General features: G+C 41.5%; 4 protein-coding genes across 8 annotated transcripts in view; 3 read left to right on the top strand and 1 right to left on the bottom strand.

Annotated features, from left to right (window-relative positions):
- Positions 1–7,011, top strand: part of ctdspl2b (CTD (carboxy-terminal domain, RNA polymerase II, polypeptide A) small phosphatase like 2b) — an 11,470-nt gene extending 4,459 nt beyond the window's left edge. For both annotated transcript variants that reach the window (XM_085759304.1, XM_085759297.1), the window contains exons 3-13: positions 816–954; positions 1,614–1,763; positions 2,588–2,836; positions 2,932–3,028; positions 3,713–3,824; positions 3,949–4,035; positions 4,248–4,310; positions 4,399–4,478; positions 4,700–4,826; positions 5,299–5,394; positions 6,185–7,011. In XM_085759304.1, coding sequence (XP_085615430.1) covers positions 816–954; positions 1,614–1,763; positions 2,588–2,836; positions 2,932–3,028; positions 3,713–3,824; positions 3,949–4,035; positions 4,248–4,310; positions 4,399–4,478; positions 4,700–4,826; positions 5,299–5,394; positions 6,185–6,250 — 1,266 coding nt within the window. In that variant the 3' untranslated portion in view covers positions 6,251–7,011. The remainder of the gene's footprint in view (positions 1–815; positions 955–1,613; positions 1,764–2,587; positions 2,837–2,931; positions 3,029–3,712; positions 3,825–3,948; positions 4,036–4,247; positions 4,311–4,398; positions 4,479–4,699; positions 4,827–5,298; positions 5,395–6,184) is intronic.
- A 5,978-nt stretch (positions 7,012–12,989) lies between these two features.
- strc1 (stereocilin 1) lies at positions 12,990–37,043 on the top strand. The gene is given in 30 exon segments (XM_085759290.1): positions 12,990–13,010; positions 13,909–14,539; positions 16,705–17,466; positions 18,268–18,499; positions 18,578–19,197; positions 21,256–21,321; positions 21,448–21,558; positions 22,648–22,802; positions 24,478–24,664; positions 25,635–25,750; positions 26,630–26,759; positions 26,855–27,037; positions 28,303–28,341; positions 28,440–28,610; positions 29,307–29,447; positions 30,004–30,065; positions 30,161–30,296; positions 30,405–30,493; positions 30,757–30,892; positions 31,004–31,200; positions 31,767–31,857; positions 32,143–32,314; positions 32,419–32,594; positions 33,392–33,547; positions 34,204–34,346; positions 34,467–34,615; positions 34,808–34,905; positions 35,507–35,657; positions 36,484–36,569; positions 36,572–37,043. Coding segments are annotated over 30 exon segments (5,472 nt in total). The 5' UTR covers positions 12,990–13,005; the 3' UTR covers positions 36,653–37,043.
- Positions 37,044–38,997: 1,954 nt separating this feature from the next.
- On the top strand, positions 38,998–45,993 carry eif3jb (eukaryotic translation initiation factor 3, subunit Jb). Of its 4 annotated transcripts, none has more exons than XM_085759279.1 (8): positions 38,998–39,032; positions 39,217–39,329; positions 43,064–43,121; positions 43,258–43,361; positions 43,477–43,570; positions 44,061–44,231; positions 44,342–44,415; positions 44,762–45,993. In XM_085759279.1, exons 1-8 carry the CDS (start codon positions 39,020–39,022, stop codon positions 44,888–44,890), a joined length of 756 nt encoding a protein of 251 aa, XP_085615405.1. In that variant the 5' UTR covers positions 38,998–39,019; the 3' UTR covers positions 44,891–45,993. The 4 variants fall into 4 exon arrangements, with proteins under 4 accessions (XP_085615405.1, XP_085615398.1, XP_085615393.1 ...); XM_085759272.1 differs by having other exon boundaries at positions 43,474–43,570; XM_085759267.1 differs by having other exon boundaries at positions 43,064–43,127.
- Positions 45,950–51,935, bottom strand: cilp (cartilage intermediate layer protein, nucleotide pyrophosphohydrolase). The gene is made up of 9 exons (XM_085759249.1): positions 51,818–51,935; positions 50,875–51,031; positions 50,384–50,437; positions 50,025–50,294; positions 49,690–49,869; positions 49,281–49,586; positions 49,055–49,163; positions 48,791–48,939; positions 45,950–48,686 (listed from the first exon to the last, which is right to left on the bottom strand). The coding sequence occupies exons 2-9, from the start codon at positions 50,936–50,938 to the stop codon at positions 46,327–46,329; spliced, it is 3,492 nt and encodes a 1,163-aa protein (XP_085615375.1). The 5' UTR covers positions 50,939–51,031; positions 51,818–51,935; the 3' UTR covers positions 45,950–46,326.
- Positions 51,936–71,315: the final 19,380 nt, after the last annotated feature.

Genomic DNA, 71,315 nt, shown 5'->3' with positions numbered 1-71,315 from the left:
TCAGCTTTTTCGCCACCTCTGTGTTTTAAAAAACTGTATTTAGTCTTGTGCTTTCCAGGTCCGTGAGTTAAATACAGTGTTTCTTGGTGCAGAGTGTCATGTTTCCCAAGAAATGTCTGGAGGAATGCAGCAGCTTGTCTGAGAACTCGGACTCGGGTCTAATTTTAGATTTTGGCTCACAGAGTTGGTGTGCAGGGACAGGAGGTAGTAACAAGTGGAAAAGTCAACTCGGCTAAAAGGAACTTTTCCTCTCGAAAGACAACGAGAAAGTTTTAATGTTTTACATCGTTATTTCATGGTCTGCCATGGCTTAATTTAGGACGCACTTACAGTTGAGAAATACATCTTTTATATTTTAATTAGTCTTCTTTTCTGACATTTGAGATATTTATATATATATATATAAACATAACCTGTCCTTTCATTGTTGCTGCATCACCTGCTTTTAAACTTCTGCTGTTGTGAAATCTTGAACTTGAAATGCTTTTTAAAGGGTTACGTTTTTAAATTACTGTTTCTGCATTTAAATATTTATTGTCAACTTTCTTTCTTTTCTATTTTTTTTAATTTTAAATGTAAAATGCTGCCATTGCTAGCGAGAATTGAATAAATCAAATCAAAGATATCTTAAGGCCATGGTGCACTGATAATGTTGGATGTTATAAAGTCACAAACTGCGCAGCATCAAAGTAGCCGGTTGGAGTATGCAGCTAATTTCTGGTGGATTGTTGTGCTATGATGTAAACAGGAAAGCACCACACACGCCCACATCACCGTTAACAGTATTTTGTCTTTTGTCTTCTTGTCTCCGATAGGTGGAGCAGGAAAGCCCGGCCAAAAAGACACGCCTCCATTGTGATGTGGACAACAACCTGATCACCTCTACAACCCCAAACACCAACACCCCCCGCAGGACGATCAGCAGGGTTGGACGGAGAGGCTCCATCAATGGACGTGAGTTACACAGAGAAGGGAAAAAACTAATCACTCATCTTTATTATCTGTTAATCAATCTATCAATCAATCAAATGTTTTCACACTTCATACAGGAAGCAGCTCAAAGTGCTTAATGTGATAAAAAGTAATAAACAGAGGGAGGACATTTACGTACAAAGACATTTGCATTCACCTACCAGAAATTAAAACACAGAGGAGTTAAGAAATACTGAGGAAATGCTATCTTACACTTGACAATGTGTACATTCTTGGTAAACACCAGAGAGTGGCTAAAAAAGATAAAATAGGTAAATGGAATAAAGTAAAATAAAAATAAACGGATAAAATGAAATATAAATATATGTGTGATATATAAATAATTCAAGGGAATAACTGCATAAAATCAAAGTTTAGATTTAATAAAACAATAAGAACAACAGTGCTAACTAACAGTGCAACTAAATCTTATAATAATAAAATTCAATCAAACGCCAGACTAAAAAGGCAGCAGGTCTTCATTTTTCTTTTAAAAATATCAATGTTGTCGGGGGTCCAGGCCTGTGTGGGCTGAGAGTCACGCATGTAAACCATCACTGCACCACCACACGGTGACACCCATGATACCTGCACCTCGTCTTTTATTAACTTTCTTTAACCTGTCGCTTCCTCTTCAACAGAGGCAACCAATCATGACAGGAGTAAGGAGAAGCCCAACGGCAGCCTGGAGGAGACGACGGCCGTTGAGTTGCCCACCAGCCCTCCCAGGACCACCCTTCTTGGGACCATCTTCTCCCCTGTTTTCAACTTTTTCTCACCAGCTAAAAATGGTGAGCAGCCACGTTTCCTCTTCATTAACCACACCATTAGATGTTCCTACAGCAACAATAGCTGGGTTTCCATTACAGGTTTTCATAAAATAAAAGCGATATTTATATATATGATATGTACAATTGATATTTACAGGGGTTTCCATTGAAAGGTGTTTACACTGACACGTTATTGTGTGACACCGCCTGAGTTATCAGACTGTACCTATGTATTTTTAATAAAATAACTAATTTGGGTGGATGGGTGGAAACGGTACAAAGTGTGATACCCTTCTTGTAAATGAAGAACAGACTTTTTTAACAGCGACACTCCATATTTCTCATAATTTTAAAGAAATTGGACATTTAACACATTTTGCGTTTAGTGACTTAGCAACGGTGGCCCCTTAACAACTGTGGTGATGTGGCGGGACGACTCAAAACAGACGGCAGAGAGGGAGAGTAAAGGGAAACGGAAACAATTACTAATGGGATCAGATCTTATCAGATCCGCAGTGACATGTAAATGCAAAAAAAGTGTTTCCATTACACTTTTGCAATACACTTTGTAATCGACACGTATGAAAAAACCACCTCATGAGAGGTTTATTTGAAAATGTAGGGCTTTCCATTACCTGTTCTTTTTTTACAGTGATATTTAGGTTTTGCGCATTTCTAGGGGTAATGGAAACACAACTAATGATGATCCATGCTTCTCTCTAAATTTTTGGATGCAGTTGACACTGTAACCACAATATTATTTACTGTATGTTGTCATGAAATGCGTTTTTATCAGTTCTTGATCATGTTCATTCATTCATCTCTTTGTCGTGTTTGTGTTGCAGCCTCCTCTGGCTCGGACTCCCCAGACCAGGCGCTGGAAGCAGAGGAGATAGTCAAGCAGCTGGACATGGAGCAAACTGTGGAGACGCCCACCAGCACAGCCACGTCCACGCAGGAACTGTGTGCCCCCACTAACTTTTACTCTAGTGTATCACAGCTGCCGCCTCTGCGACCTCCCCACATCCCCGAGGTGTCGCCCACAGCAGAGGAGGGAGAGCTCGATCCAGACGCCGACCTTCCACCTCTCACAGGTAGATAAGAAAAAACCCTGGTTCTGAGTCATTAGACTTTCTCCTTCTTGTTGTGTCAAAATTAATTTGACATCTTCTTCTTACTGTGGTCGAAGCTCCAGGATCCAGTCCAGAAATGGCGTATGTGGACGCTCCTCCCACTGCGGTGCCACCAGAGGCGTCCTATGAGGAGGACTGGGAAGTCTTTGACCCGTGAGTTTAACTCTGCATCACCATGATAAAGAGATAGAGCTTACTAATATAGCCAGACAAGAAAGTCCAAATGAGGACATTTGGAAAGCAAAGAGTAGTGGGATGGTTTGAAGGAGCACAGGACTGATGGCACCAATGATAAAATTATGACCTAAAATATCTGGACCACTGACCGGACATCAGAGCCAACTATAATACACACACATTTGACTAATCTGTGAAAGCTTTCAGTTAGACATAAACAGGACATTTGTTGTAACAGCAGGTTTGACTGTGGGTAAATCAAAACATATCTTTCCCATGTGAATAACTTTGGTGACAGCATTGATTATTTTACGATTTTAACATTGATTGGCCTAGTTGTGCAGCCGTGCTGCCGAAATTTAATGTATCCGAGCAGATACATTAAATTTCTGCTGATCTTTGCCTTTTGCTTTTTTTCCCCCTGCTTGTTCTGATTCACTGTCCTCTTGTACCTGCGTTAACTAATGTATTTATTCTCATCAGGATATATTAATTGGCTAGTTATTATGTTTTTATCATATACTAAATGCAGTTAAACATTGTGTGCTTTAAGTTTGCCAAAACAAGCATCCATTTCTATGACACTCATTAGTTTTCCCATCTCCTTACTTTAACATATTTTAAATTGATGTTATTTTGTGTGATGTTTTTTATTTGTAGGTATTTCTTCATCAAGCACGTCCCTCCACTGACAGAAGAGCAGCTCACCCGTAAGCCAGCCCTGCCACTGAAGACACGCAGCACACCTGAATTCTCTCTGGTCCTAGACCTGGTTAGTTAAAGTGTCCCAACTAATTCTTTGTTTCTTTTTTTTGGTTTTATTATCATTTTTTGAAATACTGCATATATTCATAAAGTTTCATCATATTTTCTCTTTTTTTTTTCTTCTTCTTTAGGACGAAACATTGGTTCACTGCAGTTTAAATGAGCTGGAAGACGCAGCACTTACCTTCCCTGTTCTCTTTCAGGATGTCATTTACCAGGTAAGTGTTGCCTCATAGGAATGGATCCCCTTTGTGTATTCCACTAGAGGGGGCTAAAGTCATGGGTGGGGGAAAAAAACCTCCTACTGAGGAAGGTTCATGCAGAAAAATTGTAAAATTAAGAGGTTATAACCTTTAAACTTCAAGTCAAATATGTTGTATTTTGATTATTCATTTGTTTATGAAATGTTTGTTTGTGTCATCATGTGCAGGTGTATGTGCGCCTGAGGCCTTTCTTTAGAGAGTTTCTGGAACGCATGTCTCAGATCTATGAGGTAAATACAACCCATAATTCTTTTAAATAAATCCTACTTGCATTAGATTAGAAAAAAACTGACCTTTTGTCTTTCTCCCTTTTTCCAGATCATCCTTTTCACAGCCTCTAAAAAAGTGTACGCAGACAAACTGCTCAACATCTTGGATCCTAAAAAGCAGCTAGTGAGGTACAGTGTGTTGCATCTGAATCTTTTATAGTTACACAACGAACTCCCAGAGCTGATTCAAGCCTGAATGAAAAGAGTGTCGCCGTGCAGGTGTCAGTGTTGTAGGTTTTTCTGAATTATTGATCGCCCCCGACCTTGTCACTGATTGATTTTTTTTCTTTTCTCTCTCTCTCTTTTTCTTCTCCCGTGTCTTGTCTTTCATCCTCCTCCTGTAACTGTAGACACAGGTTGTTTCGTGAGCATTGTGTTTGCGTCCAGGGAAACTACATCAAGGACCTCAACATCTTGGGCAGAGATCTGTCAAAGACCATCATCATCGACAATTCACCACAAGCCTTTGCATATCAGGTGAACACACAAACAAAACAAAACAATAACAAAGGTCTTTTATTTGCTTAACAACAATACAGATTCTCAAACCACCTTCTTCCTGGTGTCTGACAGGGAAGTGCTCAGTCATTCATCTCCACCTTTTAATCACATTGTAAAAACCCCCAAGGTTTTTTCCTGATTGTCATGTGCTGCTCTGATTAATTACCACAAAAACAAACTTATGACGTTGGTTAGTCATTGCGGCCTGCTGAGCTGAATCAGCTGCAGGTCACTTTGAATTATTCACTAACGACTCTCTGAACAACACCCTCTTCAAATATGTGGCGTTTTCTGTCTGATATAACTCCTCAGCTCGTTTTTCCCCTGGAGCTTCATATTGTATTTCATTAAAAAAAAAAACTGGTTTCAGTGCTCTTATTGCACCATAGAGGTCGGTTTAAAAACAGGAAGACTTAACTCTGTGTTTTTCTGTTTTCTGTCCTGACAGTTGTCCAATGGGATTCCCATAGAAAGCTGGTTCATGGACAAGAATGACAATGAGCTTCTGAAGCTGGTTCCCTTCCTGGAGAAGTTGGTTGAGATGGTAAGAGATCCTCCTCTTCCTCAGGTTTTTAATGGACTAGGACATATTTGATACGTGTTAACTGTTTTTACTAGAGGTGTAACGATACACAAAAATCACGGTTCAGTATGGGAACAAAATGGATGACATAAATTTGCTTGTTGTTTATTTGGAACTTTTGTGAACCAACAACTTACACGTTTTAGTCAAATGTAATTATTGTAACATACAACATATTTTTGTAAAGTGCCGCCTAGTAATAAGTTAAATAAATTATTCTTAAATAAACAAAATACATATAAGATAAGCTTTACAATAAATAAAATATTCTCGAATAGGGATGCAACACATTAACCGTTAACCGATAACAAGAACTTTGACTGATTAATACTATCGGTCAACTCATGGGGGCTTGTCGACGCGCGTAGACTTCCACGCATTCACGCCTTCATGCCTTCAGTCATATTTCTCTCTTCAGCCTGGTGTTTTGCTGCACTTTGTATAGAATGAGAGACAGAGCTCAGTGGATGTGGCTGCACAGCTGTAGCAGCGTCTGTCTTTTATAGGCTCAGGCTAGCGGTAGCATTAGCAGTAGCCACGACGTAAACGGGCTGCACGTGTAGCTGCAGTCGGACAATAAACACATGCAACTTCCGTTTCAAACCGAACGTCCTGTTCCGAAGCAGCTCAATACAAATACATGTATCGTATCGTTGCACCTTTAGTTTTTACCATTTCAGAAGTCATGAATCTAATTGTTTTCTTTGATCTCCTCCTGTCGTGGTTGTCCTGCCTCTTCTCCACCCGTCAGAACGAGGATGTGCGCCCACACGTTCGGGAGCGGTTCCGGCTTCACGACCTGTTGCCCCCCGACTGAACTGGACCACAGACAGTCTCTCAGAACTGGGACGACGATGAAAAAAACTGAGAAAACAACAACATGCGTGTAAAAAGCCCTTCTTTGGATTACAAACTACAACATTGCCATTACTGTTAAAAAAATTTAGCCTTTTTCCCCCCTTTTTTTTCGTTTTTGTTTTTAAATCCACCATTGCTTTTTAAAAAACGAAAAACTTCAAAAGAAAAACATTTTTAAAGATCTGGGTGACATTTTCTAATTCTCTAAAAATGTATAGATGACGAAACTACACACACTATGAACAAGCCCAGGTAGGACTCCTCCTTTTTGACTGACTCTCCAGCCGTGGAGCCGGATATTTCCTCCACACTAAACTCTGAAGTCTTGGTGCTGGTTTTAGTGGAAGTGGAAATGCCACCTGGTAAAAAGAGGAACTCCGACCCAAACCGACCGACCGACCCCCCTTCTCCCCCCCACCCCTGGTGCTCACGCTGTTGACACTGACGAATAACGACACTCTGTGGCTACAGACGGTTTTCAGCGGGAATGACTGGCCTGTAAATCAATCTGTGCATGTGTGTATGTTTACTCCTAGCCACACACACACACACACACAAACAAACACACAGACAGACGGACACACACTCACTGATTTGGTGTTTGGCAAACCTACGATTCTGTAGCCTTTAAAATCATATGCATTCCTCCGTAGCTGAGTCAAGTTTCTATTGTTGGTTGCAGTTTTTTTTTTTCTGGTAAAACTGGTGTTTCATTGTTTTTTTTTGTTTTTTAATATAACATGTTCAAAATGTTTTGCTTCTGTTTGTAAGATATGATATTTTAAAAGGGGGTCATGTAAGTTTAAATGTGAGCCTTTTTCCTACTTAGGAGAACATGGTTGCATAATAATAATAATGAGTCCACTACATAAGTGAGATAAAACTGAATTAATCCAGGACTTTTATAGTTTGTTCTCATTCTTAACAACTAGAGGTTAAAATCAGTGTGTTGGCTTCACTGTGGACACGACATGGCTCCCTAATTAAATGTTAGGATTTAAGAATTCAATCTTGTTACCTGTAAATCTGACACATTGTAAAAGGTCTGAGGGCATTCATTCATTAACTTTTCAACGTGTCATGTGTCAACAACGCGTTAGCCTTTTTCTTTAATAATAGTATTTGATTTTGTCATTTTTGTCTAATAATAATAATCATCAGTATTGTCTTTTTACTCCTAATCAATCAAGTATTCTGGCTAAAATTCAGTTACTTTTTAAGTTGTGGTGTGTGTACTTTGATGGCTGTGTCAGTAGCATTATGACTAATGTAGCACATCCTCTGCCAGTGTGTCACGACGTCGAGCCGCGGTAGATAAACGACGGTTCAGACCCCTGTACCAGCAACATACTGTTTTAACTGTCGGCTCCATCGACTGCCCCTCTTACCTGTCTGTCGTTTCATACTTTGTACTTTTCAGCTTTTTTTGTTTTTATTTTATCTCCTTTTTGTTTTTCCTGTATAGCACAGTTTTTAAAGCATTGTGTTTTTATGAATGGTAACTATATGAATGTGTCTCAGCCTGGACATTCAAGCCAAACTGACATTTTTACTCTCTCGCTGTTGTTTCAACTTTTAACTTATTTAAGTAGTGAGACAAACAGTTCAAGGCAGACCTTGTAGATGTCGTTGTCGTCGTTGTATCGACATCCACATTATACAAAGCCTAATAAACCTGTGAGGTGCAGACAGACGCCTGTTGGTCAGTAAGAGAAGAGGAGAAAGAGGAGAAAAAAAAGGCCAAACCTTTAAAAAAAAAAAAAAAAAAACATTTGGCATGTTATCGTCGAACTTTTTACAGTTCTTGTTCAGTTTTTAAAAATCAAAAGTGCATTTTATTTTAAAGCAGGTGGGTGTTTGGATTTGTCTGGGTTGCTTGTACAGTGCCATACGACTCTGCTCCTCACAAAAAAAAACCCTAGACCCCCCCGACCCCCCAGCTCCGACCTCCCACCCCCTTAAAAAAACACTTAGATGGAAAGAGACAATCAGACCTCAACTCTCTGCCGATACTGAAACCTGGAGACGCTCACCTCTCCCCTCATTTCTTTTATTCCCCCCTATGTGCAGTTACAGTATGTGTTGTGCACTGTGACCCCTCCCTCCCTCCTGACTCCCCCCTCCCCTCCCCCTCGCTTGTTTTTTGCCTTCTTTTTTCTAACCAGACGTTGGTAGCTCTCCACAAATTAGACTTCTTTTTTTTTTTAAAGTTTGTGTTCAATTGTTACAGGGCACAATTGTGTTTTACTCTTACGAGTGCACATGTCCAGACTATGAATGTAAAAATTGTACATGAGGGAGGGGGGAGGGGGAGAGGGTAAGAGGGGGGGTGAAGTTTTTTTTAAAGTGTCTCTCTCCGAGTTCCTTGTTGCGTCCTCTCCTCCTCGCCACCATGAGGGAGGAGGCAGCGGCTCACATCTGCCAGCCAGGTGTTGAAGACGAGGCCGTGGAAAAGGAAATGTCCCAACATGGTAGTGCCCCTCCCCCCTTCCTCCCCCCTCCCGCCTCCCTGACCCCTGTCCCCCTCCCAACGCCCCCCATGACCTCTCACCATCCTGACTGCCACCTTTTCAGTATGCAAGCCTCACCTGGAGAGCGTGATGTAGCCCAGGTGTGCTCGTCTCCTCAGTGGGCGGAGTGATCGTCACCCGCGGCTTGTTTTTTTGTTTTCTTTTCTTTCGTTTTTTTTTTTGCGAAGGATGGGTGGGAGGCATTTGATAACTTTTAATCCAGCTCGTTTTTATGTGCATTACCAGTTTTATTGTACACTTGAGTGTTGTACAATACATGCAGCTTCATGTTTAAAAAAAAATCCTTAAAGTAAGGAAAAAATTTTGTATTTTTGATTTCAAAAGGCATGTCATATCTACTTTTTAAATGTATTAATGAAGATTTAACTTTACATCAAATGGAGTTTTTTTGTTTTGTTTTGTTTTTTTCTTAAAAAAATATCTGTATGTTTAGTTTAGCGCTATGTCACTGAACTGTTAAATTTAGCATGTAGAGAAAACAGCTTGCTTTGTGGGAGAGTCCTGAATTAAATTTTTTATTCATGGCACTTTTTCTGCAGAAAAAAAAAAAGCAATCGTGTTAATGATTTTTTTTTTCTTTATCCGTTAAGCCATTTTACTTGCGAGAAACTGCTATTTGTGCTGAAGATGTATTTAAAAAATGTTTTAAGACATCTTTGTTAGCCGTCAGGCTATGCTATTGTAAAGTGTATATACAGTTACATTGAATTTCTGAAACAAAGTTTTAAAGTTAAAAAAAAACCTCTTGCATGCCTTTTGTTTTTATTTCTCTCCACATGTGGGACAAAGGAGGAGGAGTTGTGGTGCAGTGTAATGGTACAGGTACACTACACTCACATTTATCTTCATGGGTGATTGTAGCACTTAATGTATTTCTCCATAATCTCCAAATCACTAGTCTAAGATATATTTATTCATCTCAGATAGGTGAGTATTCATCTCAGCAGGGTTTCACTGTGTGGTTTTATTTTAGTCTTTAGAGTTTGTCTATTAAAAAAAAAAACGACACAGACACAAAATAATACTGATTTAATTAACTGATAGAATTTAAATTAGATTTCAAATATACAATTATTGAGCCTGGATCTGCAACTGAGCCGCCGTCTGCTGCATGACTCTGTCTAATCCCAGCTGCAAAATCCTTCTGTAATTCTAATTATCTTTATCAGATTTTGTCAGTAGCTACTCACAGTATCACTCTGTCTTTTCCTCTACAACACAACCGGTTGAGACAGATGACCCCTCTGGTTCTGTCACTGTGCTTCTCCTGGTGGGACTGATGGGTTTGGTAGAGATGACGGAGAGAAGGTCTAGACCTGCTCTATTTAAAAAGTGCCTTGATGTAACTCCGGTTGTGAATTGGCTTTATGTAAATAAGAAAAAGAAATTAATGGACTCTATTTTAATGAGGTTGACCCCGGAAACAGTAAGTCTTACCAGACGTATAAAATGTTTTTACTTAGCCTATTTTAGGCCTAATTTTCATCTGGTTTCTCTCTACAAAGCTGCAAAAAATAAGTTTTTAATGTGTTATAATATAGAAAAAACTGTAGTTTATCGCTGAATCTAACTTTCTTGAGACATAACTTGATGTCTTTTCAGTCTTGTGTTCACATGTCCACGCCGCCATCGCCTCAGACGACATCAGGTTGTACACGTGGATTAGACATTGTCGTCTGTGTGTGTGTGTGTGTGTGTGTGTGTGTGTGTGTGTGTGTGTGTGTGTGTGTGTGTGTGTGTGTGTGTGTGTGTGTGTGTGTCCTGGCTGCTGCTGCTGCTGCTGCTCGGGGTCTCGGGTTTCAGTCGGTTTCAGAGTTAATCAACACAGCCGGTTAATAATTCAGCAGCGATGGCCGAGCTTGTCGCAGAAATCCCCTCCGCGTTTCACAGCCCGAGCTTCGCACCTTTTTACGCGCGTCCTTAATTACGCAGCAGCAGCAGCTCCTCTCGGGCCAGGAGGACCGGAGGACCGGAGGACAGGAGGACAGGTGTAGAGGTGTAGAGTTGCAGGTGAAGAGGCCGCGGCCTCTCAGCGGAGTGGCCCGTTAAGAGGCTGCATCTGCCCGGGAGGAGGAGGAGGAGGAGGAGAATGTTGATCTTTGATGGATGAGACACAAACCTGTCACGGTGCAGGTTTTTGTTTTTTCTTCCTTCCTCGTTGACTCCTGACTGCAGCAGGATGTCTGTTCTCAGCCCGGATCTTCAGCTTCACATCGACGTCTCTGCTGCTGCTGCTGCAACAGGATAAAACACAGCTTTGTGTTTATTAACCTGCTGCTTCTGTCCCAGCTGGTTGTTGTTTGTTTGTTTGTTTGTTTGTTTGTGTTTGTCTGAGGGAGGGAGGACTCTTCACGATGCGGGCGACACCAGCTGCTGCTGCTGCCTACACGGTCTGCATCCTGTTTGGTAAGAGACTTTTATTCTAGTCCTAATTAAAAACCAGGGATTAACTGGGATTTGTAAATAATATCATTGTTTAGTTATGTATCAATGGTTTACAATGTCAATACAGCTAACTTCATTAATAGATTTATTTTCTCTCATTGGAACCAGCAGTGTTTTAGTTTTCTTTTATCATCTAGTAAAGTAAAACAAAAGGAAGCACTAGTTTATTTTTTAAACCTCAATGGTCAGATAAAAATTAAACTTGAAGTCTTATACAGTCCCTGATCTGTTGTAGCCTACATATCTTTTTTTTTAAAATAGGTAAACCTCATTTGTGTAGCACCCTTGAATTTCTTCATATTCAAGAGCACTAGAAAGAAAAGCAAATAAATACAGCATTTATTTTAACAAGTTATTATTTATTATTATAACCTTTATTTAACCAGGTTTGTCCCATTGAGATCCAGGATCTCTTTTGCAAGAGAGACCTGGCCAAGAATGACAGCACATAGTTTCAACACATAGTCACATTAATTAAAAACATAAAACAAACGAACAAACAAAACAAAAAATTGAATTTTCAAAATTAGTTAAAATAAAAAGATAAAAACACAGGATAATGGTAATAAGAGTAAAATTATTGATAAATAAACAAAGACACAAAATGAGATTGATTTAAAAGCATCAAAGTAGATACCAACCTGCTTTTATAAAACTATCAGGAGAAGAAAAACTTATTGTGGAGGTTGAAAATCTCTTTGTTGGCCTCTAAAGTCACATAAAAAGAAGTTTTCAACAAGATTTCAATACACACAGACAAACAACAGTGAAAACAGAAGATAAGATAAGAAATACAAGGTCAAAATCAACAATACAATTTCTAAAATAGCACTAATTCAACATTTAAAGTCAATAATTGTGACTTTCTAACAGCAGAGTGGAGATACTGAACTGACTGACTGTCTCTGTTCTGTTTTCCTCCATTTACAGGGATCCTGTGTGATGCCAAACACACGTCTTCAAAACCCAGAGTCGTACAGAAACAGAGAGACGAGGCTCCAGAGAAAACCACCACGTTAGAGGACGACATCCACAGACTCATCGACCAGCTCCGCTCTCTGTCTGGAGACGAGGAAAACGCTCGGAGCTTCGTCTCTTCTCCCCCAGAGGAGAGTTTTTCCCTCGATGCTTATTACAGCGCGCTGAGTAACCTGCGCTCCGTCGTCCAGCCGCTGCTCAGAGAGAGATTCATGGACGACCTTCCTAAAATGTTAGTCTGTATTTTGTCCGGGAGGCAGGACTGTGGCCTGGAGGCCGAGTTAACGAAGGCCGTGACTCTGGAGATGGGGAAACCGCTGCTGCTGTTTGTGTCGTCCCTGAGATCCCAGACCTGTTCCCCTCTGGGCGGCAGAGACGACGACGACGACGACTTCAGCTTCTCCGGACTCTACCTCAGGATGGGGGGGTCGGCGCTGACGGCTCTAAACACTCTGCAGCAAACCTTGATAAACATCCTGTCAGGTTTCCCTCTGTGTGGGAGTCTGATGAGCGCCATGAGCTTCTTGGCTGATGCAGCCGTGATGAACGTCTCCACCTTCATGTCAACTTTACTCCAAGTACCACTGGACTTCATCAGAATAGCTCTACAGTTTGGAGTCAGTGTGCCGTCTCTAGATGCACAAGAGTCCTGCAAACAAGGTCAAACATCATTTTCATCAGCGTTTATAACCATTTTTTCTTAGATGCTCTTTCTAACTGTTTCCCCACTTGTTCTGCAGGAGATCTCAAGCAGCTCATTATGTGGTAAGTCAATGATTTCAAGACTGGTTGTCTGTTTTGTTGTGTTGTGCATGCACAGGAGGTTGTGTTGAAGTAATTCAATGACTCTTTAGGCAAGAAACTTTACAAACAACACACAAACATATTAGGAAAAGTCAGTGGCACTTGGCAAAGTGCTGGAAAAACTTAATAGGAGAAGTAAACCAGGTGCATTTTGCGAAGAAACGTCCAATCACAAGGCAAAAGTCCTGCAGCAGTATGCGAGACCTTACATTTATTTCATCATATTCAGATTAAATGAATTCTGCATCTTATGCAGAGTCAATTGTGTAACAAAGTCACCATGTTTTCTTCTGAAATTCATGCATCTGATTGGCATAATCCCTATCGTCATAGTCTGAGAGTTGGAGTTGTTTTTGAGGTAAATTCATGCAAAATCACTGATGCACGTTCCTATCGGGGGCAGTTTTTCAGCAAGCAGTCTCTGCATTTACCTCTAAAACTGGTAACGTTCTGTTATCATCTCATAGCGTGGTGAATGTGCAGGTCACAACTTGTCCACCAGAGCGTTTTGGAGTTGTTGGATTGTGCATTTGATGAGTTTGATGAGGGAAACCAAGAAATCCCATTAGCCTCCGTAGCATAGCTCTGAGCAGCTCGCGGCTCTGCTCCGCCGTTCTGAAAATAGCTTGCACCTACAATTAAAGGGAACAAACCTACTGCTATGACTATAGGGATTATGGCAATGGGCCAATTTGCCAAAATGTTGAACTATCCCTTTAAGTGAAACTATTGGAATAAAAATTGACACAGGACAATAAAAGGACAACAAAACCCCTCCAACAAAGGCAGTAAACACGAAAATAAAAGATTGATAAATAAAAGATTGCAAAGAATGAATCCTGACATGTGCTTTGTTCAGGGGGATGAACCACAACGTGAACTGGTCCTTCACTAACTCCATCGTCGACATCCTGCTGGACATCTTCCTGGCTCCAGATCAGTCCGCGTGCACGTATCCAGGCCCAGAGTGTCGCAGTCCGCTCCGGGTCCGGGTCCCGCTCCAGCGCAGCTCCTCCTCCGCTGGAAACAACCACCACGACGACGACCACGACGACGACACCGTCCTCCTCAGGTGCGACCGCCGCAACCTGGCCAGGCTCAACGACACGCTCTGCGCCGACGTCCTGGCCGGGTCGAGAGCCAACAACTCGTCCACGTCCGTCCTCACCTTCTGCCGGGCGCTGAGCCTCCTCGGCCCGGGGCAGATAGAGCAGGTGTGGAGCAACGCCTGTTACATCCTTCAGGCGCTGGCGTCTCCGCTCCTCAGCAGGTCGTCGGACTGCGGCGCCGGGAAGCTGCAGCCTCCTCCTCCTCCTCCTCCTCCTCCTCCCCCCACCGAGACTCCCCCCCTCCTCCGAGTAGCCAGAGAAGCCCCCAACCTCAAGCTGCTGGCCTGCAACTACAACAGCTGGTTGGACAACAACAACACGGTGGAGGCCGTCCTGGTGACGCTGTGCAGCGACAACGGGCGCGAGGAGTTTGTGCAGCAGGTGTAGTATATTATACTCCTTAGTAGGGCTGTTCGATTAATCGATTTAAAATCGTAATCGCGATTATTTGGAATCGTAAAAATCGATTTTTTGAAGTCGTAAAAATCGATTTTTTGAAATCGTAAAAATCGATTTTTTACTCTAACTAGGGTAATTACGGTAAGCCCCCGTTCATGAATCTGGGCTGCGCTGAATTACCGTAATGACGGCTGCCTCCTTCCTCCCATCACGCTCTCCCACTGCTGTCCCCACACACTGGAAACAAGCATGTCGGCATTTTGCTATGACCAGTGAGGATTTCGTTGCCAAAAAGACCAATGGCCCTTTTCCACTACACAGTTACAGCTCTCACATTTATAGATAGATAGATAGATAGATAGATAGATAGATAGATAGATAGATAGATAGATAGATAGATAGATAGATAGATAGATAGATAGATAGATAGATAGATAGATAGATAGATTAATTTTTTTAAATTAGACTCTAGGTCCATTTAAAAAGACACAAACAGCACACAAAATAGTTTGTCATTTAACAAAAAAATCGTAATCGGAAATCGATTTTTCAGAGAAGAAAATCAAGATTTTATTTTTGGGCAAAATCGAACAGCCCTACAAACTCCTTAGTGTTCTTAACTTTAATATCTTGTTATCATCATCATGTATTCTTTCTTGTCTTGGAACTGAAAGAGTGTGCAAATTGGTGCTCGGCTTGATGGACATGTTTTGCCCAAAAAGTAATCTGATTGAATGCAATGTGCCTGGTTTAAGGTAATTGTTGATTCTGCTGTCTCCCTAATGGTTGAGGGCCCTTGAGATACAAGGCAGTGGGTTCATTCTTGCCTAAAAGTTAGGGGGTAGGTCAAGGGCAAGGCAAGGCAATTTTATTGGTATAGCCCGTTTTTTATAAACAGTTTGTCTCAAAGGGCTTTACATGGCATCATAACAACATCCTCCGTCCTTAGACCCTCACATCGACTGAGGAAAAACTCCATGGAAAACCCTTTTAACAGGGAAAAATCGGAGAAACCTCAGGGTGAGCAACAGAGAAGGGATGCCTCACCCAGGACGGACAGACGTGCAATAGATGTTGTTACAGACAAGACAGTTTACAGTTTATCATTCAACATCTGGTTTAGGGCCCCTCTCTGTTTGGAGATGGGGGTGTCAGAGAAGGTATATAAGTCAGAGCTTTGGGCCAGTCGCGAGGACTTCTCATATTGGCATTCGAGATGTTCCAGGATTCGACATTCTTTGTACACTGTTCTTCTTCTTGTTAAAGCAGAAGTAAGCGATCCGGTGGTTTTGGCTAACGGAGTTAGCAGTCCCCGCCCTCGTCCCTACGTCACCACATTCACGCACATCCCTTGGCTGCACACACAGAGAGGACCGCCCCTTTATGTCGTTCTCTCTCCTCATTGGATAAAGGTTGTAGGATACAAGGAAAGTTTTCTCCTCGGCTTACAGCAGAGCAGAGTGACTGACAGACCCGTGTTTCAGACCAAACACTCAATATAAGTGATTGCTGTTGGAAGATATAACTATTTAAAGGCCCCATGGCATGAAAAATGTGATTTTGGTTATTTTTTCGTGCTTGGGGAGGTCTCTGGGCCACGTATATACTGCCCCATGCATCAAACTGGTCATAAACGGAAAAACGCACACCGCCCATTTGTAGGAACAGACGAGTGGATAGCACTTCCTCCTTTCTGTGATGTCACACACAAGGTAACTCCGCCCACCGTGACCAGTTGTTTTTTTTTCAATTTTTATGAATGCAGCTTAGGTTTCAGTTACTTGCCTGTGATTGGCCCGACCACATGCCACTCAAAAACAGTGAGCCAATCAGAGGAGAGGTTCTCATTCTCTCTTCTGATTGGCCAAATGACCTGTGCCTGCTGCTAGAGCTCCAGAAAGAGGCAACAGGAAGGGGCAGTATAAACAATATTAAGCAGATTACAGGTACTCAAAACCAATGGTACATCTTGTTAGGGATATCAGCAGTAGATAAACCCAGAGAAAAGTGCACAGCATGGGGTATTATATTAACACAAACATTCCGCTTACTTCTGCTTTAATAAACTTGCTTTTTGAATACAAGCGAAGACGTGTCAGCGCCGGTGATCCCTTCTTTTCATCAACACATCAATATATACCACACAGGTGTGCAACAACGCCCAGCTGATGAGGAAGCTGCTGTCGGACCAGATGAACAGCTGGCTCTACACCTACTGCTCCAACTCGTCCGCAGACCTCGGCTACATGGTGACTCACCTCTGCACCTACGAGCAGTGGCTGGACGCGCCCGCGGTGCCGGTCGGCCCGTTCCTCCTGGAGTTCTGCATGAGCCTGGACGGGCCCAGACTCACCGGCCTCATCTGCGAGCACACGGGTTTCTTCATGCTCTTGTTCTCCAACCCTGAAAACTTCCAGTTCATGCCCAACTGCACTCGCCTGCCTCCTCCGCTGCCGTTCCCCGACACCGATCCCTCCACGTTAGAGTCCTGTCAGTACTCGGAGTGGCACGACTTGTCCCAGATCCCTCCAGATGTTCTGCTGCAGTGCGTCCGCCTCGACCAGAGCGGCTTCGCCACAGCGGTTTGCTCCAACAAAACCTTTCTGAGCGGCCTCCTCGGTAACCCGGCCAACGACTGGCTGGAGAATCACTGCCAGACGTCTCAGACCATCCCGACCCCGAAGCCGACGCAGCCCCTCAGCATCTCGGACTGGTGCGACTACCACACGTGGGGGCAGCGGCAGGTGGACGTGTCGGTGGTCGGCTTCTGTTGGCACAACGACGAGCTGGCCTTTCAGAAGAACGTCTGCTGCAAGGCGGCCGTGTTGGAGAAGCTGTTGGAAAACCCCCAGAACAAATGGCTGGTGTCGGTCTGCACGGACATGGACGACATCAAGGTGTTGCCAAAGGTGAGTTTTGTGTATGTATGCATGACAAATGTGACAAATGCTATATTTTAAAAAGTTGGAGAGGGTCTTTAGTTGTAAAAAAAAAAAGATTCAAGTTATTCCACATTTCAGTCACAGGAACATCATCAGCACGACATACGCACCATGTAGTTCTGCAGGTATAAATAGGTTATTGGCCAAAGAGCAATCATCATCAAACACACAGTTATTTACTGTTTCATAATGTCTTTGAATGCTTTGACTTCTCATATAACCAACACACAAAACACTACTTAAAGGGATAGTTCAACATTTTGGCAAATTGGCCCATTGCCATAATCCCTATAGCAGTAGGTTCGTTACCTTTAATTGTCGGTGCAAGCTGTTTTTAGAACGGCGGAGCAGAGCCACGAGCTGCTCAGAGCTACGCTACGGAGGCTCATGGGATTTCTTGGTTTCCCTCATCAAACTCATCAAATACACAATCCAACAACTCCAAAACGCTCTGGTGGACAAGCTGTGACCTGCACATTCACCACGCTATGAGATAATAACAGAACGTTACCAGACAGAGTTGTTTTAGAGGGAAATTCAAGCAAAACCGCTGATGCGCGTTCCCGTCGGGGGCAGTTTTTCCGGAAAGCAGTCTCTGCATTTATCTCTAAATCAACTCTGTCTCGTAACGTTCCATGGTGCAATTGTTTGAATGTTTATTGTGTAACTTACTGTGCTAAGAGGGTTTTATATGTTTCTCTATAAAAATTGCACAATCTTTTGTTTTGAACTCTGTGTGACTTTGTAATCTGATCGTCTCTGCTCCAGGTGTGCAGGTACTCTGAGTGGACCCGTCCCGTCATCGTGGACATGACCGAGCTCGCCCTCTGCGCCGAGAGCGACCCGCTCAACTTCACCGCCATCGTCTGCAACAACCACACCGTCCTGCAGAACCTGCTGACCAACCAGGACAACACCTGGCTCATCCAGCACTGTGCCAACCAATCAGACAGCGGCACCGGGGTTTCTCCTGGCGGTGGTGGTGGAGATGGTGGAGATGGTGGCGGTGGTGGAGGAGATAATGGTGATGGTAACGGTGGTAATGATGGTGATGATGGTGGTGATGAGGGACCGGGAGGCGGGCTGACTGGGTTCGACCCGGCGGAGCAGTGTCAGTACCGCAGCTGGACCGTGTCGCTCCCGGACGCCGCCGTCCTGACGCTCTGCTGGGAGCACGACCAGGCCAACTTCATCTCCTCCATCTGCCCCAACACCATCCTCCTGTTCCTCCTGTCGCGGGAGCCGTCCAGCGTGTGGGTCGGCACCATCTGCACCGCCTACACCAACTACACCAACAACAACAAGAACAACAACGCCACCACCACCACCACCACCTCGGACCCCGACTCCTGCCTGGCCCGCAGCCTGGTGAAGCGCTTCAACTGGAGCTGCTCGGCCGACTTCACCTCCGCCTGCCGGCCCGGCGCCAGTCCCGCCGCGGCGCTGTCCATGATGCTGCGCTGCTGGGTGGAGAGCCTCAGGTCCCGGGTGGAGGCTCTGCTGAGTCCGCCCGTGTCCGCGGTGTTGGAGCAGGCGGTCGGCGCCACGGTGGTGGTCCTGTTGGCGCTGGAGGAGGTCCAGAACACCTCGCTGCACGTCACCGAAAACATCAGACTCGGCGTGCTGGCGTCTGTGGTTCGCTACCTGGAGAGGGAAAACAACTTCGACAAAAAAAGGGTGTTGCTGCAGTGCTTCGGGGTACGTAATATCCACATCCCCAAGTATTTCAAAGGAGGTTAAATCGAAAGCAACTGGACTTAGTTATTTGTCTTCACAAGGGTGATGATGTACGCCCACACAAGAGGTTAAATAGTGAGTCTCCACACCAGATAGTTGGACCAGTCCCAGCCTGGTCAGATGCTACATGAACTGATGAAGCCTCTTGGATGAGAGGTGAAAGGCTGTCTAGACAAACTGCCTAAGTCCAGTTGCTTTCGATTTAACCTCCTTTGAAATACTATGACCTGGGCAAATGAGAATATGCACCAGCTTATCCCCAAGTAGCATTACTGCAATGTAGAAGTACTACTAATAATAATACTTTATTTGGATAGGGACAGTGCATATTGATGAACAATAGTAAAAAGAATACTGTTGTAAATATGCCAGATTATAACAGAGCCACTAATTTGCATCTGCAGTCCCTAATGAATAAATGAAATACAGATAACAGTACACTACATAGACCAGTGGTTCCCAACCTTTTTTGGCTCGTGACCCTATTTTGACATCACAAATTTCTGGCGACTCCGCGATCACGTAATTGCAGCTGCATTTTATTTATTTATATTCGAGAAAGTGAAAGTATAATAATACAATTGTTTAAGATTGTGTGTGGTGTTTTAATCATAATTTTAAAAAGATATATAAGATAATAATTAGCTGAAAAAAAAGATATATATTTTTTTATCATTTACTAGACATTTCAGGCAACCCCATTTGAATTCCAGGCGACCCCACGTGGAGTCCCGACCCCAAGGTTGAAAAACACTGACATAGAATAAAAACAATACAATAAATAAAATACAGATAACAGTACACTACATAGAATAAAAACAATACAATAAATAAAATACAGATAACAGTACACTACATAGAATAAAAACAATACAATAAATAAAATACAGATAACAGTACACTACATAGAATAAAAACAATACAATAAATGAAATACAGATAACAGTACACTACACAGTCAGGATAAGATAATACAGTAAATAAAATATAGATCACAGTACTCAGATGGGATAAAACAAAGCAGTGACATTAAAACAACACGATAGATAAGTAGTTATTCAAGTAGTCCCAAGTCCGGTTAGTTGTTTTTAAACCATTGTTGCATTACTAGTCATGAGACTATTACTAGTCTTGCATTAAAGATGACACTTCAGTAAAAGTAAAACCAGCAACATGTGCAAAAACCATTCGAAATCAAAAGAAAAAGTACTAATTAGTCTAAATAAATGTACTCAAGTAAATGTAGAAATATGAGAGAACTGCAGAAAATCATATACAGTTTATTATTAATAAAAATGGGGCTAATGATATTCACATTATATACTTCTGGTTGGGTAAATCAATAATGGTGCATCATTATTTATTAGTTGATCACATGTGTTATAGTCTGAAGTAACGAGTGACAAACAGCCAGACAGAGAAGGAAAAACTGTTAAATTACTGGACTATCATCACTTATCAATTATAATAATGTCTCAATAGCTTTTTTTGTGTTGGTTCATTAAGATTGAGGATTTTTTATATTTTGAGAGTGAAGAATCTTTTGTTCAGTAAAAAACCAGTGGATAAAACTCAGCAGGTTAATCAGAGTTAATAGTCTGAATAGATTCTCTCTCATCTTTTATTCATCGGGGCTCAATCAGTTTCTGCGCAGAACAATTCACTGACTTTATAGTTTGTCTAATTATTCACACATATCAGTTTCCGTTAGTGTCACTGTATAGCAGTGTGTGTGTGTGTGTGTGTGTGTGTGTGTGTGTGTGTGTGTGTGTGTGTGTGTGTGTGTGTGTGTGGGCGCGGCCTACAGCTGGTGTACTGTTGCTGTCATCGATATCAGCCTGATGAATCTCTTTGCGTCGAGTCACTACACTTGAGTTTGACAATTAAAGTAAAGTGTCAACACTCCCAGATTATACGGCGCCATTAACGCCTCATCAGACGGTGTCTCAACTGTGTGCGTGTGTGTGTGTGTGTGTGTGTGTGTGTGTGTGTGCGTGTGTGTGTGTTTCCTTTGTGCAGACTGTACTAACCAGCCTGATGCAGACGGCCAGAGACGTGACCAACGATGGAGTCTTTGTCATTAACGTGAGATAAACGGTCGTCACCTAAACACAAATGTCTTTACTGAGTCTTTTTCATGTGTATTTGGACTAACAGACTCATGTGTGTGTGTGTGTGTGTGTGTGTGTGTGTGTGTGTGTGTGTTTTCAGGAATACTTCAACATCCCACTGAGCCGCCTGAAGTCGGTGCTCGGCTCAGCTCACATCTCCACCGTCAGACTGATCCTTCAGTACTACAGCAGGAACAAGGACATCCTGCAGGTGAGTGAAGCTCAGCTCAGCTTCTCTCTTCCTGCTGCTTCACACAGAATCTGATCAGTCTCAGTTCATGACACAGGAACAGACACACACACTGTAATTACTCAACTCGACAAGCTGCTGGAGGTTATTTTACTTTACCCAGGAGGACACTTTCTCAACCTACAGTATTATATAGAGCTATGTTGTTTATTGTATTCTTTGGATCCCCATTAGTCTACATAAAGATGAAGACTATTCTTCCTGGGGTCCACATTAAATCAAACACTTATTCCAACAATACAGTGTTTATACAAAGAATTACATAAAATCATTTATCCTGAATATATTAACAAGATTATAGAAATGCATATAAGTAGTACAATGTAAATGAGTTAACATGATCAAGAGGAATAATATAGCTTTTTACATGATTATAAAATAGTTACATGATTATAGACATGACATGATCAAGAGGAATAATAGCTTTTTACATGATTATAAAATAGTTACGTGATTATAGAAGAGTATACATGAGATAATGAGCATGAGCATAAATGTTCAACGCAGGTGTATTAACATGCTTGAATTCAACTTAACATGATTGCCTAATTTAATAGTAGTCTATTGCAACATAATATTATGACATAATATTATGAGCTATGAAGGAGTGGAACGCCCTTCCTGATTATGTTATACAACAAAGAAACAGGGTTAGTTTTAAAAAATGAAACTAAGAGATTATTATTTGGATCATAATTTTGACCATTAGTGTAAATCTGTAAATTGGGTCATGGCATCCTTGTGTGACAGGATACATAGTAAAATTTATGTTTTGTAATGATTCAATGTAGGAGCTGTTAAGTTGTATGTTTGGTGTTCGTCTTGGATGTTTTGTTTGTATGTGTATGTATTAAGTATGTGTCTTCTGTATGTGTTCTTTGTTTTCTCTGTATGAAGTATGTGTCGTTTGCAGTTGGTTTGTATTGTCACTTATGAAAATGAAAAGACCCCAGGAAGAATAGCTGCTGCCTTGCAAAAGCTAATGGGGATCTTAATAAACCAAACCAAACAGGTCCCACTCTGGCTCATACGTCTGCTTCTGTCTCCCAGCTGCCTGATAACTACCTGTCCACCATGGTGTCCGTGCTGCTGCAGACCCACGTGGTCAAAGACGGGAGTCTCTTCCGGGAGCTGGCTCCTCTGCTGGCTGCAGCCAGTCCAGCCGACATCCTGGCTCTGCCCCCGCTGCAGAACGACCCCATTGTGTACGTGATTTTTTTTTTCTCTCCATGAGACCTGATTATACGTTTGTCTGTTTTCTTTAGGGTTTGTTATTTACTTTATGAATATATACCTGGAAAACAAATGCAAAGTACAAAAACACAAAGAGAATTAAACTAGTGATTAAGCATGTGAAGGCACGAAGCTTTGCAATAAAGTTTTTTTTTTTTTTAAAGACAACACATGCAAAGATACAGACAGGCTACAGAGTCAGAAAACAACATCATTCACGTGACACATGCACTGAAAAAACTCACAACACAACAGAAGAGTTACAACAGAGCTTCCTGTTTGTGGAGTTTTAAAATAAGCAAAATAAAGTGAGTTTGTTTGGCTTTCATGACGTTAATATCAAATAATTCAGATATTATTTCAAATATGTACCGTTAGCTTAGCATCAGTCTTTAGCCAGGTGCAGCCCTTTTTGGATTCCCCACTTCTCTGGGGATTTTTTCAGCCCATTTGTTATCAAATTGTAGCGTTTGTGTTTTTGTGTTCCCTTTAGTAGCAGGGAATAGAGCTCTCCGGGCCACCGTAGTGATTACTCTAACAGCAGAACTATCTCTGTGGGTGTAGAGCTGTGTGATTAAGAATACATGTTTACAGATGCTGTTAAACACAAGACATGGCAGTAACAAGTACAAACCTCCTCCCATAAATCTGAGCCTAAAACCTCACCAAACGTCCTCCATGTTGACAGAAACAAGCCTCTGCAGTCGATTAATGGACAATGTTGCGCAGCTAAATGATGAATTTAGTTCAGTTACTCCTGAGTTTGTCTCTGTTGCATAAGCAGAGAGAACCTGGTCAACACCCTGATTTATTTCAATGTTGCACAATCATGCAGTCTCACTTTTCCTACATACGTTATTGCTCCCATCTGGTCACTGGCCTGGTGTCGGGCTTCGGTGAGAAGTGATGTGTCATCGCACCCCGAGGTGCCAGGAACATGCATTATACATGACCAGTAAAGGAAACTAGTTCACTGACTGGATTTCAATCTAGAAAGAGCTTTTAATGTGTGTGTGTGTGTAAGTGTTTGATGTTGATCTGTGGGTCATCAGATCAGTGGAACAACAAGAAAGTCTGGATTTCAATCTGGATTTGAACCAGGGACCAGATACATGAACATCACTGGAGTCTGTGCTCAAAAAGTAACGCTTAACATTTGGAGGAATAAAAGATTGTGAAAGTAAAACAGTGCTGCGAAATCGCATATTCAGTATTATGCAATACAAATACACCCAACTTAAAGAAATAGCTTCATATTCCGGCAGCTTGACTCAATGTAAAACCACAGGTTTCTGTTTTTACACATTGATTTTTACTTTTTTATATGTTGATTAAACAAAAGTGACAAGCTCATAAATCAATTAATTAACCATTAGCTGTTTCTAATCCTCTTTATGTTCAAAGAAATATAAAATTGGCATCAATGTTCTCACCTAGTGCTAAAAAAAAGAAAGCAAATAATAAATAAACTCCTCAAATGTCAAGTCATTTCTTTAAAAATGTAATTTATATGCAGCCTTTACTGTAGTAAATATCAGGTTTTGACCTCCCACCATGTGTTAATTACTCGAACGTGACATTTTAAAGGCCACATGTCATAATTTTGCAAAGGAACATTTCCAATTTCCAAGTTTATTATTCCTCCAGGACTGAGACCATAAACCGAAACCTGGAGCAGATGAGTCTGGAGCAGCGGGAGGCGTTTGGCTCGTGGTTCAGCGAAGTTTTGTCTCCGTCCAACATCAGCAGAGGTCATCAATCACTCATCAGGGACACCGGCAACCTGATCGCCTACCTGCCCTTCCGCAACTTCCAACACCTCTCACCTGCTCAGGTAACAGCCCCTCTGAGCTCCGACACCTGGCTGCGAAACCCGAGAAAGCAGGACTCTTGAGTTCGATTAGCCCCGGGGGCAACGGCGGCCGGGCTCCTCGTCACATCGTGGGTCAAAAGAAAAGCTCAGACAGCGTCTTCTTTCTCTGTCACCACCAATGTGTGTCATACGCTTGTCACTAATGTTCAATAAGTAAAGATAGGAACACATGAATTAACAATGGCCGGAAAGTAGAGAGCTGCCGAGCGCCCGGCACCAAAAGGTGGATGTAACCGAAGGTTTTAAAGGAATAATTTCACATTTTGAGAACGATGCTGATTGACTACAAAGAGTTAGATAACAGGACTGACATTACGCACATGTTTACGCAGCTACGTAAGGAACAGATTCAGGGTTAAACTAAGCTAATCACTAGTCCCCTTTGGAAAATTTCTTCAAACTTGAAAATAATAGAAACATTACATATGACCACAGTTATATTTTTCAAGGTAAATCTTTCTAATGGTAAAAAATACTGATATTTGATCCATAAAAACCTTAAAGGTTGCCTCCAACCTTTTTTTTACATTTTTTTTTTTACATTTTTTTCTTATCTAACTGAAGATTCAACATATCGTTTAACAAATACAAACTGGGGCTTAAATCTAATTTTTTAAGACTGACTGTGTGAAGGATCGAATTTAGTTCCAGAAACTTTAAAAAAAATCACATTCCCAAAAAATGTGCACAGATGTCCCATCAATCTTTTTACATCGAGGCATTTTGCTGAGATATAGTTTAGAAAAACACAATTTCATTATATTTTAGTGCTAATACAGGAGCTGCTGCTGGAAACAGACTGTGTTACCTTTGAACAAACCTCTTGTCCCGTCCTTCTCTTTGTTGTCACCTGTGAACATCGTGTGACCTTGTGGTTGTTTTATTCAGTTAACAGGCACTTCTCTATTTCTGTCACTGTGTTTATCCACAGCTGTTGGACGGACTCGACGTGCTGCAGAGAAACAATCTCACTTCGCTGAAGCAGGAATTCATCGCTCAAAGCATCATCGGCACCTTCAAAAACCTCACAGCTCAGGATTTTACCAGGTGGGGGAATAAAGTCCTCGTCTCCAAAAACAAACAAACAAACAAACAAACATGGTTTTGTCATTTTACAGGCACAGGGTAAATTATGAGAAGCCAATGATTTTCAGATGATAAGACAAGTTAATAAGAAATCAAATAGAGTAAATGAATTATTAAGTCATATTTAGTTTGCTGTTGCCTGTAAATGGTGAAATAACAAACCAATTTTTTTTATTAAAACAACATATAACTATGCAAACTGATGAATTAAAGGGATAGTTCAACATTTTTGGCAAATTGGCCCATTGCCATAATCCCTATAGTCTTAGGAATAGGTTCGTTACCTTTATTTGTCGGTGCAACAACTCCAAAACGCTCTGGTGGACAAGTTGTGACCGGCACATTCACCACGCTATGAGATAATAACAGAACGTTATGAGACGGAGTTGTTTTCAAGGTAAATACAGAGACTGCTTGCCGAAAAACTGCCCTCGACAGGAACGCGCATCGGCGGTTTTGCATTAATTTACCTCTAAAACAACTCTGTCTTGTAACGTTCTGCTATTATCTCATAGCGTGGTGAATGTGCAGGTCACAACTTGTCCACCAGAGCGTTTTGGAGTTGTTGGATTGTGTATTTGATGAGTTTGATGAGGGAAACCAAGAAATCCCATGAGCCTCCGTAGTGTAGCTCTGAGCAGCTCGCTGCTCTACTCCGCCGTTCTAAAAATAACTTGCACTGACAATTAAAGCTAACGAACCTACTCCTAGGACTATAGGGATTATGGTAATAGGCCAATTTGCCAAAATGTTGAACTATCCCTTTAAGACTTATACACTGTTATCTGGTAGGTGTGTGTGTATGTGTGTTGAACCAGTGTGTGTATTTTCATTTTTCAGGCTGGGTAAACTCTCCTGCCTGGCGGACCCAGAGGACCTGCTGCTCTACAAAGACAGTGAAGCCGCCGGCGTCCTGAGGGACATCGTGATGAACTGCACACGTCAGGGAGTCACTCTGTCCAACCACCTGGTAAGAGTTGTTCAGTTCTCACCTAATAATCACACTTCAAATGTGTTTATGATAACTGTAGTAGCTGTTCTGTCTCTGTGTCTGTGTCTGTGTAGATCTCCAGTGTGTTACTGGACAGCTCAGAGTTAAAGGTTCCCTCCTCGCTCAGTCCGGCTCGACTCGGCGAGCTCGCCCACCTCCTGCCGCTGCTGGGAGTCACCTTCCTGCAGGATCTCACACCGTCGCAGCTGCAGACCGTCCTCCCCGCCCTCCACTCTGTTTCCTTCAGCCCGGCGCAGGTAGAGAGAGGAGCACGCTGCACCTGTAACACACCGTGGAAAACACACACACACACACACACATTATCATCTATATAAGAAAAGCAGCTTTTATCCTAGAGCTGTCATCGCGCTGAAGTCTGCACAATCCTGAAAACATTGAACTCTCACCTAATACTCAACTGTGCAATGTCCATGTGTGTTTTGTTTTGTTTTACTCAGAAAATGTTTTATATTTGCTTTTTACATAACTGTCCTTGTGGTTTTTTTTTGTTTACTTGTTGTTCTTGGTTGCTTTGTTTTTAACTTATATTATTTAAAGAGACCCCGAGGAGTTTGCTTTTGGTTATAAAAGAGTCTCATATTAATGTGGATGAATCTATGTTACCCACACTTGTTAATGGGTCTATTTTTGATAAATATATCATTTTTTCTTTATAGTTATTTTATCATTATTATTTAGTGGTCAACTTGCCCAGCATTTCCTAGTTTTGGTTTCCCAGACGCTGCCCGGTCATGGGAATAACGCCACAGAATCGTCGTTTATGGTCGGAACTACGACGGTATTTGATCGTCTTCCAACCTCCGACTTTCATTCTTGATTAATGAAAACATTCTAGGCAAATGTTTTCGCTTTCGTCCGTCTTGCACCAGTCCAAGAATTTCACCGTGCGCACGGCGGCTCATTGGAAATGTAGTGTGATAGTCACTTTAATTGCACTTCATATTGCGCTGAATCGAGAGCCGCTACCTCAATTTCACTGCGTTAAGCAATGACAATAAAGATTCTGACTTCCGACTTCTATAGTTCAGTTTCTAGTGACATCTAACATATACTTTTTTTTAAATCATGAACTAACTCTTTGGTCAAAATCAGCTGGCACTAAGTGGGGATTTCCTTTCGCTCTTTACTCCTTTTCATCTGTATAAGCCTTTAATTGTTGTACCTGGTTGGGTTTCCTAGCAGCTGGTGGAGCTCGTAGCTGCTGAGGAACAGCTGACAGGCTGTCGGACGGTTTGCATGAGGCTTCGTTCAGACGTGAGCTTCACTTCCCCCTCAGTGATCATCTGAACCGGAGCCTCCTGCCTTCACCTCAGCCTCACAGCTGTCGTCTTGCTTTTTATAATTCACAAGGCGTCTTGGGAGAAGATGAACCTCCTCAGACTTAACAAATAGATAAATGACACACAGAACTTTATCTTATATCCAACTAAGTGGTGAAGTAATGATGAGTATTTCAGCTACTTATTTTGACTCATTTGTCGTCATACTCTGTGTGTTTCAGGCTGCTGTGATCGTAGACAAACTCTCTTCAGAAACCACAGTGAGTTATTTTGCAAACACATCGCAATATGAATGTATACTCTCTGTATATTTACACCCTGACACTCACACCTTCCTCCTCCTCCTCCTCCTCCTCAGCTGACGGCTCCAGGTCGACTGCAGGAGCTCGGCTCCCTCATCACGGGCATAAAGACGGAGACGTTGCTGACCCTGACCTCTGACCAGCTGCTGTCGTCGCTGCCCGCCATGGCCCTGCACACACCGGGCCTCAGCCCACAACAGGCCAACGCCATCTCCACCAAACTATGGGTACGGCTTGTAATAATGAATTTTCACTCACTTCAAACATTGGGCATCGTTTATCAAGAGTCAAGAGATTTTATTTGCCAAACCAAACAGTCCAGGCACATAGGAGTTATTGTGCAGGACTCTCTTGGAGTTTAGTAGTAAGTTAAAAGACACAGAAAAGCATATTGTGTATAATAAAAAAAAAGGGCCCAAAACACTATCTATGAAAAGAAAAGTATATAACAAAGTAGAAGTCAAAATTCAATAAATACTGTGAAAAGTGAGTATTTTGTCCTCAAATTTACTAATTAAGATGCGCTACCATTGCAAGTTATTTGAAAACTTTTTGATTCATATTAAGTCTTTGGTTCAGCACTCTGATTTGAATGAGCCTTTTGTTGAAGTGCAACCTCTTTTTGTGATCAAATAAATAATACATTTTGAGTACTACCACTGAATTATGAAAATCTGTAAACAGGGACCAAGACCTTAAAAAAAAAGCATACACATTGTAAACATAATTGTCACTGGTGAAAAGGAAAAAGTTTTGGGTGGATATTGTATCAGAGAGAATATAACAACATTTTCACATAGTTTATTGTCCATGTTGTTTATAACACATATGAAAGATTTAAGCTGTTCATTTTTTTTATATTATAGTCATTATTAGAGTTTTTTTCTTGTGTATCTGACAAACTGTGGCTCCGCTCTGACCAGGGCTTCCCAGAGGTGGTGCATTGGCTGGACGCTGTGGAGCCGTTGCTCTACTGCACGCCGCTGCTCAGCGTCTTGGCCAGAACCCGTCTGCTCGTGAACAACAGCACCAACCTGTCCACAAAAACCTGGAACACACAGCAGGTACTGAACAGCCCATCGGGCATCCACACACACACACATGAGCCTCCATCCACAGGGAGGGAGCACATGCAGAGGAGGTCAACTGTTTTATTTTGCACCAAATTTATCTCTTGTCCTCCGGGAAATTTAGTTTTGCTTGTTCACGCAAAAAAAGAAAATGTTAAATCAACAGATTAGCAGAGATAAATTAGTAATCGACCCCACTGGCCCTCAGACACAATTTGAATATGTAAAAGCATCCGATCCGATCCGACCCCGGCCTCGTGACTTTTACTCTGTGTTATGATCTTGTGATGATATCGTGCTTCCTCAATTTGTCATGTGTGGGTGCATATGACAGTATCTTGATTAGCTGCTGAATTATTGAGTGGAGACGTCATCAACACTGTGACACTGTGAATGGAGTCGCCTGAGAGTACAAACAGCGCAGACAAAAACCGTCTGAATATCAAATTGCCCTCTCGTGTCTGATCGTACAGAGACGAGCACAAAACGACACGTTACGGCAACAATAAACATAACTTTGTTTCTTTGTTTCTTGTGTTTTCTTCCTCAGGCTAAAGCGATTTTCAGAGAGGTGCTTGAAACCAAACCAAATATAATCGAACATCATTTTCTGTAAGTGCAGGTTCTGTCTGTGATACATGTGCTCAGCCTCTTTTAACCCTGCAGCTTTATGTTTTAATATCTTATTATATTAATTATGTGCTCAGGAGTCTGGGGACGCTGGGTCAAGGTGTGAGCTGCTCCGTCTTAAAGGAACGTTTTCGAGCTGATTCGTCTCCTTCTGCGGTCCGAAGGATCCTGGGCGTCCTCAGGCAGCAGCCCGGTCCTCTGCACACCTCACTGGTAAACTAAGGATTGTAATGTCTCTCAAGATATTAGATATTATAATGTGTGTGATTATATATCTGGATTTAAATCTTCAACGTCATATGTCTTTGTTCTTCTGGACAGAAAAAGTGTGTGATCGAGGAGCTGTATCAGCTCGAGTTCTTCTCTGAGCTGCTCAAAGATCTTGGTGCTGAGATCGCACTGTCCATGCCGTGAGTCACAAACTGCTATTTATAACTTTACTGTTAATATGGTGACAACTTCTCTTTGAATTGAATATCTAGACTCTTCCCTGTGAGAGTCTACTTATGATTGAGCTGATAGAAAACAACTCTGCAAGTATTTGGTACAAGACTAGGCCAAATGTTACATTTAATTGCTTTTATATGCAGTTTATTAACAGTGATTTGTAGATTTATTGACAATATATTGAAAAATATCAATAATAATATTGCTCTTGCATGTTTCCTTGCAGTGTGAGCACAATAAAGAAGTTTCCTTCAGACATGATGGACACTCTGAGGAGGGTGATCATTCAGGAACCTCGTCACTTTCTCCTGCTGGCCAGAACGAAACAGGAGCTGCTGGTGGACAAAATAGTGCAGGGGATGGTCAGTTCAGAGCCAATATACTATTTAAAATTTAAAATTAAAAGGCAAAGAAACAGGAATAGGGAGAGACGAGGTGCAGAGTGACATGTAGACTGATCGATCTCTCCACAGGGCATGTACACGGGCGTCTTCACCGAGGAGGAGTTTCGCTCGCTGGGCGTCATGGCTCCGTTCGTGGTGGACGAGGTTTTCGTCCAGGTGGAGCGCAGCTTCTTCATCGACAGCCTGCACTTCCTCCTGGGGCTCTGCTACACCAGGAGCAAGATGGACATCGTGGGCCGAGTCCTGCAAGATCCGGCCACCTTCGGGTAATAAATGTTATTAAATTATCACTTTGAACTGAAGGTTTGAACTGTCAGGATTGTAAAATATGCACTTTAGTTTTGTTGAACAATTAATTAAGCAGTATAACCATGCCATTACATATGCTGGGTGTATATATAATTAATTACAACCCAAAACCCATAATAATTCAATTATAAAATAGATCATAAGAAAATTAAATGAGGTACATAAATAAAAATTAAAAAGGAAAACAGTAAAACATTGTCTAATGAAATGTTTAAAACATTCAGGCTCGTTGACTCTGAAGCTCAAGTAAAATAATATTAACATTTGTGATTTTGAGTGAATTTGTGTTATCTATATTTTATTATAAACCTTTGTGAGAAATTAGTTATGCAGCAAATGAATACAGTTAAGTAAAATTAAGAAATTATCCCCCTAATAACAAGGCTTTTAAAGGATGCACATGGGACTTTAAGTTTGCATTCAAATATAATATTGAACTTCTATGTGTGAGGTTTCATGTGATAAACATATTCACATAGCAGGAAACTGGAGGAAGATGATTTCTTGTCGTTTTTCCTCTCAGCCCAGTAAAGAACTGGAACCAGACCACACTGAGCCAGGTGGACCGGTTCCTCTTCTTCCTGCCTGATGCCATCCTGCAGGAGGTCCCCATGGTGAGTCCACTGCTCGTTTATTTATTTATTTTTACATTTTAAATTGATCCACACAGTGAGGAAATTTTGAAACTCGCAGCTTTAACAGACTCATTTCCAGAAACCCACAGTGCAGTGTCGGGATTGTTACCTGATCCCTTTTCCAGGCCTGTAAATAAATCCCCCAGGTGTCACATCACCTGTAGGTGTCAGGATCAGGTGGTGGAGTTCCTGTTTTCCCCATAAACAATTAGTGTGCTGATCCGTGTGTTTGTGTGTGTGTGTGTTGTCTGTGTGTTGCTGCAGGCGTTGATGACGGTGGGGCAGATAGAGAAGCTGTTCATGAGCCAGCGCCAGTGGGAACGAGGCGACGTGGGGAGTCGCTGCCTGGACGACGACGAGAGGAGCGAGTTTTTTAAAAAGAAGGAGTTTGTCCTTCAGTTCTTCCTGGGCTTCCTCAAAATTAACCCTCTGTCACGTGAGCATTGTTCTCCATGTCAAGCATACAACATTTTAAACAATGTTAGAAATATAAAACAATGAAATAACACATGATTGATCTTCTGATTATATATTTATTAGCGGCTCCTATGGTTCCTTCCTGTGAGCTCCTACACACGATACCTCCGGCGGCCTGGACCTCCAACAGTCTGATCAACATGTCTCCATCCGACTTCTCCAACTGTCTGGAGCTCATAGGCAATGACCCGTATCTTGCATCCTACCAACGCGGCCAGGTGCTCCAGAGGGTCAAACAGGTGAGATTCATTTGTCGTCTGTAGTCGGCCAATGTGTTCATTTAGTTTCCTGTCCTTGGTCTCAGGTCTTAAATGGATAGTTCAACATTTTGGAAAATTGGCCCATTGCCATAATCCCTGTAGTTTTAGGAATAGGTTTGTTACCTTTAATTGTCGGTGCAAGCTGTTTTTAGAACGGCGGAACAGAGCTGCAGGCTGCTCAGAGCTACGCTACGGAGGCTCATGGGATTTCTTGGTTTCCCTCATCAAACTCATCAAATACACAATCCAACAACTCCAAAACGCTCTGGTGGACAAGTTGTGACCTGCACATTCACCACGCTATGAGATAATAACAGAACGTTAGAGTTGTTTTCAAGGTAAATACAGAGACTGCTTGCCGAAAAACTGCCCCCGACCGGAACGCGCATCAGTGGTTTTGCATGAATTTATCTCTAAAACAACTCTGTCTCGTAACGTTCTGTTATTATCTCATAGCGTGGTGAATGTGCAGGTCACAACTTGTCCACGACAGCGTTTTGGAGTTGGTGGATTGTGTATTTGTTGAGTTTGATGAGGGAAACCAATAAATCCCATTAGCCTCCGTAGCGTAGCTCTGAGCAGCTCGCGGCTCTGCTCCGCCGTTCTAAAAATAGCTTGCACCGACAATTAAAGGTAACGAACCTACTGCTAAAACTATAGAGATAATGGCAATGGGCCAATTTGCCAAAGTGTTGAACTATCCCTTTAAACGGTTTGTGTTTCTGCTCTGTCTCTGCCGGGTCCCTCTCCTCTGGATTCGACATCTCTTCGTGAAGATGTACGGACCCGTTTCCTCCTTCAACCAGTCTGTGATCGCTCAGCTGGGTGGAGTAGCCGCTGAGCTGACGGTGGAGGAGCTGAGCAGCCTGAGACTGACGGAGCGCCGGAGCATCGCTGCTCTGGGCGCCATCAGCACCTGGAACAACAGACAGGTAGCTGCGTCAGCCACCAACCCAACAACACTGCATTACACAAAAAAATGTATGCCATTTGCATTAAATAATGGACAGAGTTGATAAAGGTTGAATTCATAGCAGCCAATGTCGTTGTTTTGCCTAATAGAAAATCTAATTTTTATAATATTTTATTCGTACAATTCAGATTAAAGAGAGTAGACTAAATATTACAAACATCTCTCAGTATAATCCAATAGATAAAACACAGCACAACAAACTACATCTTTAAAAACTTACCATGAAGTTAAATGCACTTCTTTTTGCAGTGCTGTTGTTCTAGTGTAGCTAACATACTGAGATAGATACATATTTGTTCAGCTTTATTCGAATATTTAAAAATGTAAAATGTAGTCATTTAACCACAAGCAAACATAAAAGGACCATGAAAAGAAAGCAATTTGAAAGGATTGGGAAGAAGTATGAACTTATTTATTCCCACTGCCTAATTAGGCTACAATACAGATACATATATAGATACTTAATTGATCCTGATGGAAGTTTAGACATTCAGCAAGTTAAAGGAGAAACTGTACAAAATGTTTTAAAAAGAGGAGACTAAAGTGCATTAAAATTAAAATCAAAATGTGGATGTGTGAATAATGTCCAGATCCTAACCTTTGTTTTCCTTCCAGCTGGCTGCACTCTTTACCACCGTGTTGAACTCCACCAAACAGATCCCGAGCCAGCTCGAGTCCAGCACGCTGGTGTCTATGGGATACATCGTGTGTGGAGCCAAAACCACTGAGATTAACTCTTTTAATGCCGTAGAGTTCAGGTGAGTTAATAACAACAGACGTTTTAATTTTATGCTCCTCAGCACATTTTCCTGATCCTTGACGTTTGGATGTTTGTGTTTTCTCTCTCCTCGTGTGGTGTCGCCCCCCGGTGGCTGCAGTAAGGCGGTGCTGTGGCTGGGCCAGCTGAAGCTCTCCTGCTCAGAGGAGCAGCTGGGGGCTCTGGTCGGGCTGCTGACCCACAGTCTTGCTTTCGGACCAATTAGCTCCTGGGGAACCGACGTCTTCATTGAGATCGGAGTCCTGGCAGGTAAAAGGTCACTCGCCGTCTTCGCCATCAGCTGCGTCGTCCAATGTGTTCACAAGTTTAAGTTAAAGTCATCATATTTATTTTTATCTTTATTTTTATTTTTGGCACACTCTTAATCTCTTGTGTCTTGTGACTGGATTCAGACCTTTGTACTACTTTGAAACTCTCTCTGAAACATTTTCACTTCTGCAGCTGGTCTCCCAGACTTCCCCATGTCGGCTCTGGTGAAAGAGCAAATCGAAGGAATCACTCCCATGGCTATTTCAATAATACCACCTGAACGGTTTTATGTAAGTTGAATTTTAATGAACACAACAAAGCGTTAGTCACAGTTTCTTGCGATTTAATAGGATTTTAATTTCGTCCTCTGGTGTTCAAAGTATCTCCAACCATGTTCACCTTTGTACTTTAATCAGGGTTCCTGCAAAGCTTCAGAAAATGGAAACAAGACATTATTAAAGTGAAATTTAATTTCTAGTCAAACCGTCCAAAGGATGAAAGTACAATAGGAAACCGATTGGGGCAATATGACCTAGAATAATTTATCAGAGACAGAGTATTTTAAAAAGTCATGCTGCCTTAAATCTCTCAAAATGAGGGAATTAGCTGGAAGAACCGTCTATCCTGTCTCTTACATAGAAAGTTTAAACTCATTTTTCTAAATGCCACTGAAAAATATTCAAGACAAACATATGATACCAGTATGTACTTATTGAAAAACAAATGACAGCATGATAAACAAATATCATTTTCTTTCTTGTAGCCTTTTTTGACTAAATTAAATCATAATGTTTTTTTCAGACCTCATAAATCCTGATTTATCCTGACATCTTACGTCTTCTCGTCTGATCTCTGCTCATCATCCTCTCTGTGTTTTGTTGTTTCCTCAAGGTGGCACTGAACCACAGACAGATCAGCATGTTCTCCTACGAGCAGGCGACTGCGGTAACTAATGAGCAGCTGTCTGCTCTGTCAGATGTTCAGAGGACGGCCCTGGCTATGGTGCTGACACCCTGGGAGAACCGGCCTGTAGACTTCAGAGGTAAATCACACAAATATTTGAAACCCTGTTAGAGACTGTTAAAACCACATCAGAATTGCAGAATTCATTTTATCTGGTGAACAACGTCCTTAAAAGTTATGTCCCAAATCAATACTAATACTACATACTATAGTATATACTACTGTATATCAATAATATTCCTAGTTTAATGTCTTTTAAGTGTACAAGTTCCAAAAGACTGTGCACTACTGTGAGAAGCTGTTACCACATGAAATTTAAGCACTTTTTTTTTAAATTTGTGATTTATTATGAGATGATACTTGAGCTGTCTCAACATCATCTGCAATTTGTTTTAATTTTTGCTTATCAGCTGTAAGTAGCTCCTCTATTTCAGCTGTGTATCAGCAGCATGTCCAAAGAGAAGGCGTTTAACTTTTTATATAATCATGGTTGTAGTAGTGGTATGTAGTGTGGAATTAGGACACTGTGCAAAACTGTGCGAGAGGCTGAGTTTGTGCAGCCACTGAATTTATTTTATAGCAGCCCTCGAGAAACACATGACATTCACATTGAGGGTAATCGTAAAAGTTTGTGTGCTTTTTTAGGATGAAAAGAAAAAAAAGCAGAAGCGGTTCACTTGAGTTGAGTGTTCTTCTACTTATTATTACACTGGAATGTGACGTGTAATGAAATTTTAGATGTTATGACTGTTTATTGTTAACAGAGCTCAACTCAAAATGTGAGGTCAAATTAGTTAGTAAAAGTATTTTCACTGTGATAAATATACAACGGACAGATGATGTGCAGCAGGGATCATAGTTTGCATGACTCTACATTTGTATTTGGTTTCACTGTGTTCCTATAGGGAAGTCACTGGGGCTGGCGCTGAGCCACAGTCCTGTGTGTCTCATGCTGGGACTGCTGATGCTGCTGATCGTCCTGCCCTGCCCTGACCTGATCTGCCCTGGAACATGACCCCACTCACCCCTGTCGGATCAGGAGAGACGCCTCCTCGGGCCACAGGACCAAGATGATCTCATTGATCCGTGCAATAATTCACACACGTCTTCGAAATAGGCAGCACTTCAGGATTTCTATAAACTGTCCTCAGTAACTCTTACCTGCAGTTATCACTTTAGCATTGAGCACAAAACAAATCACATTAAAAGTTTTATTTAAAAGAAGAAAAAACATTTTCATAGTGTAAACCATACATCGACCAAGTCTAACCAACACCCATAGATATATTTTATTTATTTATTTATGTATATTTTGATAAACCTGTATGAATCCAACTGTCCCAATGTGTCCTTCTCAGGGATGTGACGCCATATCCAGAAAAGTGACCCAAACACTTATTATGAACAAAACAAAGTTGTCTTGCAAACCTGCAAAGTTCTGTATATTTTTTGTGAAAGTATATAATATTTTTTTGTCAGAGTAAGAACTTAAATCTTTGCTACATTTATATATTGATGATGAGTTATCTTAAATTGACAATACTCAATAGGAGCTAACACTACTGGTCAGCAGCTTCTGTCTATTTTGCTGTGAGTTTTGTATTGTTGTGCACACTTTATGGTGTGATAATGTAGACCTAAATTATTAAAACAAAGCACTCTGCCTCTGATTGTCTGTTTTTAGCACTCATGCATATATAAAGTGGAATTGTGCAAAATGATTTTCCTACAGTAGATATCTCACATCAGCTGTAAGAATTGATTGACAAACTGTGTGCTTTTAAAAACACTTTAAATCAACGTTGTGAAAGATTAAGGTTAATAGTATAATTATGGACTTAGAGTGTATAAAAATGAGTCAAGTATCCAAACTAGGGCATCAAAGTGCTGCAACAGCACTACCCAGAGGTCTTTGTGCCCTTAGATCCTAACTCACTGATGGTCTTTTTTTATACTGTAAGACACTGTGATAGTATACGCTGCACATTTCTGTGCAAAAATTTGAAAAGTTTAAGATGTTTAGATTATTTTCCATCACAAAATTGTGCACATAGCTGGTTTTGTGGTACTAACACCATATCATTTAACTCCTACTTACTGTCATTTTTTGGTGTGGGCATACCAGTGTTTCCCCCAGAAAATTTGTTAGTTAAGGTGGTGTCTGACCTGTCGACGGGGGGGGGGGGGTGGCGCGGATCTGTTGACGGGGGGGGGGGGGGGCGGATCGATCGTCGGGGGGGGGACGCACCGCGCCGTGCCGTATTAAGTTTCGCTTTCAACACGCGCTGCTGTAATGCATGCGCGCTTCTCTGTGGTGTGTATGTGTGTGAGGGGATGCGGCCATCGTCCGGGGGGGGTGAATATCGCTACATTATTTTTTTTTTATGACGTTAGTTTAGGCGGCAGCTCTTTGTTGTTAAGGCGGCCGCCTTAACAGGAAAGCGCTGCGGGAAACCCTGCATACTGTATGTGTCACTTTTATAATTGTGTTTGTTTTGTACATTTAAAGTGTGTGTGTGTGTGTGTGTGTGTGTGTGTGTGTGTGTGTGTGTGTGTGTGTGTGTGTGTGTGTGTGTGTGTGTGTGTGTGTGAGAGAGAGAGAGTGAACCATACCAAATATCAACTCTGGTAAAGTAGGCCTATTTAATATTGAACTCAATGACCTGATAATAACTGATAATTAAAAAAAAAGAAAAGAAAAGGCGATTAATGCTAATATAATGTAACCTACATCGAGTACATTCCTTGTGTTATAGGCTACGCCTATAAATATAATAAAAAAAATACCTGATGAGTGTCATGTCAAGCCTAGAGTAGTCCAGTCCAGGGTGAGTGAGGACGTTGGACACAGAGAGATGTTTAGATTATTTTCCATCAGCTGGCGTTGTGGTACTACTACACACACCACTATTATTTAACTATTTATCATTACATCGAGCACATTCCTTGTGTTATTTATTAAATAAAAAAATATACCTGATGAGCATCATGTTGCCTGCCTGGAGTAGCCTAGTCCAGTCCAGGGTGAGTGAGGACGTTAGATAAACCGACACAGAGGGATGTTAAGATTATTTCTATAAAAGATATCACTTTTATGTAGGCTAGGTGTGTTTTGTGTGTGTGAACTCATCGTAAAGTAGGCCAATTTAACTGACAATTAAAAAAAAATAATTAAATACATAAAAAGGCGGTTATATAATGCACATCGAGCACATTCCTTGTGTTATATCTAAATAATTTAAATAAAAAATAAAATACTGGTGAGTGTCATGTTGCCTGCCTAGAAGTAGCCTCGTCCAGTCCAGGGTGAGCGAGGACGTTAGATAAGCCGCCGTCAGTGAGGCGGTGACGTCAGGAGGTGGGAGCTGCTTCTGAGCGTGGCCAGCGGGCTGCAGCACTGACTTCACCGCGAGCCTGTCAAACACAACCAACACAGCCAACATGGCGGACTGGGGTGAGAAACTAAAGTTGGGGAGGAGGACAGCTATCTGGTTCCTCACCATCCCGATACGATACGACACGACACGGGCTCCGTTTTTTTAGGAGCCTTTTTTTATTACACATTCATTATTTACAAACTCGCTTGTTTTTAGATGTGGATTCACGGACTAACGAATTTCATGATGTCGTTTTTACAGACGCTGACAACTTCGAGCCGGAGGAGCCGATTAAAACAGCGGCGGTGGCGGCGGCGGCGGCGGCGCCAACGCTGGACAAATGGGAAGGCGAAGACGAAGAGGAAGATGTTAAGGTAACAAACGTTGACTAACGGTCGCTATTAAAATAAATAAATAAAAGGCGGCTAAAGGATGACCGTTGTTCGAGCCGGGGTTAGCCGGTCCGGTGGGTCGGTGTGAAGCTAACGGTGTGTAACTTAGCAGAGGCACCGTGGTCCCCTCCGGCTGTAGTGCCATGCTTCACCGCGGTCCTTGGTTGCCTGACAGTCCTAATCCCCGACTCTGCGTTAGCATCGTTAGCTCACGGTGGCTAACTCATGTGGCTCTATCGGTCATGCCGTAGTAGTAACTCAAGCTATGGCTAACCGTGCGCTACTAAAACGGGTTTTAACGGTCGTCACGCACCGTAACCACAGCGACCGTTAACACTCAATTTAACGCTTTTTGGATCAATTTTACTCTCTGAACGCCGATATTGTCTGTTTTTTAGTTTGATGTGTACAGTTAGGGGAGTGGTTGTTCGGTAGCCGGGTTAAAATTAGGACCACGTAGCTTGATGCTAACCGTTTCCCGGGCCATCTAGCTAAGCAAACATGCTAGCCTCCCTGGCAGCCTGCGTCTGAAATGAGCTTCACCGTTGGCTAACCTCGACGATAGCGTCGTTATTGTGATGTACACGGTTATCTCGTCAATGGCCAAAGTGTGGTCGCTTTAAATAATTGTGTGAGCTTCGTAAAGTTGCCTTGTCCCTAAATACCCACAGGTTGAGTTTCATTTAAACATGAGGCAGCGTTAGCTTGCTAACCAACTTTAGCCACAATCACATGAAATCATCATCTGGGTTGATGACTCAACCGAGCCAAGACCCAGGGCCTAGAAGTTTCCGACTTTACAACAGGCGTTTTGTAGGATAGTGGGTTTTCGGTTGATGGTGCATTCATAACAGGTGGTTATTACCTGAATGTTGACATTGTTGCTGTCCAGAAACCTCAGGTAATTGACCCAGGGAAAGTGCTGGTGGAGGCCTCTTTCAATTGTTCATTTTTCTGTCCCATATGGTGCCCTAAGTAAAAGAAACTGATGATTTCATGTCCTTCGTGCCTTGTTTTTTTTATTTTTTTTATCAACAACCATGGTAAAATGCTCATAACAATCTTACTGTTAATTTAATGAATTAAACTAATTATTTATTTCAAGTGGATTGTGTTGAGTTATTCTTGTGTTTACAGTTTACGGTCTGCTTGTCAAATCATTAGACTGTAAATAGGTCAAAGAGTAATGGGTTTACAATCTTGTGTTTTAAGTAGAGGTAATTACTCAACTCAACTGTATCAATCTTTCATCAAGCAGTTTGTGAAGTACTTCATTTTTCAGATGAAGCATTTGTTGGGGAAAGGCCATTAATTACACAACGAAATTAAAGGATAGGATCTATTCTAAATGTTAAACAGGGACTAAGTGGATATTATCGGAGTGCACATCTTGAACTGCATGTTTGTACTTGAGTTTCAGTCCCCAGCACTTGCAGTGTTTTTACTTAATGCAGAATGATGTAGGGCATGTGAATTTTTAATTATTACCATCTCTATATGAACAATGAGATATGTGCTCCTGTTTGGATTATAAGTCATTGAATGTGTCAAATGAAAACTTAAGCAACTGATTTTGTTTTTTTAATCACAGATTGTAGAGGTTCATTCATCATAATACACATTTGTAGAACAACAAACAAAATCATCTGATTTCACTAAAAAGAGATTCCTGGAATATCATCCTTAGTATAAAGATATTTACTGGTCTCGATGGACTTGGATTTATCCAACATTACAATAGAGTTGGGGTAATGTAGGCAACAATATAATGTAATCTGTATACTGTTTGCACGTGTATTAGGGTAAGTGTACCTATTAAGCCCACGTACCATATAAGCCCACTTGTGACTTCTGAGTCAAATTTAAAAAAAACTACATCACCATTTTTGCTGGTTCATGGTTCTTCCAATGAAGCAGCTTGTTACATAAATTATACTTTTTATTCTAAGCAAATCAGATTTGTCAATCTTGAGTTATCGAAGCATATGTGTGACATGTGCCTGCTGCTCCCGAAGAAGTTGCAAAAAAACTTCAGTGATTTTGATGCCCTGAAAAAACAATATTTATTCCATATTTCTACTCCGACTTTAGCTAAGAACTCATTTGTTACCAAAATTTAAGAGATTAGTGCTTTAAATAAAACATGTGTTAGAATTTTTCTAGAATTAGAAATAGTTTTTCTTTTGAATTCAAAATATGCATTTTAGCATGCTAGCAAACAGCCCACATGCCACTGCACACAGCCACTGCATAGCATTGTTCATTGCCATGACATAAAGCATGATAAACATGGATAGTTTACATTTTTGTATGCAGAATATCCTATTTTATTGTTAAATTGATAATACATATGAATATTTATCTTTATTTATTTTTTAATTAACATTTTTACCAAGTGGGCTTAAAGGGGACAGTAGCAAAAAAATCACACCATTTAGGGCAGATGTAAATGAGTATAGCTAATTACTTAAATACATGATCAATTAATACTTTTCATGTTATGTTAGTGCAGCTTATATAGATTCATGTCATGTAGTTGTTTTTGAATGCCATGTGTGTAGAATAAAAATATTCAGATTTTTAACCAGTAATTCACTGATGTTCCCTTTAAGCCCACCTGCTCCCATTAAGCCCACTGGCTGTGTTTCAATGGAGAGTTTCTTCCTTTTGACTTTTGAACCATTTTCCTGCCTAAGTTTGACCTCACCTAATCAATCAGCTTCATAATTCAGATAATTAAATACCCAAATTTAAATATTAGTGATATTGCATCGGCCAATTCATTCATTTTATTCATTGTTTCTATTTAAGCTGTGTTTTTATGTTTAAAAAGTTATTTGTTTAATTGTAAATACTGAAATTGATTAATTTATTATCCTTAAAATAGTATTGAACCAGGAAACTGTCTTTCTCTCAGTCATTGGGTCTTCAGAAATCTAGATAAAAACACTTTCAACCAGCTGGCTGGACCAGAAAATTTGGCCAAATGTAAATGCCAATTGTATAATGTAGGATGGAGATACAGACAAAATGACAACAGATATTGAAAGCTTAAGTACCGAAGAGTAATTTCCATTCTAATTTTTATTTTGTTCATGAATAGTTTTTTGGCTACATTCCAAAGAAGACATGTTGTAAGTTTAGCTTTTTCTGTGTTGACAACACAGCAAATAGGCCGATCATGCCTATTTCAAATGCCGTTTACAGGGCCGAGGAGAGGAGTGGAGACAAAATGAAAATAGCTATTGAGAGCTAAGAGATTACATATTTTAATAGAATAAGTTTGGATTTTTAAGATTTTTAAATATATATATGTATTTATCAACAAATCATGAAGTGGGCTTATTTGGAACACCCATGGGCTTAAAGGGTACATTAAGTACCCATTAAGCCCATGCCAGATTTTTGGTATATTTTGACAAATTAAACAATAAAAACAATAAAAATTGCTATAAATGAACGATTGACACTTCAAATTAGACAATAGACTATCATTTGAACTAAAATGTTTTCACTTAAATTGGGGTGGTATATATTAAAAATGGCTGAAAAGCAGATTTGGTGGGCTTAATAGGTACACTTACCCTATATAAATCTTGCAAAAGAATAATTATTTTATAACAAAATATACAGTTGTCTCAATTAATGTACATAACACTGTTTGTCTATGTAGCCTGAATAACAAATGCTTACTGTCCCACCTTCTTTATTGAAAGGATAACTGGGATGATGAGGATGAAGATGACGAGAAAAAAGCAGAGATGAAAAAGACAGGTGCCGGTACGTATATAATTGCACCTTTTTCATTAATACATGATTTGTTTCATTGTTGTATGTTAATCAGGTGCTTAATTCTCTGCTTTGTCTTCAACTTGATGTTGATCTTATATTTAATGACTTCAATTTTCAGAGGCGAAGGTTTCCGAAAAGAAAAAATTGAGTGAGAAGATCAAAGAGAAAGAAAACCGGTTAAAGAAGAAACAACAGGAGCTGAAGGAGAAAGAGCTGCTGGAAGTGAGTTTTTGTTTGTTTTTACCATCATATGGTTTTTACAGTTTTCTTTATAAAGGATAAAACTATTTCCCCCTCTGTCATCTCTAATTTTTAACTTTTGACTCGACTGCAGAAGACAGAGCTCACTCCTGAGGAACAAATCGAAGAGAAGTTAAGAGTGCAGAAATTACAGGAAGCCGCAGACTTGGAGCTAGCAAAAGATGCTTTTGGTAAGACAGAATCACCTTTCAAATTAAAAGTAGTCTGTCACAATATACAATACTTAAGTTTGTACAGATGTAACTAGAACAAATGTATACTTTGGAGAGTATGTAACTAGTATAACTTGTTTAATTTGGTATTTAAGTCTTTCGTTGATTGTTGCAATGGTTTCCTGCATTTCTCACAAACAAATAACCCTCTTGTTCATTCTGACACCTTCTGCAACTCATGTTTCTATAGTCATGTTTAGCTATATTGTGTTTGTAGAATTTAAATGTGTGTTGATGACTAGCAAAAACACAAACCTTTCTGATATTACATACTTTTTGTACAACCAACAAAAATATAAGCACTTCGCAAAAATCCAGCTCATATTTACACTCTTGAGCCAGATTGTTTGTGTATAAACACTTGCAACAGTATGTAATTGTTTCTGTCACTGTGAATGTACTTAGCGGAGACATTAAAACAGTTTTCTTTTTTACATTTTCTTTCTAGGTGTTAGCAGCACTTCTAACAGTGTCACTGGGATCGATGCAATGTGTCCATCATCCAAAGAAGACTTCACAGAGTTTGAAAAGTTGCTGAAAGAAAAGATATCCCAGTTTGAAAAGTCTGTGCATTATTCAAGTTTCTTGGATTCATTGTTTCGGGAACTCTGTATTTCATGTAAGGATCTTTTTCATTAATCATACTGAAACATACTTATAGATACCATATTCAGCATGTGAGTAAACACAAGACTTAACTACTAACTGTTTTTCTCTTCTCTCTTACAGTGGAAGTAGAGGACTTGAAGAAAGTCAGTAATTCCCTGACAGTTCTACTTAGTGAAAAACAGAAACAAGAAAAAGTAAGTGAAACCTGTCTTTAGGTATTTTCTCTTATCTACAGTTTATATCCAGTAGGGGGTGCTGTTTACCTTATCTAGTTACGTGATGTGTGCTCATAGTTCAAATCAACTGGTTTGCTCCTTTAACATTTATGTGGTGTCCACACTGAATCTAAATCAGCAGTGACATATTTGTTTATCCTATTTGTAATATGCCACATGTAGACCAAATACATTTGAATAATTTAGTGTGTTGTCTTGTTCAACCAGATGATTTTCAGATCAAATGAGAAAACCACTCTGCTGTAAATGTGTATTCATATATAATGTATATCATTTTAAGTGAGTCATTTTTGCCTTCTTACAGCAAAACAAAGGAAAGAAGAAGAAGAAAGGCGTCGTACCTGGTGGCGGTTTGAAAGCACAGTTGAGAGATGACCTCGACTATGCAGAGTTTGATGGTGGCTACGCCCAAGACTATGAGGACTTCATGTGACACTGGCTCCATCACTACTGCCCTTTCCTCCTCCCACCCCTCAGAAATGCAGCTGTAACTTCTCATGCTGTCCAGTGCCATCCTGGAAAATCTGAACTATGTGTTGCCCCCTTCATATTGCTTCAATGACCAGAGGGACTATACCAGGGAGCATACAGTCTCACCAACTCTTTATGTTCATACATATGGAATTGCCTTTTTCTCTGTCTCATTCAGCCTCAACTCACACACACACACACACACACATAATCATGTAGTAACCGTTGGGTGACCCAGCTTCAATGGAGAATACGTTGTAACTGCTGTTGTCTGAGTTTTGAGGGGCTCGTTTTTTATTAAACGTTGCTCCTGTCAAAATGGCAGATATAGTATTGCAGTTATAACCGTAGTGACATAGAAACACAAGGTTCTATGCAAATTCTTTAACCAGAATGTCATGTATATATTATAGGTCTCACTTACCTGTGGATGGTTCTTACAGGAAAGTATATAGTATCTATAACTTTGGTTGCCAAATGCGGAACAATTATTCAGTACATTATTCATCTTTATCTCTGGAAAGGTTGCATTGTAGGTGATTTGAGAGACTGATGCAACATGTAAGTAGTAGTTGTGAGAGAGAGAGAGAGCACATGACATTCATTGTAAGATAAAAGGGATAGACAAGTATAATAAATGTGACTTTAAAACCTCACAGCCATTCTCTTGATACATCTCTGGAATATCCTTGAAAATTTGGAGCAAAGAGTGCTTATAGGTATTTTTTGTGCATGACAAACATGTAATTTACTAATTTGATTTGTACTAATGCAGAAAAAGTATGGATCAGGCAAGAAGGTTAACTTGCTACAACTGGTCTCCTAATCATTGCTTCTGCAGGCTTGTATCAAGTGTGATGAGGAGCGGGGGCTTATGGGCTTCACCCCACCATGTCTTCATATGGGCTACAGTTAGTTGAAAGGGGCATATTTCTCCTTTTCTTTTCTAGCAATTGACCAGTTTCAATGTTACATGGACAATTGGATACATTATATTGTGGAAAATACAGCATCTGCAGTGTTTTATAAGCATCTAATTTAATAAATCACTGGTCAAAAAGATAAGATGTGTTTGTTCTTTTTAATAACATCAATGTAGGAATCTTTAATGAAACAGCATCCAACTCACCAATTACTGATTTTGAGGGCACGTGTAATAAATACTCTATTTACAGTTTCAAGTAAATATTTACGACAGTACAGTTGAAATTGTAGAGTAAGAGAAATAATGCAGCTATTCTTTGGGAAGAAGTTGGCCGAGATTTGTTCAGTTACATATTCACTTAATTTGAAAAAAGTCTATATAAAGTATTTGTATCAAAACATATGGTTGAAACTACCCACTCATTTCCACTCTTAGGTTTTCATTTGGTCTGGCATGTTGACCTTCAGTGTTGTTTAGCTTGTGGCACTTGTGCGTCTTCCTGTAGGATTTCTGGTGCTGCGTCTCCGACTGCTGCGGAGTGTGTTGGCCCTCTGCCGGCGTCGGTTCGGCCTGCTGTCTCCTCTGCCCCCACTTGCTACCGACTGACCTTGAGAGCTCTGCTGCGCCTGGAAAACGCTCTGGCGTGACACCTCTCGATCTCCGCAGGTGAACGACAGCGCCACGCCCTCGTTGCTCTTCATGACACGAGATGTGCCATCAGAGGTGCCATCGAAGCAGCGTCCAAGAGCAATCTCCTTAGCTGTGCGGGGATCTTGGTCTGTGACCGTATAAATTCCGTAGTTATGGCCCAGAGGGTCAAGAGGCGCGAGCATGGTGAACTCATTGGTGTCATTGTTGACGGCTAGAGGCAGGTGGTTGACCAGATATTCCTGAAGCATTGTGTTGACCTGGTCTCTCTTGCAGCTTCCTTGTGGAATCACCTTCACCAGGGTACGATCGACGCGTTCCTGATCGTACAGCATCCCACTGCATTTGAACTCCAGACACACGGCCGACACAGTCGCCTGATCCATGTCACGGATGCTGCGAGTGTCTCGAAGACCATAGAGCTGGCCCACTGTTTTGGGATGAGTGCCACCCATGTTGCGGGACCGCACATTGATCTCATGCGGGCTGGTGACTCTGACCTTAATGTAGCAGGCCCGGTACTCCATGGGTTTGGGCCACCAGCTCAGGTAGTCCTCGGTCCAGCTCATTGGGTCATCTTCATTGAACGGCACCGTGTTGTAATCGTAGCGGTCTCCTTCCACTCTTGAGAAGCGGAAGTGTGCTGCACTGAACGGGGCCTCCTCGCACTCCTTAAGCTTCTCGAACGCGTACACTGGTCCGTTGCCTTCCTCGGCTGCGTTGGAACCCGGCTTTGCCACATTAATGCTGAAGGCCGTTTTCTTCACCCTTGGGTCTTCATGGTCAGTGCGCCTGTAGTTCAGTTTACCCAGGTAAGGTTGAGGCACTCCAACGAGGTTGGGGTTGAGTTTGGGAGCAGAAGGGACGGCCTCCAGTTCCTCTCCTCCAAGGTTGGCCATGACGTAGGCAGAGTAGGCGTCGGCTTTTTGTTCGTCGCAGAAGGCAGGAAGACAGGCGCCGTTGGAGCCGGTGATGACACTATCGAATCGTCCCCAGGCTCGTGGATTAGAGGAGTACCCAGCTGTGGGCTCCATGTTTATGAGACTCACCACGACTCCCTCCACCTGCTCACTGGGCATGAAGCGCTCACTGCGGAAGGCCCTCACTTTCACGTAACACCTGCGGTTCTCTGGGACGTCCAGGTTAAACAGCCGCCTCTCTCTGATCTCCATGTTACCAATCAGAAAGGTTCTCTCCTCCCTTTTGCCTCGTCTTTTCTTCTCCACCTGTAGACTTCCCTCCTCCTCCCACAGGCCAGTCTCGGGGTTCAGCGACCACAGCTTCATGGTGTTAAGGTGCTCAGGCATTGTCACCTGGGCAGAATCCAGAAATACCTTTACTTCTCCTGCGTTCAAGGGCTCATTGTTTTCCTCCCCTCTGAAATCAACTGAGAACATACCATAGGTTCTCAGTGGCAGCGTGTCTCCATCATCTCCTACAAAATTGAGGTCACTTTGAGCTGCAGCTGCTGTGGAAACATCTCTTGGGTCAAGAAAAGTTACACTAGCATTGACGTTACCGACGAAGACTTCTCCGTTCTCCTTATAGAAGGAATTTGGAGGAATCTGGAGTTGAACCATCGCCTCCTGGCCCTCCACCTCCCCAAGCTCCAGAGTGCTTGTTTCTGTGGAGCTAATAGTGACTGGAGCTTTCTTTCTTAGGAGTTTGATCTCATGGTAAACAGTCCCTCCTTTGGTGTTGAATGGAAGCACCTTTGTGGTGTTGACAAATTTCTGCATGTTGTCCACGAAAGTCAGGACAAGTCTCTCTGTGTCTGGAGGGACCTGGATGGAGAAGGTACCTTTGTAGCCGGTACGACTAATTCTCACTCCATTCATGAAGACATGGCCAAACCTCATTGGCTCACCATTGTCTGCAGCAATGGCCCTACCATGCACAATAGCCTTGGTGTCCACACACTTCTGGCAGCCACACTCAGTCACCACCATGGTGGGCAGCTGGTAACCCTGGCATGTTAGCTGCCTCTGCTCCATCTTTTCCACGCCACAGCAGTAAGCCACTTTGTCTCTGCACCTGATGCCATTGTCCAGCTTTCCAGCACATGTAGCGGAGGGGCACTTGCCCACATCATAATAGAAGGAGTTTGTGCTGTTTTGGTAGCAGTCATGTGGGAGACGGATAAGGTGGGATTCAGGCTTGGGGTTACATGAATGCTCATTTCTACCTGTGTTTGAGATGCAGAAATCAAAATTGTGCATTAGCTTCATATTCATCATTCATCATTTTAAAAAAAACTGAAAAACTTCAATATATTTATTGAGAACACACCTAAAATTTTAAGTGTAGCAGGTCTGGTCTTAATGGCCCCAGATGCACCACTTGCTCTGCAGTAGTACTCCCCAGCCTGCTCAGGACGCAGATCTTTGAGGACCAAGATGTTCTCAGACTGTGTCTCAATAAGGCTGTTGTTATGAAACCTGTTAGTTCACACAGAGAGAAAGACAGCAAAAGCAAAGGGGTGAAATTTATCATAGTTTTGAAATGAAAACAGTGAATGACTGTCAAGTGTAATGTCAAAATATCAAGTCCCACCATTGGTACTTGTCCGGCTCTGGTGTTCCTGCTACTTTGCAGCAGAAAGCAGCAGTTTGTCCTTGTCTCCTGGCCTTGCTCTCAGGGTTGCTCAACACATGAAACTTTTCTGACACGTGACAGAGAGATAAAAGAACAAATTACCCTTTTTTTTCCTTTAACTTTCTGTTGGCAAACAGTTCAATCTCCATATTTTAATCAGATAAATCCACCATCTCTGATGTACCTTCTCTTTTTAGCTGGACGCTGAGGACTGAGGTTCGTTCAGCGCTGTTGGGCACACCAACGTTAATGGTGGCGTGACCCTTCAGGCTGACTGTCAGCGTGGTGTTGCCATCAGGGCAGATACCAGGGACGCGGAAATGTCCGTTGTGGTCAGTAAGGGTGAGGACCTTGCCATTGCGAAGGATGGCAGCTCCTTCAGCAGTGAGACCTCCAGCACCACGCACAGAACCCAACACGGTGTGCTCCTCACACATGCATGTGTCACACTCAGCGTTCACCCTCCCCATCTCACACTGCAGGAAACAATCTAAAGAAGTGAGTAAAACAAATACATAGTTGAGTGATTCACAGGTTATAACTCAGGACCAGACTGAACGACAGAATTCAGAGTCTTATCAAACTAAACTCACCTGGTTTTGGACACTCTGGTCCATTGCACGCTTTCCCTTCTACTTTAGAACCACTGCATGACACGAGGCGAGACTGGCAGCTTCTTGAGCGAACCTGGACACCCACTTGACCACAGAGGGCAGGACAAGGGCTCCAGTCTGACCATGGTCCCCAGGTACTCTGAACGCTTTCACTGTTATCTGTTGGAGAAGAGAACGTAAATAATACTCAAACCACTATCCTGAAAAGAAATATGTGTATAAGTATTTGAAAGCATGAGTGCAGCTTTTCAAAGGTACAGAAGCACTCAAAGTCGTACTTTTATGCCAGTATCAAAGGTGATTTGAGACCAAACCTTTAGGACAGAGGAAGCGGACAGCGTAGTTGGAGCAGTTGCGGTCGGGACCTTGCTCCTCATTGAGGCACCAGAAGCCCACAGTGGGGTCTGCATGGACCTTCTCCCCAGTTTCACGAGCTGGGACCCATTCGGTGGTTCTGGCCTCAATTGCCCGCGGAGTCTCACACACTCGGGCGCGGTAATAGAAACGAATGGCTTCCAACTGCTCATAGTCTCCTCGACCTCCGGGGTGATCGACGTTGAACCATGTGGTCCACTCGAAGTCTTCTACACACAGAAATAATCATGATCTGAGGCGCCGTTTATGCTGCCATAAATTATGAATATGAATAAACCATAAAGACTTTACAAGTTACCATCAGAGTGGAAGACACCAGGACCAGTCTCTTTGTTGTCCTTCCTCCACGATACTGCAACATACAAATCAAACCTTCTCACATGATTTGCTACATCCCTGCTGGCACTGTTCGTATATCCTTCTCTAAATTTTGCTTTCTTGAAAGCATCACTTAATGTATGCAAATTGCTTTTCACATATACATGAAATCAAATGGGCAGCTACTCAGAAAACTCATCAGGGTCACAGGAAAAATAGAGCAAAGGGTAACAGCGATATGTAAAACATGTCAATCTAGTTTAGTTTGAGTATAACTGCAGAAAAAACTGGTAAAATTACACATTCACCTTTAATTTCACAATATTTTTTATCATCTTTCTCTGTTTATTATGATGCACAGTGAGTCCATCTGGCTGTGCATGTTTGGAGGGAGGGTGTGGTGTCTCTCAGGACATTGCGCCACTAACAAGACCAAAAACAAGAGTCTCAGCATCTTGGTGAGAGACTCACCTCGAGCTGAAACCACAGAGGCTGCGGCGAGTCCCAGGATGAAGAGAAGAGGCCTCAGTGACATTTTCACACCCTGTTGGCCTTTGAACTTTCACCTCTGGTAGTTTGTGTTCACACCAGGAACTCCACAGACAATGAAGTCCAGCAGCAGAAACTCCTGGTGGGAAGATTTTGATTATGATCCACACTCCAGTTCATTTAAATACAGTTTTAGTCTTAAACTGTTAATATCAGCAATATCACAAACCAAAAATGTGCCTGTAAAGATTTAGTTTCAGTCGTTTTTTTGTCTTTGAGGTTTTTAGGTTGAAAAACATGGCTGGATAGAGCAGAGCCCCCCACTCAGATTACACATCTGTGTTAGCCATCACCATTTGTCAGGGGAGCAGTCAAACATTTTTGCATCCACTGACGAAACGCTGGCAACGCAATCCAAACACCCACACACACACACACATACACATACTCACACACACGGTTTGCATTTGCACACTGGCAAAAGTGAACACAACAGAGTAATTAGTCAGTTGCTTTTAAGGTGAAGTAATGCTGATTAAATGATGAAAACATTAATTAAGTTTGGACAGGCGGAGTTACATGCACAATGTAATTAAAATAATGACTAATAGCAGACGTGTAACAGTAATCTGAAATCAAATGACACAATGACATAGGCTCAGAAATTGAACTGTTCACTTCAACACACAGTTGGATCCAAAAGTCTGAGAACATTTTCCCAGTCACTCACTGTAATGAAAACTTAAAGTACTAAAGCAGTTCACTGTTTTACTGATGTTGTCATTAATCATTCATGCAGTAAAAACCCAGTTGCATTCACATTGAGATCCTTCCTCCATCTGTCTTTGTTATTTAAAGTATTAAAACAGACTGAAACTGATGCATCAACTTTACTTTAACTTTAAAAATCAGTTTTTTTTCTTACCTTCTTGTTGATTGCACTGTCCTGTTTTTCTGTAGCAACGTCCTTTCCCTCTTTTTTCTTTCTCTGTATTTCTGTCTCACATTTCTCTCCTCCACCTCTGTCCTCCTCTCGGCTCTCAGCTCTGTCCTCCACCACCGTCTCTTTTATACCTCCCTCCCTCCCTCCCCTCCCTCCTCTCTCGGCAGAGTGCCACAGCGTCTTTTGATTACACTATTATCCCCATAATTCATCACCTTCATTGTACAACCGTGACACGCAGTGGTTATTAAATAGTGCTACATATGAAAAGAGGGACGTGTCACGGGGTCTGGGTAACAAATGCGAGTGTTAATAAATTGACACCCCCCCCCCCCTCCCCAACGCCACCCCCCTTGTTCAAGATCAATGCTGATTGAGGCAAACTGGGCATTTGTCTTTTCCTCTGCCCTCGGCCTTCATGCTTCTGTTACGCACCCACTCTGCCTGCAGAACGCACAGTGCATGCTGATGACACAGGAAGGTCCACTGTGCAGACAGGATTTTTCATGCATTTTAATTAAAGCACATACATGAGACAGTTATTCTTTACTATTTTTTTTTAAAATTCATGTTGTAATTTAATAAAGTCCAAAAATATGAAGTGGATTTCTAGCGCAGGTTCCCAGTTTTACATAAATAACATTATGCTCCTGGTTTTTACATCTTGTGCAGCTATACATTTACATTTACATTTTTGTTATGTAATGCTTACAGAGTGGCTCCAGTTACACGTCTGGCAGTGTGATTAGAGGCCATTCACCAATTTCACATCCTATCTGCAGTCACTCGCTGTTATAGAGTGATTGCTGAGCCAAGATTATATGTATTTTTTATTCAAAAATTGAACGCACATTGGTATACAGTAAATCAATCAACAAAAATAACATAAATCAAAACCTTCCCAACAGTTATTTAATACATGCAGCAGATAACAGAGGGACATGATCATCCCATTAAAGCTGTGTTTCTGGCCCGGTCTGTCTAGGTCCAATCTTCACTCTCTTCCTGTTTAACCCCTGAGGGAAAACGTGCAGATTTTCAGCTGCTAAATGTTTCACTATGTTCACAGACCGGTCGCTCACCGTGTCTGCTTGTTTGGAGCTCGAGATGGGAAGTGTAGGGAACTTTTTAGAGAGCAGGGAGTGTGAAACAAAACTATGGGTTGATTAGATATGTTGCATTTAATATCGTCTAGACTCTAGAGAGAGAGTTGGAGAAAAACCTGTGTCTGTCACGACGTCTGTTACAGATCCTGTAATCACCAGGATCTGTTGTTTTTCCACACAACATTCATTAGCTGACCTCATCTTGTCAATTACAAGGCAAGGAACACCCAGGACAGGATGGGAAGAATTTAACCTGCTGCTTCTGCTGCTGCTGCTGCTGCTCATCACATCACATCAGTCTTTCCAGGCGTCTCGTTTAGCTCCCAGTACAGCTGATGATGGGACCAGTGAGTGACTTGAACTGGGGTCACTCTCTTGAATCGTGGAGCAAATTGTTCTTGTTAATGTGTAGTGTCGACATTACCTGTGACGGGGAGATGGAGGAAACAAGACAGTCCCGACTTCATCACTCAAGTTTATGGCACTTTTTAGGTCATCAAAGGACCTAATGTGTTCGTAAACACACGGAGGAGGACAGGGGCGGTGGGTAATGATGTGAAGACAGCCAGAACGGACACACAAACACAAATACACAAAGTTTGGTCGCGTGGCAACAGACACAGTCGCACGTTCTGCCAAACCGAGCGTCTATAACTGGATTCCAGACAGGTAGATCATGTTGGGCACGCTGTCTGTGCAATTACATCAAATAAATAGGACTGTTTATAAAAAGTGATGATTTTTCATTAGTTTCCCTTTTTTTTTTTAATAATGATTTAAACAAGCTCCACTATGTCATGCAGAAGGTGTCACCGGGTTGGTATTCACTCAACATCTGGCAACATCTGTCATCAACAATAAATACTAAACAAAAAACAGCAAACATTTGGATGACAGAGTTGACAGAGTTCATCCATTTGTTTATTCTGACATTTGTTGTATTTGTTTGAGCAGTTTTTAGTTTTAGTTTTCAGATTTTCCATGACTTTCTATCTCTTTACCTTCTAATGTTTAAAATTGTTTTGTTTTTTACACCAACACACTTTTATATTTCCATGTATACCATGTTGTAGCGGAATACTTATTCACATGGTGATAGTTTCCTGAGGTGCTGTGCTGCATTCATTCATGTTAAAGGGATAGTTTTGCCAACATTTTGGCAAATTGGCCCATTGCCATAATCCCTATAGTCATAGCAGTAGGTTTGTTACCTTTATTTGTAGGTGCAAGCTGTTTTTAGAACGGCGGAGCAGAGCCGTGAGCTGCTCAGAGCTATGGAGGCTAATGGGATTTCTTGGTTTCTCTCATCAAACTCATCAAATACACAATCCAACAACCTCAAAACGCTCCCGTGGACAAGTTGTGACCTGCACATTCACCACGCTATGAGATAATAATGTAACGTTACGAGTTGTTTTCGAGGTAAATTCATACAAAACCGCTGATGCTCGTTCCCGTCGGGGGCAGTTTTTCGGCAAGGAGTCTCTGAATTTGCCTCTGAAACAACTCTGTCTCGTAACGTGCCGTTATTATCTCATAGCGTGGTGAATGTGCAGGTCACAACTTGTCCATGAGAGCGTTTTGGAGTTGTTGGATTGTGTATTTGATGAGGGAAACCAAGACATCACATTAGCCTCCGTAGCGTAGCTCCGCCGTTCTAAAAATAGCTTGCACCAACAATTAAAGGTAACGAACCTACTGCTATGACTGCAGGTTTTTAACTCTGCACCAAAACATAAATAAAAGCAACATCCTGACCTGACACATGCACCATCAATTACTGCACCAGGCTCAGAGTCTGTAAAAGGCAGGAACAGAACAAACAATACTGAATTACAAACAGCAGATATGATCACATCTGCTGGGACACAGAAGTTAATGACCGATGTACGAAGCTTTCAGGGTTAATTAAAAACTGTTCAAGATGTAAAAGTGGAGCTAAAAGCCAATTTATTGTCCTTGGACCCTTGTGGGGAGTGGGTGGCTCCACTACATTTACATTTATTTAATAATAGCATTTAGTTACTGTAGATTTAGAGTAATAATAAAACACATGATCAGTAAATAATTTATGTTATTATAGGTTACGTCTTGTTAATCCTTCGGGGGAAAGAGTACTTTCATTTTGGTACTTTATACGTGTATTTTTCTATCATTTCTTTAGTGCTTTTACTTCTGTAATCTTGACTTTTACCCTTCATGCAGTATTTCTACACTGCGCCACTTTCATTTTCACTAAATCCAGAGGGATTTGACTGAACATTACCAGTATTTGTGCTTCATACAGAGCTGGATCGACCTGGCAGTGACAACATGTGATATGTGTGATGTGTGAAGCCGTCTGCACTTATCTCTCTAATCTTAATAACAATCTTCCAGTGTTTGGGGGTGAAGCTCCTGAGCTGCTGTCTTTTTTTTTTTGTCTCCGTTCATGAGTCTCTCTGTGGCCCAAACCAATTTCATTCTCAATGACAAAACCTCTCCTGGTAATAGAAGTTGTCTGTTTTCATCAGACATGTAATTTGCTGAAAGATGATGTCCTTCCCCTAAAGTCAAACGTGTTGACTTCTTAATGTTTTGGTAATTTCCTTGAATCTGAATCGCTTTTTTTCTTCTTCTTCCCTGAGCAGACTTAAAGGAAGTGGAGCGAGCGCTCTCTGCCTCCTCTGTGTGATGCCGGGCCCCTAACGACAGAAGCAGAAGTTGCTCTGCATACTTTCACTGGTAGAGTCATTAAAGGGACCAACATCGCCCCCCAAACCCCTCCCCCACCCCACCCCACCTCCTCCACCTCCAGTGCTCTCTGCCTCACCTCTGCCTCCTCTGTCCTGGTCTGCTCTGGAGAAACATTTCAGGAAGCTCCGTCTCTGTCTCGGCTACTGGACTCTTCCCTGCTGAACCCACGGGAGCTGTAAGTTCCTCGGCTCTGCAGCTTAAAGGATGAATCCACACTTTTCTCAAATCCATCTTAAAACAATACTCACGTCCCTCTAATAACTCAATGGACGTGAAACCATCAGAAACTTGGATGGAGTTGGGGGAAAAATAAACTAGGGCAGCGACTAATTACTATTTTAATCATCAATTAATCTGTCAATTATTTTCTTGGTTAATTGACTAATTGTTTCACATATAAAATGGCAGAAAATAGTAAAGAATGCACAGTGCAGTTTCCCCCGGAGGCACCAGTTATCTAGTTTTGTATGCAGCCAAATGTCCACAACATAAAGATGTTTAAATCACAGTGTTACTAAGAGAGAAGCAGCTAATCCTCGCAGTGGAGAGGAAGCAGAAAAAGATGTTTTACATATACAATTAAAAGGCTGTTAATTAAATTTCTGTTTAATGACTAATTAATCAACAAACTTCAGCTTTCAGAAAGCAAATAGAAACCCTAAAGACAAACAGTCAAAGTCTTTGGGAGCGGCCTGGATCAAAGTATCACACACAGTTGAGGACATACCAGGCCTTATACTTTAGGTTTGTCATCTCAACGTGTCATTATCAGGTTGGGCCACATTGTACACAGTCAGAGGCCAATAAAAAATAAAATGGGTTGTGTCTGTGTCTGAGTGGAGGAAATGTTGCAGAAGATTAAAAGGTGGGGCACTTTGTGTCTTGGAGAGAGGTACTTATTTATCCCATGAGTAGATAAAACCACAGAGGAAGTGCTGCAGCGCAAACAGACAAACAGGCTGCTCCTCAACAGCTGATGATTATTAAATTATTTCAAGCTGCGCAATCGAAGTGAGAACAAGTTTGCGTAAAGAGGGTTTGGATTCATCACAAGGGACACTTATGTAAGCCTCGTGTAAAAGTGTTAAATATATTCTCCTGGTACCAGTGAAGTTTAATGAAGAAGTGCATTACAGCTCATTTAGATCTTGTTTAAAGTAAAAACAAATGGCAGACATAATATATCACCACTTTACCTCTAAAATTAGATTACAAATCAGTCTGCAATCTCAAAAATAAGTGTATAATTAGACAAGCCGTCATGAGGGTTATAATATTGAGAGGCGTTTCTGAACATCTGTCAGTATCGTGCCAATGAAAATCAACAGACACACAAACTCTAAATGCCTCTAAAAGAAGTTTTCCAATACAATCTCAACACCAACTGAACATTACAACCTCTGTGATGATGAGAGGTTACACAGGTCTGTTATATAAAACTGAATTCCTCTTTCCTGTGTGAGTTTGCACTCTAACCACCGTGTAACCAACAAAAATATCTCCACAAAACTATAATCATAGCTCATCTGTGGAAACTCAAAGAGGCTGATAAAGTCACAACTAAAAAAAACCACAAAGAAGTTGGATGTTTATCCAATCTGTGTTTCTCTGTTGACACATTTGTGACAGTTGTTTTCAGCTTCACATAACACATTTTTTCCATTTTCTTACTGAACATCTCCTCTGATCAGCTCACTGTTTCCAGTGGAGAGTGACCACCTGCAGTACGACACAGCTCCTTTATCACCACCACCACCACCACACTTGACCAAAGTGCAAACCCATTTCCACTTACACGACTGTAAAGATACAAGCAGAGGGAGTGGACATGTGGTTTTCTGCTGACACATTACGGAGGGTGGTGCATGTAAAGGTTACAGCAGCTCCTTCATGTTGTCTGGCTGGCTCCGGCTCAGTAAAGCATGAAGACATGCAGAGTTAAAGGCTAAATTAGAAACATGTGCTGCTGACCTGGATGACTGATGACATGTGCTCAGCAGGGTCGTCCATTTTCCTGCTGCAGACCTCTGGAGAGCCCTGTCCCAAAGATCTGCAGCAGGAGGAGGAGATGGAGGAGGATGGTGGTTGACTTAGGAGAAGAAAAACAGAAAGTTCCCTCTTAAAAAACCTTTTTATCCTCACATTAGTGTAAATCTGAATTTACACAAGGGGACTCTTTATAAAAATTCCTTAAACATAATCACGTCTCAGTTTCTTCTCTGCAAAACAAATCCCAGAAAATGTATCTCATCTTTCTGCTTGGTAATGTTTCTGGTAGTTGATTGTTTGGAGTCATTGTATGACTCAGCAAATTCAGCAGGTAAGAGGTGAAATCCAACAGTGAGCAGGGAGCTAAGCACGTGAATACATGGTGTTAACGATGAGGGGCAGGTGACTGAGGACCACTGCTGGACAGGTGGGGAACTGTAGGGTCAGACGGCTGGTGTTGTTATGCATATTTTAGATGTTTTAACAATCAAGCTGAAAACAAATGCTACTACACCTTTAAATAAAACTCTAGTCTATTTTAGACTATTATGATGAATTGTCACATTTGCAGTCTTAAATGCTGGTGCACCAACAAAGCTGAATGTCACTCTCTGAAAACTGCAGTGTCTAGCTGTTTTGGGAATTATTATTATTATTAAAAATACATTTTGATCTACTTTTAGGAGATTTACATAATCAGAGATTGACAGATTCACTGAGGTGTCATTGTAGTGTTTTTTGTTTCAGTTGTCTTTGTAGATAATAATAATATTATCTAATATTACATATTATTTTTGTCATACAAAGCTTAAAAGCAAGATTGGTAACCCTTTAATTTACAGACTGTTAATAATGTGATAATAGCCAAGAAATAACAATTAATTGTCTCATAATGTCTAGAATTACCTGGAAATAATGGTCATTTTCATAGTAATGTCGAGGAATGTAGCCAAGAAATAATGATTGATTGCGTAGAAATAGCCCAGAAATAACAGTCAATTTCCCAAAAAATACAAAGCATGAAATAAGCATGTGTAAACTTTTGCCTTTATGAAAAACATGACATTACGGTGAAATTGACCATTATTTCTTGGCTATTTCTCGACATTACCATACGCAATTAATTGTTATATCTTGGCTGTTTCGGTAAAACTTTAATTTACGGCCGGTAAATTAAAGGGTTACCACAAGACCTTCTTGAAATATCTTTGAAATGAATGAAGACAAATGTTGGAGTCAATCAAGGACACTGGATTTATTTCCTTTATTGGTTTTTTATCTTCATATGGAATAACAATTGGAAGAGTAACAGACATGAAGGAGAGAACATTTGAAAAATAATCATTTATTCACGCTTTCTGTCCCAAGACAGGTAAAAGACAGGAAACTGAACAGCTGGAAGGAAAACGCACCAGATCACGAGTTTTCATGTGGTTACAAGTTGTTTAAAAAATCTGGCTTGATGTGGCTCAACAGGAGAAGAGATGGGATGTGTTGCACAAGGAGCTATTCCCCAATCAGATGAGTCACTCAGGCAGAAAACAAACTCCTCTGAGATCCAGACAAGAGAGCCGGGAAAACGCTGCGTGTGAGAGCTTCGAGGAAAACATGAAAAACACTGGTTCCTCTGCATGTGATCGACCTGTGCAGCTTCATGTCTCTGCCAGCGTCTCGTTGTCTGTAGTGTAACGTCTCAGTTTTTTGATATATGTGAAGTTTTGAAGGTTGATTTTTGTTTTCTGTGCTGCTTTTCTCCAGGAAACACACACACACACACACACACACACACACACAAGCTGCTCTGATGGCTGAAGTCCAGCAGGCAAAAACTAAAATGATAAATGGCTCTGAATTGAAACAATGATGAGGGAAACCACAGTACAGTTGTATGGTGCATACTGTAGTGTTACATGTGTATGGTGGATTAAGCACCTCTTCCCCAGTACATCTTTTGCACTTTTTCTGTAAATTAGTAACTTTGTGGGGGGGGGGGGGGTTTCTCTAAAACATCTGGAGGTTGCTCCAAAAGCATTTCATTGTGCATGTACAATCTTATGTGGATTAGATTCAATTTTTGTCTTTGTCTTGTCTTGGTATTACATAACAAAAAATTCAAAATTACTCTTGTGTCGTCCTGTAAATGCTGCTCCAGATAATTGAATGGTTGAATCATCCATTCATCTTGTTTGCCTACAGTTGTGATACTTGAAAAACACAAAGCATTCAGTATGGAAGTTTTTCTGTGCCATCTGAGTTTGAATATGAATTTCTAAGACTGAATTTTTTTAGCATCAAAATCAGACTTTGAATTTTAAAAACCATCAAATTTCTAGCACTGAAATTTTTTTTGCCTCTTGATTTTTTTTAAAATGTTGAAATAAATTCAGTGTAAAGAAAATCAATGTCTCAAAATATTCTGTTTTTCAAAATTCGACATGTAAAAAAAATTCAACATAAAAAAATCTGTATAAAAAAAAATCAGTTTCTAAAAAAAATTCAACATCTCAAAAAATTCAGTGTCCAAAAATTCAACTACAAAAATTCAACATCTCAAAAAATTCAGTGTCCAAAAATTCAACTGCAAAAATTCAGTGTCAAAAGAGTCAACATCCGGGTCACCAGGGAGAAGCAATCGATCCCTGTCTCAATAAGGACTGCTTCTGTGTGACACAGGTCACACACACACACACACAGGTAGACCAGACCGGTCCCGGCCATGGCCACAAACTTAGGCGACGGTGCTTCGGTGAGTCTGTTTACTTTATTTTCCATTTGTGTTTGTTAAATTGAGTATTAGATATTAGCCGGATTTATTTAACAATATCTACAATTAACTTTTAATGAGGTGGCATTCGTGCTAAACTACGTTAGTAACTAGCTAACGGTATGTGAGCATAGGTTGAGGCTAACTTACTTTCCGTTCTGAGGCAGCGAGTATGACGACTGACAGTAACTTACAGTACTAAGTTACATTAAACAGTGATAGTGTTAACTGGTGACACAGGATGTTGGGGGGGGGTAAGTAGTGGCCAGCGCGACCTGCCCGTGCGTGCGTGTGTGTCTGGTTGTGTGCGCAAATGGAAATTCTGGGACGCAGCTGGCCACAGTGGTCATATAACAGTTATTTAAGGAGCGCAGTCGAGGAATAAATACTCAGAAATTAACTACGTTTCATTTTAGTAAGGAGTATGGAAAAATATGGGAAATGGGATCGTTCAGTCAAAGAGGAGCTGATGAATGCAGCTTCTGGTGAGCAGGCTGGGCCAAATACAGGTAAAGCAAGGAGAGTAGTCCAGCTAATGGGAGGACTGGTGGGTATAGACTGGTTTGTTGTTTGTAGCCGTTTGTCAACAGCTGCCATCACTAACTTAGCGCAACCACGATATGCTGTCACCCAGTGTTTCAGAAAAAAAAAAGCGTTTCACCATCGTACACGCACACACAGACACACACGCACGCACGGGCAGGTCGCGCTTGGCCGCTACTTACCCCCCCCCCCAACATCCTGTGTCACCAGTTAACACTATCACTGTTTAATGTAACTTAGTACTGTAAGTTACTGTCAGTCGTCATACTCGCTGCCTCAGAACGGAAAGTAAGTTAGCCTCAACCTATGCTCACATACCGTTAGCTAGTTACTAACGTAGTTTAGCACGAATGCCACCTCATTAAAAGTTCATTGTAGATATTGTTAAATAAATCCGGCTAATATCTAATACTCAATTTAACAAACACAAATGGAAAATAAAGTAAACAGACTCACCGAAGCACCGTCGCCTAAGTTTGTGGCCATGGCCGGGACCGGTCTGGCCTACCTGTGTGTGTGTGTGACCTGTGTCACACAGAAGCAGTCCTTATTGAGACAGGGATCGATTGCTTCTCCCTGGTGACCCGGATGTTGACTCTTTTGACACTGAATTTTTGCAGTTGAATTTTTGGACACTGAATTTTTTGAGATGTTGAATTTTTGCAGTTGAATTTTTGGACACTGAATTTTTTGAGATGTTGAATTTTTGTAGTTGAATTTTTGGACACTGAATTTTTTGAGATGTTGAATTTTTTTTAGAAACTGATTTTTTTTTATACAGATTTTTTTATGTTGAATTTTTTTTACATGTCGAATTTTGAAAAACAGAATATTTTGAGACATTGATTTTCTTTACACTGAATTTATTTCAACATTTTAAAAAAAATCAAGAGGCAAAAAAAATTTCAGTGCTAGAAATTTGATGGTTTTTAAAATTCAAAGTCTGATTTTGATGCTAAAAAAATTCAGTCTTAGAAATTCATATTCAAACTCAGATGGCACAGAAAAACTTCCATAATTCAGCTCCTGGCATGGTGAACTCCTCTGAAACAGATAAAAGCTGTGGAGCAGTAAAAACCCTCCCAACATGACAAACAGTAGCTGTTCTCCACATCTCAGCTGCTTTGAGAGATGAAAAAGAAGAGGAAGACTGAGTGAGTGAGTCAGGAGTCAGCGCTCATCAGCCCATCATGAAAGAACAATAGACTGTGGACAGGATTTTACTGTTGCTAATGAGGAAAACTGTTGCAGGTTGTAAAAACTGTTTGTTCCAGCCAAGAACAACAGAGGAAGTCGTCGGTCTGAGGCAGAGCTGTGCTGTAGCTTCAGTCTGACGAGGAGTCGTCCTCCGAACCATCAAATACTGATCCTTTACTGTACGCTGGTCGTTTATACCAAATCATCGCGAGAAACCGTGAGAAAAAGTGGAGCAAACAATGTGAAAATGTGTGATTTTAGGATTAATAAAACACAAAAACACACACACAAGGACTTTGATCAATGGCAGACGCCTTTAGTTTACCTTCAGAATAAGATTTGACATTATGACAAACTTAGTTGTCAATGATTAAACCAGTGATTCTCAGTTTAGGTTGGTGACCTTCAGATGTCCATGTATTATTAGTACGGCCGTCAGTTGATTAAAATATTTAATTGGGATTGTAGTGTATTGGAGTACCATAAGTGTAATACTCAGTTTGGTCCATAGGTGGCACTGTAGCTGTATTGTATTGTTTTAACTGTGCTTGGTTGAGACCACAGAATAAAGACAGCGGTAGACTGACAAAACATGGCTTCGTCCACTTCATATATTACATGGTGTCAGAGTGAAACCTGAAAGAAGAGGAAAAAAAGGAAGAAAATGGAGCTGATGGAAACCGCCGACCTCACTAAGTCTAGTAAGGGATAATCTAGCGGAAAATTGGAGGGTCTGGATCCAGAGATTTGAAACTTTTCCTTGTCAGCCAGCGGAATTGGTGAAACGTCCGACGGCAGTGGAAAAGAGCCACGTTCCTGCATCGATGTGCGCCCCGGGGACGAAGCATTTAAGGCTATTTAAAACACGTTTGACTTCGATGAGGACGCCGATGATTACGACGTGTTGAATGAGCTGTTCCGCCGACATTGTGAGCCAAGGAAAAATGTGGACATATTTTGAGGACACCTATTCTTCACACAGAGTGCAAGGAAAATCCAGAAACTGTTGATGCATATGTGGACTGGATTTGAAGCGGTAAAGCAAGAGACTGTGAGTTTTTGAGCATCTTACCGACTCACTGATTCGGGATAGAATCGTGTGTGGAATTATGGATGGATCCAAGTCAGAGGACAGACTTACTGAGAGAACCTTGACCTCACGCTACACAAAGCACATAGACATTTGTTAGCGCCAGTGCGTTAAGGCGGAAGTCAGCTCAAAAAGTCTACATGAGGAGGTTTGAAATTTCCTGTTCATAAAAAGTCACACCAAGCAAAGAACAAACATGATAAAAAGAAAGACTAATGGTGCTACTTCTCAGAGCACCAAAGATGAGAAATCAAGGAAAAACTGCACAGATGTGGCTACAGGCATGAGCCGAGGGAGTGCCCTTGCTCTACGGACATGTGTGCAAAGCCTGCCATAGAAAAAATCATTATGCTAAACAATGTGCAATCTCACGAAGACACACAGACAAACCATAAAGTGCAAACCAAATAAACAAGGCAGAGGCAGATGGACCAAGAATTCTTTATTGGCTCAATCCAAGCAGAAGCACATGACCATTCTCAGGTCTCGCAGATTAATTACCTGTGGATGCAAAGAAAGAAAAGTGAGCATTGAAAATTGCTTGTCAACAAGAACGTTTTGCAAAGTCAGACTGGATTCGGGAGCTGATTAGTAACGTCTCATTTCCATGAGTCACCTCAGAAAGTTGGAGAATGGACAAAACAGGTGAGCAAAATCTCATACTCACATGCTCTGTTGCTTATGCAGGCCACCGTATTTATCAAGCTGAAGCGAAAAATCATGTTGACCTGTCAGTACAAAGATAAAACAACTATGATGTTGAGTTTGAAGATAATTAAAGAACAAGGCACCTGCAATTCTTGGGAGGAGAGTCATTTGAGGACAATGGGTCTTGTCCAAGAGACTGCATGTGCTTTAAAACAGAGGAGTTGACATTCTTGGTGAATTTGAAGATCTTATTCACTGGATTAGGCTGCGTACCGGGAGGTATACACACATTAAGACGAATCCAGAAAACGTCACTCCATGTTGTTCATGCACACTGGAGAGTGCTTGTCGCGCTGACAAGACAAAATTGAAATGAAACAGAGCTGAAAAGAATGGAAAGCTTAGGTGTGAACAACCCAAACAAACAGAGACCACAGATTGGTGTAAAAATAGTATGGTGACTGTAACAAAACCTAACTAAGTTCGGATCTGCTATTGGGACCCACAAGATCTGAATACTGCCATTTTAAACGAGAACATACCCCAGCTGCGCACTATAGGAAGAAGTGGTAAGGCTGAAATGCCAAAAGCCAAATTCTTTTCAGTTTTGGATGCAAATCAAGGGATTTTGGGCAAATCCAGCTAGAGAAGACGAAGAAAAGCTCTCACCTGATGTACATTCAACACACACATTTGGAAGATATCGATTTAGAAGGACTTCCTATTGGTATATCATCAGCACCTGAAGTGTTCCAGAGGTGCATAGCCAGGACACCTAGAAAGGGCTAGAGGGTGTAGTCAATGTTTATAGATGACGTCCTAGTGTGGGGGACGATGAGCATAGAGCAGCATGACCGTCGTTTGAGGCAACTGTCTGGGAAACGCCTCCGAAGCATTAATCTGAAACTGAACACACGAAGTAAGGTGTAAGACTAAGAATTGACTGAAATCACTTACATGGGACAATGTACTCAGTGAGCTAGGGACTCAAGCCTGATCCTGAAAACGATCAGAGCCATTCATAGACTAGGCCCGCACCAGAGGATAAAGCCGCGCTCCAGAGGTTCACTGGGTTACTACCAATACCATCTCTAAGTTCAGCCCCAAACCTCTCGGACATCAAGTGCCCCTCTGAGGAAGCTGGACGGAAACGTGGTGGAATGGCACTGGGGGGACAGCAAGGAACAAACCAAAGTTTTGACAAAACATAATAACTTCTCGTCAGCCAAGCACCAGTACTACAAGTACTATGATGTCGACAAGCCAGTTACATTACTCTGTTGTGTATGCAAGCTTCTGAGGGCTTCGTCTTGGAGCAGTGCTTATTTCAAGAAGGGCATGCCCAGTAAGCATATGTTAAGTTCATATGGGATTTGTTTATGGGGTGTTTTTGGGGGTTTTTGAGTTTTGTAGGGTGTGGGTCAGGGCATATAACTGACTGTCAAACATCGTTTTATGCCCAAATCGAGAGAAGAATTGCTTGCAATAGTGTTCGGGCTTGCGAGAAGTTCCATCAAGATCTATATGGACGCCATGTCCATGTTCGAATAGTGATCATAAGCCACTGGAAGTGATATATCAAATAAATCAATCCTCAGCGCCCCAGCAGGACTGCAAAAGAATGCTCATGAGGTGCTACAAAAGTTACAGTCTTGAGGTCAAGTACAAACCAGGCAAGGAGATGCATATCGCTGATGCTCTAAGCAGGGTAATGTTTCTGGAAAGAACACAATGAGGAAAACTCCTTGATGAAGAACTGGAAGTCAACTGTGTCAACCACCAACTCCCAGTAACAGAGGAAAAATTGCAGGAGTTCAGAAAAGCAACGGCAGAAGATGTTGAGTTGGGACTCGGGTCGCAATGCAGTTCCAGAAAGGTTATTGGCCAGAAAAACAGAGTTCACACTTCCAGACAAAATCAAACAGTACTGGACATTTAGAGGGAAGAAGAATGGCTTATGTGGATGGACTCATATTCAAGAACTCTAAGGGCTTGGTAGTACCTCACACACACTGCGAGAAGTGAAAATGCTCAGAAAAAATCCACGAGTCACACATGGGTATGGTAAAGTGTAAGGAGAGAGCCGTGATGTACTGTAATGGCGGGCATGGCCAAACAGATAGAGGAATGTTGTGGCTCAATGTGCTGTATGTAACACACTACAACCAATGAACAATAATTCCAAAAGAGCCACTAATGTCACATCCAGTGCCTGAGAGAGCATGGTCAAAGATAGGGTGTGGATTTGTTTCCACTTCAATGATGCAGAGTTTTTACTGTGTGTGGATTATTTTTCAAAAGTTTTCCAGAGATTGTCAAACTGAATGGAACCTCAAGCAAACCATATTCATCATCAGGACCTCAAGTCTATCATTTGCGAGGGCATGGTGTGCCGGATGAAGTTATTCTCAAGGAACAATGGGAGACTGCTGGTGAGCCAGGAGATGGCTGGACTTCAGCGCCGAGGTGGGGTTTCAAACACAACACTCCTCCAGTCCGACTTTCCAGCAGGTCAAATGGGCAAGTTGAGGAGGAGCTGTCCAAACGGTCAAGAACCTGCTGGAGGAGGAAAAGCACAGGGACAGCGCTGGATGACCCATACTTCGCCCTGCTGGAGTACCGGAATACACCACTGAGCGGGGTTGGGTCTCTCACCTGCTTCAAAGCTGCTCATGGGGGAGGAAGGTCTCAAGTCAAAGTTACCAGTGACAAAGGACATTGTTGCAGCCAGCTCTCTACAAAAATTGCCTGGAGCGACCTTGTGAATAGACAGCAGAGACAGAAAACAATACTTTGACAAGGCGCCCAGGACACTGTCTGATCTCCGATGATGGGTGAAAATGTGAGGATCAGACAATTGGCAGCAAGTGGGAACCAGCCAACTGTGATAAAGAAAACACAACCAGCCGAGATCCTAAATAGTTTAAAAAACTCCAAGTGGACAATGTGTTAACATGGAGGAATCGCAGACACTTGCTACAAAACTAAAGAGACTTCATTTCCCGGGACTGTTGACACTCCATCAGAGTTCCATGTCATGTGGAACAAGACACTTTGCCAAGTAGTCTGATCCACCTGGTCCTACTCCAGACTGTTTCTCACTGTGCCACCGAGTCCAAAAGTGGTGACTGACAATACTGTGTGTACAAACAGCCCTGTGACAACAACACGCTAGTGGAAGGCCTGTAGGAGTGTTCCGCCAGCGTTATCTGGTTTCCCCAACCAGAACATGGCTGACTTAAAGGACTGTTTATTGGGTTTAGTTCAAGGTTTGATTAAAGAAATTGTGAAGAAAAAATAATAATAATAATACACACAGTGGTTGGTGTTAGTGTTACACATTGAGCTGTTGTGTACCGAGTGTAATCTTTTACATTTCAGTCATGACTTTAAGGTACATGTTTTGTTGAAAAACTGAAATTCATGTAGTTCAGTTAGGTCAATTGTTTTCTGATGTGTATGTAAATGTGCAGACTTATCTGATCAATAATATCAGATGGCATTTTGGTTGGTTAATTAAGTCTAATCAGGACTACAGTGTGTTTGTTACAGTGCTTTTGTTAAACGTGGTTTAATAATATATCACATGTGTTTCATAACTGTTATGCCAATATTCTGCATAGAAAAAAAAAAAAACAATCTTGAAAAAGGGAGATGTAGTGTATTGGAGTACCATAAGTGTAATACTCAGTTTGGTCCATAGGTGGCACTGTAGCTGTATTGTATTGTTTTAACTGTGCTTGGTTGAGACCACAGAATAAAGACAGCGGTAGACTGACAAAACATGGCTTCGTCCACTTCATATATTACAGGGATGAATCACATGAGTGTCTGTAGTTTATTGCATTAACCACTAATTAATCACATTTCAAAATGGGCAAATATAAAATGATAAAATTTTATATTTATATTTTATAAAATTTTGAAGTTGGTTCAAAATGTAGTTTAAAGTGATATATTGTTGAATAATGGACAAATGTGCTGCTTTATGCAATTTTACTACAGATTTTATTACCAAAAACATTGTCAAATAATGTCCAGAAACATCCAAAGGTCTCTGTGCTGTCTGTGTGGCAATTGGCAATTGTTTATCACAGTTTTAAACTGGCCCAAACTAACTGTGTCGAGTTTATGTTTGTAAAATGTTCCAGGTCAATGCAGCGGGGGAAAATAAAAGCAGTTTTTTCCAAATTCAGTGTTTGTCCAGGAAATATGGAGCGAATAAAGTAAATAACACGTGCACATGATGAGTAACTACTACATGACCAGTTTAATAAAGCTCTGAGGTAGAGTGACATGTTGCCTAAAATGTACCAACACATTCTCTCATCATCTCGTCTCTTTATTTTTCATTGGTGAACTCAGTGGTTGTGGTTCAGACATCTGATGGCAAAATGTAAATATCACAGCAAAACTCGACAGATGTTTAACTTCAGGTAAAATCCACATCAGTCGCTTATTTGATATCAAACGTCTCCCACTCACACAAAAACCTCCGTGACCTCGGTGGTTTAATCACCTCCGGTCTGTGTTTCTGTAAAAAAAAAACAGTCTGACGTCAGCGTCTGTGAGCTCCTTCAGTTACTTCATCACTCAGTACTTATCAGAGCATAGGAGAAGTAGGCGCCTAGACAAGTGTGGAAGAGGGATATGTTCCTAAGGCTTAATAGATTAGGCGAGCTTCGAGGTAAGGTCTAAGTTAGTACATAAGATAGGGCGCTTAGCAGCAGGAGAGGTAGTAATCAGGTAGGATTGTAGGAGGCGGCAAGAGGAAGGCGGGGATTTTATCTAGTAGGATTGAAAGTAGGCGGAATAGATAGATATTCTCAGTTTTAGGTAGGCGCATCTAGGCAAGTTAGGGACAGCAAAGGAGGTTTAAGGGCGGAGGCTACTTTTTTAGTAGGAAAGGCGAGGTAGGGGAGATAGAATAGGGGAACATGTTGATACTCATAGGTGAGGTAGAGAGGTAAGGCAGGTAATAAGGGCAGGCGTTCTAATAGTTTTAGGAGTGTAAGGAGGTTAGGTTTATTAGATAATAGTAGGGAAGGCAGGAGATAGAGAGAATAAGATAAGGACAAAGGTTGGTTGTGCTACCAGAATAAGTAGATAGATTAGAAAGTTAAGGCCGTATAAGGTTTTTCATGTAGTAGGCGTCAATAGGTCAGAGTTTAGGTAGGGTAGTAGGCGTATAGGCGAGCACATAGTGGAGGCCAGGCTAGATAGGAGCGTGGATTTAGAGGGAGAAGAGGAGGCAGAGGCCCAGTACATTTAGTTAGTCAGGACTAGAGGTAAGGCGTTTTGGTTATATATTTTAAGAGGACTATTCAGTATCTAGGCGAGAGTGCAGAGAGTTAATAGACATAGATGTTGTAGGCGCAGGCGGGAAATTACAACGAAGAATTTAGCAGTTTCGGAAGCTAAATTATTAGGAGGCGGAAGGCAAGGCAATATAAAGGCGGTAGTGTAGAGAATTGAAAGGGTCGAGTCCTATGCGAAGAAGGTAGGCGTAGAGGAAGTCAGAAGGATTTAAGAACTAGTTTAGTTAGGTCCTTGAGGCGAAGAAAGGAAATAAAGGGCTAGCCTTGCGGGCGAGTTGTGTAAAGATGAGTAGGTAAATTAGTTAGATTGAGGTCAGCGTTAGTTTTTAACAGGTCGTAAGGTAGGATTTTTACAAGAGTAGTGGAGGAAGGCGCACCTGAAGTTATAATGATAGGGGTAGTACAGGAAGAGGCGTATTAGGCTGTAAGTAAGGGTAGGCGGCAATAAGCAGCTAGACTCTTAGAGAAGGTGTTAGCATCTAGTAAGAAGTAGCTAGTAGCTAGGTGTTCTATAAGGAGTTTTTCAGGCAGTAAGTAAAGGATTTATGAGGTGAAGTAGGCGCAGGGAACTAATAAGGCGTAGAGGAGATTAGTTAGAGGAGGAGCACTAGGCGAATAGTAAGAGGAGTACCTCCTAGAGGGGACTGATTAGTCGTAAGTATGAGTGTACTTAGTTGGAGGGCGGATTTAGGGGTGTGAGGCCGATAGAAGTAAGGCGTTGAGTTAAATAGAGGAACTAAGGAAGCCAGAAATACCAGTTTAAAGAAAGGGAGCTCATTTAGGTAGGCGGATCTAGGTTTAAGAGTAATTCAGATAAGGGTTGGCATGCTCTTTATAGGGAAGGCAGGTAAGAGTAAGGAGGTGTCTTAAGAGCATACAGGCAGGCGTAAGCATCGGCTGAGGGCGGACTTAGAAGGTAAATAGAAGCAAGGCCCTTAGGAGGATATAGGAATGGAGAGTAGTAGGAGAGAGTTAAAAGGAGAGCAAGTAAGCTAAAAGTAGGTAGTGAATTAGTATTAGGCGTAATTGTTAGTCAGGTAGAGGCGTTAGTAAGGAGGCGATATGAAGTTAGGTCTTCAGGGGTAAGGAGTGCCTAGAGAGCCAGAGCTAGGTCAGATTTCTATGAGGAAAGAGGTAGTAGATTTGGATTAGGGAGTAGGGGAGGCATTAATGTCAGTCTTTGTTCTTAGGAGGGAAGGTTAGGCGAGCGTAGATTAATGAAGGCGAGGACCGGTAGTAGGCGGACCTTTAAGGCGTTTAATAGGGGTTTAAGATAGAAGGCTAGCAAGGTTTAGGAAGGTACATAAGATAGTATGTGTAAGGTATAGGCGTCAGCTTGAGATAGTAGTATAATTAGAGAGTGAAGGAGTAGGCGAAAAGGCAGGCGGACTGATACTGTGTTTAGTATGCATAAGTCTAGGCGCTAGATATGAAGGGTTACTATAGGTTCTTTTGTTGGCGGAAATAAATGCAAGGAGAGGTGTAGAGAAAAGGTGTAGGCGGTTAATGAGAGGAGAGTACTAGATTCATAATGAGGCTTTTTAACAAGAAGATTGAAAGGTTTAGTAGGTAGGAAGAGAGACAGTAGAATGAGACATGTAGGCGAGGCGGAAAGAGTAAGCAGAGAGGAGGTAGTAGGATGAGTTGAGAATTAGAAGATATAGAGGAGGATCAGTCAAGCTAAGCGAGAGGTTTAGGGGTGATGCAGGCGTTTTTAGCAAAGTTAAAGAAGGCGTCAGAGGCGGAGTAAAAGAGGCGATAGGTAAAAAAAGCTAATTTTTATAGTGTTAGGGGAAGGATCTAGGCTATATAGACATAGTATAGGTGATCTAAAGTAGTTAAGCATAGGAGAGATTATCCAGGCACTATAAGGAAGAGCCTAGGAGGGTTCTTAGGGCGGCCTTTAACTTAAGAAAAAGTTAGCTGTTGTCATCAGGAATGAAGAAGGCAAGCACAATTATGGCTAAGAGGGCTATTACACAGCTTTGTATAGTCTTAATAGGGCGGACGAGAGGCTGACTTAGCTGTGACAGGCAGTCGAGTCTTAGGGAGGCGATAGGACAGAGGTATCCTTAACAGGCTAAGCATT

This window comes from Trachurus japonicus, chromosome 3, assembly GCF_045865225.1.
Source record: "Trachurus japonicus isolate A0001 chromosome 3, Traja_1.0".
Taxonomy (NCBI): domain Eukaryota; kingdom Metazoa; phylum Chordata; class Actinopteri; order Carangiformes; family Carangidae; genus Trachurus; species Trachurus japonicus.
The sequence above is the reverse complement of the archived record's forward strand: the minus strand, read 5'-3'. Positions and strand labels throughout refer to the sequence as shown.

Coding starts and splice junctions, on each gene's coding strand:
- eif3jb (XM_085759259.1), top strand. Junction 43,128..43,257: donor GATGAAAAAGACAGGTGCCG/GTACGTATATAA, acceptor TTCAATTTTCAG/AGGCGAAGGTTTCCGAAAAG. Junction 43,362..43,473: donor AGGAGAAAGAGCTGCTGGAA/GTGAGTTTTTGT, acceptor ACTCGACTGCAG/AAGACAGAGCTCACTCCTGA.
- cilp (XM_085759249.1), bottom strand. CDS start 50,938: ATGTCACTGAGGCCTCTTCTCTTCATCCTGGGACTCGCCGCAGCCTCT. Junction 48,940..49,054: donor GAGCCGGACAAGTACCAATG/GTGGGACTTGAT, acceptor GTGAACTAACAG/GTTTCATAACAACAGCCTTA. Junction 48,687..48,790: donor TGCTACACTTAAAATTTTAG/GTGTGTTCTCAA, acceptor TCTCAAACACAG/GTAGAAATGAGCATTCATGT.